The 72089-nt window shown below is 38.5% G+C and overlaps 1 protein-coding gene across 1 annotated transcript; it reads left to right on the top strand.

The window, feature by feature from the left end:
• The first annotated feature begins 40016 nt into the window (after window positions 1–40016).
• On the top strand, window positions 40017–40664 carry LOC131618655 (uncharacterized). The gene has a single exon (XM_058889833.1). It carries the CDS (start codon window positions 40017–40019, stop codon window positions 40662–40664), a length of 648 nt encoding a protein of 215 aa, XP_058745816.1.
• The last annotated feature ends 31425 nt before the right edge of the window (window positions 40665–72089 follow it).

Raw genomic sequence — 72089 nt, 5'->3', positions numbered from 1 at the left:
AAGAAATCCAATTTGAAGCCTTTTTGTTCACATTTTTCCCCTTAAAATTGTCCAACTTTGACAAGGCATATCTCCCTCAATTTTTAAGATATGGAGGAGTTCTAAGACTTTTTGGAAACCTCAAGATGTCCTCTACAAGCCACTTTGGAAGCTTTTTTCCATTTGAGGATTTTATCTTGATGATATTGCCTTTGACAAAAAACTGCTTTTGGTTGACTTTCAAAAAGGACCTATAATCTTTTGATCCATAACTCTCAAATGAAGCAATTTTGGACTTGGAATGTGAGAGACAAAGTTGTAGAGATTTAAATTTCCTTCAAAATGAGATTCGGATGGGAAATTTATGATGTTCCATGTGAAAGTTATGGCTGGTTAAAGTTCAGTTGACTTTTAATCCAAAAACCCTAATTTAGAAACTTAGGATTTTGTTGACTTCTGAACTCTTCTTGATGAATCATGATCAATCCTTGATCAAATGATGAATGATACTTCATAATGAGGATGTTGACCAAAAATCAGAAGTTTTGACCGTGGTTTGACTATAGTTTGACTTTTAGGTCAACTAGTCGATTATTGATTGTTTGGGCCATTGGGTGAGCAATCTTTTGAATCATGGCTTGAAACTTGGCATGAGGGCACTTTGAATCATGTGAGAGATCATGGAATCCACTTGGGATATCAGAAGTTAAAATTCCTTGATTAAATCCGAAACCCTAATTTAGAGGCTGTTGTTTAGGAGAGAGACTGCATGTTTTCTTCTTGTATATCTTTGAGCATTTGAAAGTCAGATGGACTAAAATATGATTAAATATGTTTGGCAAATTTTGGGGTATGACAGCTGCCCCTGTTCAATCTTCTTATACCTAAGGATGTAGATTGGCTTGTGTGCTTGTCGGAATCTGAGGGTAGAAGAGGATTGAACACTAGAATACACAGGAATTTGCCCTAGCTGAAGCAAGGACTTTTGCTAGAGACGGGCTTAAAGATGTCGTCCAAGTGTTGGAAAAGATGTATAAGACAGGATTAAAGATTCCATATGATCTGGATAAATACGAAAGTCAGGATAAGTCATAAGTTAGACTTTATCCGAGCTCGAAGTATTGAAAGGCGCTTGTCGGAGATGGGCTTGAAGATGCCATCAGATGTTTGAAGAGGTGTTTGTCTAAAGCAGATGCTTTTTAGACTAGATCATATGCATTGATTGTATCTGAAGGAGAGATGAAGTAATGTCTTACAGAAGACTACCTGGAGAGGTTCCTGAAAAGGGTAGATCACAGGCCTAAAGAAGACTATGAGTACTGATTTAAAGGAGATTAGGCTTTTAACAAAGCTCGGGAAGAAATTTCTTAGAGAAGACTAACTAAAAAGCTCCCTGAAAGGGCAAGAGGTGTCTTAGAAAGGATTGGATAAATGTTTTAAGGGGAATTACCTAAAAAGTTGAGATATGTCTTAAATAAGAATAACCTAGAAAATCTCCTAGAAAAGGTATGATATGTCTTAAACAAGACTACCTAGAAAGGCTCCTAGAAAAGGTATGATATGTCTTAAACAAGACTACCTAGAAAGGCTCCTAGAAAGGATATGAAACGTCATAAACAAAACTACCTAGAAAGGATATGATACGTCTTAAACAAAACTACCTAGAAAGGATCTTGGAAAGGATATGAATCATCTTAGAAAAGGTTACCCAGAAAGGCTCCTGGAAAGGATATGAATCATCTTAGAAAAGATTACCTAGAAAGGCTCCTGGAAAGGATATGAATCATCTTAGAAAAGATTACCTAGAAAGGCTCCTGGAAATGATATGAATCATCTTAGAAAAGATTACCTAGAAAGTTTGTGATATGCCTTAAACAAGACCGGCCTAGAAAGGCTCCTAGAAAGGATATGAAGTTCTTTGATTGTTTATGAATTATCTGTGAAGAATAACCCGGAGTTAAGTGTCAGAGTTGTATTTGTCTTGAGTGTTGAGATTGAATCGTTGATACGATTGTATTTGCACCGCACTTGGATGATAATATTCTTTTGATTATGAAATGACCTGAAAAGGAAAGATTAGTTTTATGCAATGTCATGATGCATGTATTGAGATTCTCGAAATAAACGAGGGCACTGTATGTTATGCATGTATTTATGAATGATGCAGGGATGGACTATATAGTCGAAGCATATTGATAACTCTTGTATAGCAACTGCTGATTGAGAACATAAATCCTTGTATGTCGTTGGAGATAATGACAAGAGAATTCATGTCTTTCGTTCGATGATATCCAGTTGGGGATTTTTGATCATCGCTTGGGGATGAGAGTGACTTGAGTGTTCTGATCCTGACGTATCCTGGGGGCAAGAGAAATGAGTATACTATCCGACCAGATTTCTGAGCGGCAACTTTAATGGAAATAGCGAGTTTGAATAAACCATGCTAGAGAAGAAGATTATGTCGGAAAACTGGCAATGTCGGAGGTATAAAATCCGTTGGGGAACCAAGTCTCTTTTAGGAAGAGATTGCTTGAATGCTATGTGGGGATATATTATAAAAACTGCTCTGCGAGGAAGGTTCCCAGAGATTTTCAATTTTTCATTGCCCATTGTCTTTGAGTACTTGCTGTTGAAAAACACTTACGAGAGTATACCTGCCCCTGGAATCAATAGCTTGGTATGCTCGATACTTGAATTTGGAATTAGAAATTCAAAGAAGAGACAGATACTAACATCATCTGATGCTAGTAGCTAAATAGCATTTTTTGAGGTTTTTGACTGATGTGACATGCCCCCAGTGATGGACTAACTTCTCTGGTTGTTCAGTGCCTCTGAGAGATTCTATGAATCATGACCAGCTTTCCCCCAGTAGATGGGATAATAATATGTCGTGCCCCAAGCTTTTAGCTAATCGAGTCATGCATACGAGACGTCTCTGCAAATTTTATTTGTCGGGAGGACTTTTAGTCAGTAATTATGCCCCATGCAGATTCTTCCAGATGTCAAACATTTGAAATTACGTAGACAAAATTGTTTTATAATGACACTCATAAAAATGCAATGCATATGTCTGTCTTGGAGTTTAAAAACATTTTTAGTAAAACAAAATATGTAAGAAAGTGATATTTGTAAAAACATGATATCAACTCAGGATTTTTGGTAAACTTTAAGGAGTCAGGATACCCTTTTTTTGTGACAGTATGCTTTCGAACTAACCATGCTTCAGTTAGGACTTTCAAGGGTTGTAACGTGGCTTGGTTCACGGTTTAGGAAACAAAGGATAATGACTCGAAAATTTTTTTGTACCCATCCCAATCTTCGTGATGTTCTTCGATCCTATGCTCAGTTAATTCTGCGTTTAAGCCTCTTAACAAAACTTGAAGTTGTAACATTGACATTTGATGATGGTCGAAGCACCGGAAGTTTATTTGAAAAGGTAGTCATCCTTTTTTGTAATTATTTTTCTTTTGTCGAGGATTTGTAGTGACCTTTTTTTTTACTTTATTATCCCTAACTTTTGCCTGAACTGTTTTATTTTGAGATTGCAGTCAGCGGGATGTTTTAGTTCTTGATAAGTCTCCTTCATAGGTTTTGACTTAACATTTTTTTCTCTTCTTTTTCTTTTATGGATATTAACTGCCTGACTTGAGAATTACGGGAATTCATCACTTGTGTAAAGCACCTGGTATAATTGAGTTAACTGAGTAACTACCCTGCCCCAGGTTATGATTAAGGGTTTTAATCTGTATGAGAAAGAAAACTTCTACTTCTTAGTCTCAAAGGGGTTGACGAGGGATTAACATCCTTATATCTCCACTGTTTAGGAATTGAAACAATGTCTGTACATCGTCAGCATACTCTGTTCGAAAGCATATTATACGAGGTTGCGGTATCATTTTCGTCATCCTACCTTAAAAGGTTCACAACTTTAGTGAAAGTTAAATATCATAAAGAAAACCAAGTAAAACAAAGTTTAATATAGCAATAGAAGGAGAAATAAGTCAAGACAAACGTATGCAATGCATTAATGATTATGATAAAATAAATAGAGTCTGACATAAGACGAATGTTTAAACAAACAGGAAAGAAATCGCGAATGCGAGTAAATTAATGATCTAAATAGCCATCCTTTAGACTTTATGTGGCTCCTTTGGTTGGCCAAATTCAATGATCCCTTCTTCAATCAAGTCTTGAATTTTATGTTTCAATGGCCCACAATCTTCTGTATCATGACCAGGGCTATTTGAATGGTATGCATATCTTGCATGATGCTTGTACCCAAGGACGGGGTTAGCAGGAGCTGAGTATGGAGGCAGTAGAGTTATCAGACTCCGATCGAGCAAGTGTTGCAAAACTTGAGCCAATGGCATGTGTAGTGGGGTAAATGACCTTTTGGGTTTGGATTTCCAAGTACGTTGGCCACCTTGTTGCTTACGTTGATCTTTCTGTTGCTATTGTGTTGGGGTCCGACTAGAGATCAGGAGTGCCCCAACAGTGTTGGATTCATTCTTCCCACTGTATGGCTTTTTTACAGTACCAGAAGAAGTAGCCGCCTGAATTTTTCCACTTCAGATACCACTTTCAACATGTTCTCCAGTCAGTATGAGGTCGGTGAAACCAGACGAGGAGCTACCAAGTAAATGGCTGTAGAAAGGACCAGTCAGTGTATTCATGAACATGTCAACTAACACTCGGTCAGCCATGGGAGGTTGGACTCTGCCAGCCAAGTCTCTCCATTTCTGAGCATATTTTTTAAAGCTTTCATTAGGTCCCATGGACATGCTTTGTAGTTGCATGCGGGTTGACGCGAGATCTGCATTGTATTGGTATTGCTTGTAGAAAGCACCGGCCAAGTCTTCCCATGTATGAATGTTGGCACCATCTAGTTGATAGTACCATTCGAGTTGGGTTCCAGATAAGCTCTCTTGGAAAAAGTGGATCCATAGCATCTTGTCAGCGGTATGAGGCTGAATCTTCCTCACATAGGATTTCAGGTGCAGCTTAGGACAGGAGACTCCATCATACTTAGAAAAGGTCGGAGTCTTGAATTTCAGAGGAATGACAACCCCTGAGATGAGTCCTAGTTCTTCAAAATCCAACCTAGGTACCTTCTGAATTTCCATGGCTTTCATACGTTCTTCCAACAGCTTGTATTTGTCGTCTGGATGTTCCTCCTCGTAGTAGTAGTCCCCTTCTTCCTCAGAGGGCTTGGCAGAATCGTGGTTACTTTTCGCATCAGTTTTGACACTAGCACCATCTTCTTATTCATTGTTGTTATGCACTCGGTTTTTTACCGTACCTCTCGTGGAGAGATACACGAACTGACTCTTTTCTTTCTGCTTTTTTGTGTTTTTGAAAATCAGAGAGTCGCCACCGACTTTTATTTTATCCAATTAAGGAAAGGTTTATAAAAGAAACAGAAAAAGACCTTTAAGAAATTCTGGGTAAGGGGGTAGGTTATACAAAGAGAAGGTGTTAGCACCCTTTGTATCCATGGTTATCCATGGGCTCTTAATTTGCTTAGCTCACTTTGTTTTGAATCACTTTTCTATTGCCTTGAAATGCTTGTATGTGGTTTCAAATACCTTTGTAAATTGACTTTGTAATGATCCTTGTGCGGATGTATACAAAGTGTTTTATCTTTCGAAAGATGTTTTGAAAAAAAGAACGTTAACTTCGTAATGATCCTTGTTTGGATATATACCAAGTATTGTCTTTTTTGAAAGTTTTATTTTTGAAAAACAACAGTATAAGAGACATTTGTTTGTTTTGATTTGAGCAAGCAAATTAGGAGGTCTACCCTGAGTTTATAAGGTCTTTTCCTATTTCCTTTAGAAAATTCTCCTTTTATCGGATATAAACAAAAGTTCAATTTTGCATTTGAAATAGTAGAATTTGATTTTGATTTTGAAAAGAGTGGAAGAGGGATTACCCTAAGAGGTGCAAGTGTGATTGTGTTTTGATTCAGATATTTTATCTTTGAAGTTAGTGACCTAACGATTCAATTTTTATCTTTGGCATACACGCAATTTTATAGGTGGTGGAAATTAAAATGCGGAATGTAAAATGCGGAAAGTAAATCTACGCTATTACATCGATTGTGCGGGAAATGTAAACTACACTATTTACATGAATTTGACAACCTATACACTTGATCTAAGAATTTAAATTGCAAGAAAATAAAAGAAATATTTTTGGATTTTTTGATGATTGATTTTAATTAGAATTAATGCATGATTAATTTAATTAAAATGAGAAAAAGATGGAAATAAAATTTAAACCTAAAAATTAAGTTTAAAATATGTTCAAAATGCTCATTAATTAATTTTAAAGCAAAACTAGTTTTTTTTGGAATTTTTGAAATTGTATTTGAGAACCATTAAGTTAAATAATCATATAATTATACAAATAATTACACAAATAGTTAAAACTTAAAGAGAAAATTATCCTAAATATGTACAAAATTAGCTTATAATATATAAACTATATTTAATATAAAGAACAATTTTTTTTTATGATTTTTTGATTGGTTAAAATAATTAAAAAGCAAATATATAAATATATACTAATTAATTATATAAAATATTTTAATATTTAAGAAAAAATAAAATATTTTATGTCAAAAAATAATAGATTATTTTAGAAGCCTAAAAATATTTTTATTATATTTTTTTCATTTTTGAAACTATTTTAAATTAATTTTGCAAAGAAATTAAAATAAAATGGAAAATATATTAAGCAATGATCAGGTGTGGTGGATAATAGAGTCTATAGCATGGACTGGCAAGGCTAGAGCGTTGGATTTTGAATTAATGAAATCTAATGGCTGAGATCATAGAGCTCATGATAAGATAGTGGAAAGCAACGCATGTGATTGGTCTGAGTTTTAAACACACGCGCGCAAACCAACCAACCAGGGCAAGCCACGTCTTCATCTTCAACCTCCAGACTCCTCTTTTAACAGCGTTTGTTTTCAAAAGCGCTGTAATATGTGAGCATCAATCCTGCAAAATAACGAATAGGGGTAAACGTGTATAGAAATTTTTCGCGACCTGTTCATTTGATTCGTTATGTTCCACTGAATTCAACCATGCCTTTAATTTAGTCTGATTTTGCCTCTAATGAAAAACCCTAAAATTAAGTTCAAGAACCCTAAAATTGTATTTTCTCGTATAGGTGTCCAAACTTTAATTAAGTTTCCAGAAACGTTCAGAGCACCTATTTAAACATAAATATGCATCTACATCGTGCTAAACATGCATGTATGATTGAATTCGAGTCAGTTTTGGTTTGAACAAACCGTGAGCTCTAGTGGGTGATTCTGAGTGTTTCAAGGCTTGCAATCGATCTGGATAGATTCAGTGATGTTCAAGGATTGTGTTTGAGTGTTTATTTTGTATTGAAAGTGGCTTAAACTCAGAATTCGAATTTTGAATTTCTTTGAAAATTTCAAGTGATTACAAGTATGTTACAAGCATATGTATGGTTCTCTATTCGTGTATCCTCTATTGATGAAGTGTGCTACTTCATTTATAGGCAAAGATGTGCTTAAATTTGAAGTTAAGAAGCATTGATGAGCTTTGTTGAATTTTTGACTTGTTTAATATATTAAGCTTTGAATTCAAGCTACCATAGCTTGATTTTTCCACACCTCTTCTGCTGTACTATCCTCTTGGGGCAGAGCCTTGAATGTTCTTTGATGACTCATGCTTAAAAACTAAGCTACATATTATCCTTCCATTTCCTTTTTTAATTTAATCTTAAATGTGATAAAATTAAACCAAAAAAAGGAACAAAAATGCTATGGGCTTTGTCTTGGTCGTGGGAGGCCCTTCACATTATGGGAAACATGTTTGGATTATGGAAATTGGGTTTCATTTGGAAGAAAAACATTTTTGATCAATGTTGATTTCATGCATTTTCCCAAAAAATGGTCAACTTCAACAAGGCATAAATCCCTCAATTTTTATCATATGCAGGAGTTCTTGTACTTTTTGGAAGCCTCAAAGAGTCCTCTAACCAATTTATTTGGTCTCATATCAAAATGATTTTCCATGCTCCTTGTGTGCCCTTTTGAAAAAAGTGACTTTTTGTTGACTTTGAAAATGACCTGTAATGTCTTGGTTCATATTTTTCAAATGGTGAATCTAATGACCATGGGACCAATTGCATTAGAAAGATAATTGAATTTCCTTCAAAATTAGCTTTGGTTTGAATTTTTTGGATGAAGGATGAGAGAGTTATGACCAGTCAAAGTTCAGTTGACTTTTTAGGGGAAAACCCTAATTTTGAAACTTAGGGTTTTGTTGATTTTTGATCTTTCCTTGATGAATTATGATCAACCAATGATCAAATGATGAATCCTTTGACAAAATATGGATGTTGACAAAAAAATTCATTTTTGACTGTCTGTTGACTTTTTGGTCAAATGGGTCGTCTGTTGACTGTTTGAGCTGCTGACTGTGCGTCTGAGTGAGTTGAAGTTTGAAAATTTGTATGGTGGTACTTTGAGTTATATGGAGGTCCATGAAATCCATTTGAGGTCTCAAAAACTTGTTCTCCTGAAAAAACAAGAAAACCCTAGTTAGGGACTGTTTGTGTAGGAGACAGTTAAGCGTACCTGATTTTTGTGCAGTGTTGAGTCTCTGCTAATCATGTGATATTCAGAAGACTTCTAGAACAAAAATCTTGGAATTTTGAAATGCAAAAGATTGATTGGATTGATGGTACAAAACACGGAGAATTCCACTGTCAGCGGGTTTGACTGTCAACTGACTGTTCAGGTATTAATGTAGCAGTTAGAGTGAAAATTCAACAGTCAAAGTTAATATTTTTTCTTTTTGTTTTTTTTGTTATGTTAATGGTGAAAATTTATTTACATGACTTGTTAGAAAAACACAGACGTAATAAATAAATAATATATATTGTATGCGAGCGAAATTACCGATAATAACCCTGAAAAACATTTAATGCACAGAAAAATAGATATTTAACTGGCAGAAAACACACAAAATACTATCTTAATTATTAAACAACAGTACGACAGATAGTTCGACTTTTAATACTAACAGTACAAACATTACATAATATAATGAACAGTACTACAAGTAAACGGTACATTTAAAAAATAAAAGATACGACAAACTTTAAGAATGACGATTAATAACCCATGCTACAAATAATAACATGTAGATGATTGGGAGCGTAAACATCCCAGGTCCACATTTTTCAGGACTATGCAGACAGAAGAAGGACATGATTACGACCACGACGGTGATGACCATAAGAAAACACGTTTCCATCCGCTTCGCCATTTTGCCGGGGAAGAAGAGAGAATGAATATGAAGTAGAAATTTGAGAGATGAATTAGAATTTGATGTGAGATTTTATGGAAAAAATGAGAGGTATTTATAGAATGAAAAGAAGGATAGAGACATTGGGGAATGAAGTGATTCCGTATAAAAGGAAAATTTGAGTGGAAGTAGGATTTGAAAGAAAGTGTATGATAGTGTTGGAAAAAAGAGAGATGTATGGAATAAAGTTAGGATTTGATTTTTGAAAGAAAGAGATTTGAAAAGAAAGGAAAAGATTTTGAAAATAATGGAATATAGTACAAAAATTGGTGGGAAACAAAAATTAGTAATAATTTACTTGTTACCAGTACAGTCTAAATCCCCGGACTCTGCGCCTGCAAAAGATTTAACTCTGTACCAATTGCGTCAGTACTATTTTATCTGTAAATAAATCTCAAATAAATAGCGTGTGTGAAGTAATAAACAGTACTTGGCGTTTGTGTAAGAATAAACTCAACAGCGAGCCAAAATACCATATAAGAAAAATTCTAAAAACCAAGTATTCATAAATCAGGATATAAAAATCCAAGATTATATGAAACTCTTAATTTTTAGATTGAAGTTTTTCTTGAAAAAAGATGCGGGCAAATTTTGGGGTATAACAGTTGCCCCTATTCAATCTTCTTAAACCTAAAGAGATTGTTTGAAATCTGAAGGTAGAAGATGATTGAATATATTATATGCCCTGAAAATTTGCACTTACCTCCACCGGAAGTGATGTTGGAAATTGCATTTGAAGGTTGTCTGAGAAATGTTGTTGGCAGATTGAAACATTACCTGAGATGGGCTTTCAGATGCCATCTGGCAGATGTATTTGATGGTTTGTTCACCAGAATGAATCCATTAATTATATCTTGATGAAGGATTTTGAAAACCTCTGCGTTGACTGTTTCGGAATCGTCCGAGATTACCGCTTTAAGTCTTGGAGGCTGAACGTTACGGAACTGTCCAAAGTTTTTCCGCTTTAGATTTTGAAAGTTGATCGTTGTGGAACCGTCTGAGGTATCAGCTTTAGACCTTCGATAGTAGATCGTTCTGGAACCGTCTGAGGTATCAGCTTTAGATCTTCGATGGTAGATCGTTCTGGAACCGTCCGAGGTATCAGCTTTAGATCTTTGATGGTAGATCATTAAGGAACCGTCTAAGGTATCGACTTAGATCTGTGTTGGTATGTTTTTGAGTTGATAGGTGATTTGTAAAGAAAGATCTCTTCAGAATGAATCTTCGGCTGATTATATCTGAGAGGACTGCTTATCTGAGATAGAATTCAGGAGAACACTGCATGCGACTGAGAATATCCTTGCTGAAGATATCCGTCCGCCTGAAAAAATCAAGTTAGTGACATGCAATGTTTATGATGTATGTAATGTATGTGTTGAGATTCTCGAACTAAAGGAGAAATATGTATGTTACGTATGCGTTTGTCATGAAACATTATATGCTGTGTATGAATATATGTATGATGTATGATGTATGATGTATGATGTATGATGTATGATGTATGATGTATGACTTGAGCGTGTCAAGCTTCTGGTTGGGAAAATAAATGAAGGCATTGTGATCGTTGATGATCTTTTGTCGTCTTGTTTGAGTACCCTCGGCTGGGGACCTTCTTTGAGAACCATGTTTCTCTTGTTGAAGAATCTTTGACTACCGCTCGGGGATGAAAAGTAATTTGAAAGTTCTGACTTTGATGCCCTTTAAAGTGGGAATGAGGAAGATGCATAATCCTCCGATGCACTATTTGACCAAGTCTTGGTGTGGAGATCACACCTTCTGGGGATAGTAATCTGGAACAGCCCTGCTGGGGAATAAGATTTCTCGAATCACTTTGTTTGGAGAGAAAAATCTTATTGAGGAATTTGCTGAGAAATGCATCTCTGTTGGGGATTTTTCTTCTGATGCTGGTTTCAGGATGATGTCCAAATGATTGGGACATTACCTGAATGCTATTCCTGTTTTTCCTGGTAAACATCAATCATATTCAAATGCACATGTTCATTCAAAATTATCATTGGGACGTTTACGTATTCAAAACAGAAAAAGTGAAAATGTTGATTTTGAGCCTAAGCTGCATTGATTTTTGAAAAAGAGCCATAATAGGTTGATTAGTACAAGGAGACAAAAATCCTAGTAGTAGGAAATTGTCATAAAGCTTTGAAAAGTATTTATAAAGAGAAATAGCTATGTGAAAACAATCCAGTCAAGTTTCAATTCTGCTATTGCCAATCTGTCTTCGAGCATCTCATCCCTCACTTGTTGGAAGAAAGTAGTTGGACTGATCGGTGTCTTTGATGTGTTGAACCTTGAAGGTGAGTAGGTAAATAAACGGAACATAGTTGTACGCTTTATTCCCTAACTTTTGCCTAGGCTGCCTTTTCAGGTTTTCAGCCTACCGGGATAGTATTATTTAGTCTCTAATTTTTGCCTGGATCGCCCTTTCGGGTTTTCAATCCACCAAGACGCTCATTTCTTGCATAAGTTGCCCTTTCAGGTTTTCAACTTAGCGAGCTGTTCTTTAAGTGAAGTACTTTTTGACTATGTCCGCATTTACAGGATGTGGGAAATCCTCGCCATCCATAGTGGTAAGCAACATGGCACCGCCGGAGAATATTTTCTTGATTACAAATGGTCCCTCATAAGTAGAGTCCACTTGCCCCTGGGGTCACTTTGTGGTAAGATGATGCGTTTGACAACCAAGCCACCGGTTTGGTGTGCTTGACTTTTGACTTTTTTGTTGAAGGATTTGATCATACGCTTTTGGTACAACTGACCATGACAAATAGCTGCGAGCATCTTCTCATCAATCAAGTTTATCTGGTCCAACCGAGTCTGAATCCAATCGTCTTCGTCTAGATTAGCTTCTTTCATAATCCTTAGGGAAGGAATCTGAATTTCAATTGGAAGAACTGCCTCCATACCATAGACTAAGGAGAATGGAGTTGCCCCTGTTGAAGTACGCGCTGATGTGCGATAACCATGAAGAGCAAAAGGTAACATCTCATGCCAGTCTTTGTAGGTTACTGTCATCTTTTGTACGATCTTCTTGATGTTCTTGTTGGCAGCTTCCACCGTGCCATTCATCTTTGGTCGATATGGAGAGGAATTATGATGTTTGATCTTGAACTGTATGCAGAGTTCAGTAATCATTCTGTTGTTTAAATTTGTGCCATTGTCTGTGATGATCCTTTCAGGGATGCCATACTGACAAATGAGATTGTGCTTGATAAACCGGGCCACAACATTCTTGGTGACTGAAGCAAATGAAGCTGCTTCTACCCATTTGGTGAAGTAATCAATAGCGACCAGGATAAAGCGATGTCCGTTGGAGGCAGTAGGCTTGATTTCTCCAATCATATAATACCCCACATCGCAAAAGGCCAAGGAGCCGTCAGGACGTTTAACAGGACTGGAGGTACATGTACTTTGTCAGCATATATCTGGCATTTGTGACAGGTTCTGGAGTGATGATGGCAGTCTGTCTCCATGGTAGACCAGTAATAACCTACTCTTAGGATCTTTTTAGCCATTGTATGTACACTTGAATGAGTACCAAAGGCACCATCATGTATGTCTTCCATAATCTGTTCTGCTTCCTTCTTGTTTACACAACGAAGTAAAGTTGAGTCATGGTTGCGTTTGTATAGGTTTCCATTACTTAGAAAGAATTTGGCAGCAAATCTTCTTAAAAACTTTCTGTCGTTGATGGATGCCCCTTCAGGGTACTCCTGAGCTTCGAGATACCTTTTTACTTCATGGAACCATGGTTTTTCTTCCGTTCCTTCGGCATCGATCGTATTGCAATAGGCTGGTTCATCCTGTCTGTAAATGGTGATCATCGGTGCCTCATTGTCCCACCTGACTTTGAACATGGATGACATGGTAGCTAAGGCATCAGCTAGTTAATTTTCTTCACGGGGGATGTGTTCAAAAGTGATTTCTTCAAAGTAAGGAATCAAACTCAGCACATATTCTTTGTAAGGAATTAGATTCGGGTGCTTTGTGTCCCATTCCTCTTTGACTTGATAAATCACAAGCGCCGAGTCTCCGTAGACCTCCAGGAACTTGATTCTTAGATCGATTGCAGCTTTGAGACCCAGAATACATGCTTCATACTCGGCTATATTGTTAGTGCAGTTGAAGCATAATCTGGCAGTGAATGGTGTATAACCTCCTGCAGGGGAAATGGTTACAGCTCCGATGCCATTGCCAAGTGCATTAGAAGCTCCATCAAAAACCATAGTCCATCGGGATCTTGGCTCGGGTCCTTCTTCCGGTCATGGTTGCTCGTAGTCAGTGACTAGCATAATATCTTCATCTGGGAAGTCAAAGTTCAATGCTTGATAATCATCCACTGCTTGATGAGCCAGATGATCAGCTACCACACTTCCTTTGATTGCTTTTTATGAAGTGTACTGGATGTCATATTCTGTTAAGATCATTTGCCATCTTTCTATTCTTCCAGAGAGAGCAGGTTTTTCAAACACATACTTGATAGGATCCATTTTGGAGATCAAGAAAATGGTGTGATTTAGCATATACTGTCTTAGTCGGCGAGCCGCCCATGCTAAGGCACAACAATTTTTCTCGAGCAGTGAGTATCTTGTTTCACAATCGGTAAACTTTTTGCTAAGATAGTAGATTGCATGCTCCTTCCGGCCGGACTCGTCATGTTGCCCCAGTACACACCCGATTGAGTCTTCTAACACAGTTAGGTACATTATCAGAGGTCTTCCTTCCACGGGTGGTAACAAGATTGGCGGTTTTTGGAGATACTCTTTGATCTTATCAAAGGCTAACTGGCATTTGTCATTCCATCTTTCCACTTGATCTTTCTTCAATAGTTTGAAGATTGGCACACAAGTAGTAGTCATATGGGCAATAAATCTGGCGATGTAATTCAGACGTCCCAAGAATCCTCTGACTTGTTTCTCGGTACGGGGTATAGGCATTTCTTGAATGGCTTTGACTTTGGCAGGATCAACCTCAATACCTTTGCTGCTGACGATGAAACCTAAGAGTTTGCCGGATCTTACTCCAAAGGTACACTTGTTTGGATTCAGTCGCAACCTGTATTTCTTGAGTCTGTCAAACAGCTTGTGTAGATGACCCAGATGTTCTTCTTCGGTGTTGGATTTTGCAATCATATCATCGACATAAACCTCTATCTCCTGATGAATCATATCATGGAACAAAGCTACCATTGCACGCTGATATGTAGCTCCTGCATTCTTTAAACCAAAGGGAATTACTTTGTAACAAAAGGTTCCCCAGGGTGTTGTGAAGGTTGTTTTTCCATGTCTTCGGGTGCCATCTTGATTTGATTGTACTCTGAGAATCCATCCATGAAGGAGAATACCTTGCATTGTGCAGTATTGTCAACCAGTACATCGATGTGAGGTAAAGGGAAATCATCTTTGGGGCTTGCCTGGTTCAGATCTCTGTAGTCTACACACATTCTGACTTTCCCGTCTTTTTTAGGCACAGGTACTATGTTAGCTATCCAAGGAGGATAACTCACAACTTTCAGAAAATCGGCATTGAATTGCTTTTCAACTTCGTCTTTGATCTTCTTGGACATATCAGGCCTACTCCTCCGCAGTTTCTGCTTAACTGGAGTGCTACCTTCTTTGATCGGCAGGCGATGAACCACAATGTCCATGTCAAGGCCAGGCATATCTTCATAGGACCAGGCGAATATCTCGACGTAGTCTTGCAACATTTGAATCAGTCTTTGCTTGACACTGTCTTCTAGATCAGCCCCTATCTTGACTTCTTTCTTTTCTTCGTCATTACCCAAGTTGATAACCTCAATTGGTTCTTCATGCGGCTGTATAGTCTTTTCTTCTTGTTCTAGCAGCCTTGCAAGTTCTCTTGGTACTTCATAATCTTCCTCACTTTCGTCCTCAGTTTGGTAGATCGGATTTTCAAAGTCATGATGGGCAATAGTAGAATCGTTATCAACAGGATCCAAAGTGAATGTGAATCTGCATTTATTTATGTGGGTGTGTGTAAGAAAACATAGCTATTTGAAAAAATGAATAAAGCAAAGAAAGAAAAAGGATCACAAAATTTGAATATGCAAATGTCCCATGATTTTATTGAATGAACATGATCATGGTATGACAAACCCTTATAAAAAGGACCAGTGTGCTTCGGGCAAGGCACACGGCTTTCAAGTTCAGGGTTCGATAGTACAGGAACCATTTTTATCTTTGAACAATATAAACAACGAAAACAGGAAATTGCATTTACTCCTGATCAAAGGAGATCACATCCTCAGCTTCCCAGTTGTTCAATCCATTATTGTGAGCAGGGAATATCCAGCTGTTCCAGTTGCAGTTGTCTTCTTCATCTTCCACAGCGTTGATTTCTTTGGTGGGGAAATGAGTCGGTGATCTTTCGGGATAAGTAATATACTCTGCTGGATCCGAGAGCCCAGGCTGAGATATCTCTGTTGGCTGAGCGAGATGCTCGATAAGGCCGTCCCATCCAGTTGGGATAATGTTTTGGATAGAGACTTGTGCATTCTGGTGAGTAGTGTACTCTGACAGAAAATAACCCTCGTTATTTGGTTTTTCCCAGGCTTCTTCAGGAGTGAAATTGTCTTCTCAATGTTCATCCTATCCAGTTGGGACAATGTCTTCAATGGCGACTTGTGAGCTCGGAGGAGCGGAATATTTCACCATAAAGTCATATTTGCCACTTGGCTCTCCTAGCGTATCCCAAACTTCTTTAGGTGGACTTTGATATTGCTCAGTGATGGAACTTGTGAAACTTTTACCATTTTCAAATTGATCACCCCATCCAGTTGGGGTAATGTCTTCCATAGCAATAAAAGAACTCTGAGGTGCGGTATATTGAAAATCATACCCGCCGCTTGGTTCTCCCAAAGTATCCCAAACTCCCATGGGAAGGGGTGGAACTTCAATTGGATATGGCTGAATGATATGGTTCAAGAACACTCCATCGTCTTCAATAGCATTTACTCCTTGGCTGATGAAATGTGACATTAATCCTCCAGAACAAGGACTTTGATCGTTCTTTTGATTTCCATTAACATATCCCAGGCCTAGCCTATTAGACTTGTAAGGTACATCGAGGAGCTGTCCCCATACTGTGCAACCACCTTTTTCGACCACAACTTTGGCATCTTTGAGAGAAGCCATAGTTGTAGTTGGAATAGCAGAAATATGCTTGGTAATAGAGACATTTGGAGAGACCACCTCAAAAGATTGGCAGGGAGTTTCGATGAATTCGTCATCCAACTCAACATACTTGGAGTTACTCAGGTGGCTAACCACATATTCTTCTTCGCCATAAACTGTGACAATCTTTCCTTTTACTGGATACTTCAACTTCTGATGCAGGGTAGAAGTTACAGCATTTGCCCCATGTATCCAAGGGCGTCCTAGTAAACAGGAATATGCTGGGTGAATTTCCATTACGTAAAAGGTAGAATCAAAGATCTGAGAGCTCACTCTGATTGGGAGATTCACCTTTCCGTACACTGTTCTTGTTGACCCGTCGAAGGCTCTTACCACAACATCGCTTGGTTGTAACACAATTCCTTCGAAGTCAAGCTTTTCCAGTACTGTTTTTGGTAACACGTTCAAAGAAGAACCGTTATCTACCAGCACATGAGATAGAGTGGTGCCATTACATTCAATGGAGATGTGTAGGGCTTTATTGTGATTTTTTCCAGCAGGGGTTAGATCAACATCAGAGAAACCGAGGCCGTTATTCAGTGTTAGATTGGCAACACAATTTTCAAATTGATCGACTGAAATCTCTTGTGGTACATGTGCAACTTTCAGGAACTTCACCAGGGCTTTGGCATGAGCTTCTGAATACTTTAGCAGAGACAGCATTGAGATTTTTGAAGCAGTGTGCCCGAGTTGTTCGACAATATTGTAATCACTCTTGCAGATGATTTTCAATATTTCCTCCATTTCTTGCTTTGATGGATCCTCAATAGTGACTTCCACCGGTATTTGAACTGGTTCAACTTGTGGCTCTTTGCCTCGAGCGTTGATATCTTGATTAGGAACCGGGACCTGGACTGGATTAGTAGCAACATTTGGAGAAATTTCTGGTGAAAAGATCCTTCCACTTCTCGTAATCTTACTAGTACCCACAATATTATCAACAGTTGGAGTAGTAAAATTCACGGCCTCTTCAGTCAAGGTATCCTGCTTAACTTCATGGACATAAACATTAGTGTCATAACTCCACGGGACAGCTTTGTCTGAGGAGTATGGAAACGGAGTCGGACTGGTAATGATTACCGATGCCACTTTGGGTGTAGCAGAAATTTTGAAAGGAGCTTTGGTAGGGATTTTCAATGGTATGTTGGAAACCACTGAGACGTCCTCTATTCTCATCCCGTTTGCAAAGACTTCGCATAAATCATCCATAGAAGGGAGTCTCTCAAACATAATGATACGGCGATCCATCCATTTTTGAATTCCCATTCTCAGATTTTCACAACCATTGGGTAGATGTGCACAATAAAAGCAATCAGGGTCGCAACCTGGAAAGTAACCAGCTTGGATTAGCTTTCTTTTGACTTCAAGGAGCGGAGTTGACAATTCCCTCACATCATAGATGTAAACAGTGTCTATGATAGCGTTAATGGTTTTGTCGTGCTTCGGCATAGGTGCAGTGATGACATTTGAATCTCTGGAGGATCGAACTCAATTTCCCCAGCATCCATCATGTCTTGTATTTTATTTTTCAGGGCCCAACAGTGATATGCATCATGTCCTGGACAGTTAGAGTGATATGCACATGTTGCATCGGGGCGATAACTCGGAGAGGAAATGTTGACATTCTTTGGAGGGTCTTTCAATGTGATCAGATCTGCTTTTAACAAATGCTGCAATGCTTGAGAGATTGGCATATTGATTCTGGTGAAATTTCTTCTTGGTGTATCTGGTCGACGGGTATATTTTGGCGGTTGATCTTTTTGAGGTGCAGATGTGGAGATCAGAACTGCCCCTACAGATTGGTGATGCTCATTTTTGCGAGCTTTCAGACTATGCATCATATTAACTTCATTTCTCCCACTGATGGGCCTTTTTGTTGTACCAGAGGAAGAGACTATTTGAATTTTTCCACTTTGAATGCCGCTTTCGACACGTTCTCCAGTCAATATCAGGTCAGTGAAACCCGATGATGAGCTTCCCAGCAAATGACTATAGAAAGGTCCAGTTAAAGTGCCCATGAACATGTCGACCAGCTCGCGATCAGATAAGGGTGGTTGAACCCTTCCAGCCAAATCTCTCCACTTTTGTGCATACCCTTTAAAACTTTCTTTTGGTGCCATGGACACGCCCCTTAGTTGAGTACAGGTTGGTGCAAGGTCAGCATTGTATTGATACTGTTTGTAAAAAGCAGCAGCTAAATCTTCCCAGGTATGAACTTTTGTACTTTCCAGTTGGTAGTACCACTCGAGTTGTGTACCCGACAGACTTTCTTGGAAGAAGTGAATCCACAATTTGTTATCCGCTGTATGAGGTTGTATCTTCCTTACATAGGACCTTAGATGTAGTTTTGGGCAAGAAACTCCATCATATTTTGCAAAGACAGGAACTTTGAACTTTGGAGGGATAACAATATCTGAGACGAGCCCTAGATCATCGAAATCTAAACCAGGTATTTTTTTGTATCTCCATAGCTTTCATGCGTTCTTCCAACTGCTGGTATTTGTCATCATCCTGTTCGTCTCCAGAATGATAATCTTCTTCATTGGAAGAGAGAGAGAGGGTTTGGTAGAACGCTGGTTGCTGTGATTGTCTCCTTGTTCACCATCACCGACTATTTCAGGGATCGGTGGCTTTTTGGACCTTTTGACTGGGATTTTGATCTTCCTTTTCAGGTGAATCAAGCCTACAGACCCTTTGGGCTTCTTTTTCTTCTTGACTATCAGGGCTTTCAGTTCTTGTTGCCCCTTTGCCAGCTCCAGAATTGCTACTTGAACTTGGGCGTTCTGTGCTTCGAGATTCTTGATGCTTGTTTCAGATTCCATCTCTTCTAACTGAAATAAACAGCGAGGAGATGAGAAATCTGTCATGTGAACCTGTTATGCAATGTTTATGAATGAAATGCATATGCAATGTTTTCAAGGATCTTAGAATTTAGATTTTTTAGAACAAAGGAGAAACAAACATTTATTAGTTAAACAATGTATTTCTTTTTTTTTCTTTCTTTTTTTTCTTTGCCTCTTTTGGGCTTACAAAACAGAAATAAAGAAAATGAAGAATCCATCAGGTCTCCCATGGACGCTTTCTCTTTGCACCCAAGAATGTGTTGATCTGCTGTTCTTCTTGGAGTTGTCCGGTGAGCTCCAATAATTTCCTCTCATAGTCTTGATAGTGTGCTTTGAAGGTGTCTCTTTCCTCTTTTAGTTGAACCCAAGATTTCTGCAACTCTTCCAGATCAGTTGGCATATCCGGATGTAGAATAACTCGAGGTTCGTCTCCTTCGACTTCTGGCTCAATAGTCACGGGTAGAATAGCGGGATATGGCATGATGAATTTCTGAGCATGAGTACGCACCCATCTGAGGTAGGGTTCCATAGGAATAGAATTCCATTGCCCTAAAGTTTTGCTTTCTATTCTATAGACACTGTCCCACGCATGTATAAACCTTCGTCGATGTCTGTGGGAATCATCCACGTAATCAAACACAATGCCACGGATAATCATGTCATGAGGACCGTTTCTTTGTGCATATCCGAATTGGCGTAAAGCTAAAGAAGGATTGTAAGTGATGCCTCCCTTGATGCCCAGGAGTGGCACATTAGGGTACTCTCCACAATGGTCAATGATAGTAATGTCTCTCTGAAAGAAGTTGTTCCATCGGATATCTGAATGAGACAAAGACATAATCCTGCGAGACCATTGCATTCTTTGTTCATTTCTCAACACTGATCGGGGAAGGTGTAATGTAAACCATCTAGCCAGTAATGGTACACAACACATAAGAGTTCCTCGTTTCTTCATGGTACGAGTGTGTAGAGAATGTAGAATGTCTCCCAGCAAGGTTGGTACCCGGGTTACAGGTTAAGAAAAGGTTGATAATGTGTACACTTATGAACTGGTCGGGATTAGGGAATAAAACCAACCCATAGATCAAAAGAGCCATAACCTCCTCAAAAGCTGGGTAACTTTTGTTTTTTAGTAGTAATCGAGCCTTTTCCATTAAGAACTTAGCAAGCAAACCCTTAACTCCACTCTTTGTTTCCCAATTGGACTCGATTTCAGACTTTCGCAAATGTAAGGCAGCAGCAATGATTTCAGGTTTTGGAATCCTTTCTAAACCAGTGAAAGGTAATTGATCTCGAACAGGTAATCCAATTAGTTCAGAAAACTCTTCCAAGGTGGGTACTAACTGGTAATCAGGAAATGTAAAACAATGATGTTCGGGATCAAAGAACTGGAACTGGACCCGTATCATGTCTTCTTCAAATTTTGAGGTAACCAAATGAAGTAGGTGACCGTGCTTTTCGGTGAATTGAGCATTCCTGGGAAATTCTGATATTAAGTCCTTTAGTTCAGATGGTGCTGTTGAGATGTTGATTCGGATGTAATCTCTGGTAGCGGGAGCCATTACCTGCAATAACAGAACAAAAGTAAAACTCTTTGATCCTTGAAATGATTAGTGAGAAAATGATATGCTTATGATGCTTATGATGTCATGATGTCAAACATGTGGCAAACACAAACAAATCAAACAATAGCCTTAGGTTTAAAGGCTTGCATGAAGTTCATAGGTGATACCCTCCCCACTGAAGTTGGGTTGGTTAAAACCTGTCCTAAAATAGTATTCGGGTTCTATGATCCTTGGAGACAACATCTCAATACGGCGCTCGGACGGCCGATCAAAATATTCCTCGAGGATAGCTAACTTCGATCAATTTCAAAGCTAACCACTTAATAGGCCACAAGTCAAGTTCAACTAAAAGGTTCTAAGACAAATTAGTGTTTAATGATATTTCGGAAGCCTAACATACTCCTTGATCGTTTTCAAGGGACATCAGTATAAACCAAAGTATCGCACTAACGGTGACTACCAGATCAACCGTATCGGTACATGCCGTACAGTTTCCTTGGTCTATTGTCACATACTTAAGGTATCTCGAGATTCGGGTTAGAATCTTTCACACATGCAAAATACCCAAACAAACCTTTGGAAAATAGAGCAATCAAGTCAAGCAATTGAAAACATCGAAGTGATCTAAACTCTAAAGGTAACCCCTTTTGAAAACATTTTGTTTTTAGAAAGTATTTCCCCAGCAGAGTCGCCAGTTCTGTTATGCACTCGGTTTTTTACCGTACCTCTCGTGGAGAGATACACGAACTGACTCTTTTCTTTCTGCTTTTTTGTGTTTTTGAAAATCAGAGAGTCGCCACCGACTTTTATTTTTTCCAATTAAGGAAAGGTTTATAAAAGAAACAGAAAAAGACCTTTAAGAAATTCTGGGTAAGGGGGTAGGTTATACAAAGGGAAGGTGTTAGCACCCTTTGTATCCATGGTTATCCATGGGCTTGCTTAGTTCACTTTGTTTTGAATCACTTTTCTATTGCCTTGAAATGCTTGTATGTGGTTTCAAATACCTTTGTAAATTGACTTTGTAATGATCCTTGTGCGGATGTATACAAAGTGTTTTATCTTTCGAAAGATGTTTTGAAAAAAAGAACGTTAACTTCGTAATGATCCTTGTTTGGATATATACCAAGTATTGTCTTTTTTTGAAAGTTTTATTTTTGAAAAACAAAAGTATAAGAGACATCTGTTTGTTTTGATTTGAGCAAGCAAATTAGGAGGTCTACCCTGAGTTTATAAGGTCTTTTCCTATTTCCTTTAGAAAATTCTCCTTTTATCAGATATAAACAAAAGTTCGATTTTGCATTTGAAATAGTAGAATTTGATTTTGATTTTGAAAAGAGTGGAAGAGGGATTACCCTAAGAGGTGCAAGTGTGATTGTGTTTTGATTCAGATATTTTATCTTTGAAGTTAGTGACCTAACGATTCAATTTTTATCTTTGGCATACACGCAGTTTTATAGGTGCTGGAAATTAAAATGCGGAATGTAAAATGCGGAAAGTAAATCTACGCTATTACATCGATTGTGCGGGAAATGTAAACTACACTATTTACATGAATTTGACAACCTATACACTTGATCTAAGAATTTAAATTGCAAGAAAATAAAAGAAATATTTTTGGATTTTTTGATGATTGATTTTAATTAGAATTAATGCATGATTAATTTAATTAAAATGAGAAAAAGATGGAAATAAAATTTAAACCTAAAAATTAAGTTTAAAATATGTTCAAAATGCTCATTAATTAATTTTAAAGCAAAACTAATTTTTTTTGGAATTTTTGAAATTGTATTTGAGAACCATTAAGTTAAATAATCATATAATTATACAAATAATTACACAAATAATTAAAACATAAAGAGAAAATTATCCTAAATATGTACAAAATTATCTTATAATATATAAACTATATTTAATATAAAGAACAATTTTTTTTATGATTTTTTGATTGGTTAAAATAATTAAAAAGCAAATATATAAATATATACTAATTAATTATATAAAATATTTTAATATTTAAGAAAAAATAAAATATTTTATGTCAAAAAATAATAGATTATTTTAGAAGCCTAAAAATATTTTTATTATATTTTTTTGATTTTTGAAACTATTTTAAATTAATTTTGCAAAGAAATTAAAATAAAATGGAAAATATATTAAGCAATGATCAGGTGTGGTGGATAATAGAGTCTATAGCATGGACTGGCAAGGCTAGAGCGTTGGATTTTTAATTAATGAAATCTAATGGCTGAGATCATAGAGCTCATGATAAGATAGTGGAAAGCAACGCATGTGATTGGTCTGAGTTTTAAACACACGCGCGCGCAAACCAACCAACCAGGGCAAGCCACGTCTTCATCTTCAACCTCCAAACTCCTGTTTTAACAGCGTTTGTTTTCAAAAGCGTTGTAATATGTGAGCATCAATCCTACAAAATAACGAATAGGGGTAAACGTGTATAGAAATTTTTCGCGACCTGTTCATTTGATTCGTTATGTTCCACTGAATTCAACCATGCCTTTAATTTAGTCTGATTTTGCCTCTAATGAAAAACCCTAAAATTAAGTTCAAGAACCCTAAAATTGTATTTTCTCGTATAGGTGTCCAAACTTTAATTAAGTTTCCAGAAATGTTCAGAGCACCTATTTAAACATAAATATGCATCTACATCGTGCTAAACATGCATGTATGATTGAATTCGAGTCAGTTTTGGTTTGAACAAACCGTGAGCTCTAGTGGGTGATTCTGATTGTTTCAAGGCTTGCAATCAATCTGGATAGATTCAGTGATGTTCAAGGATTGTGTTTGAGTGTTTATTTTGTATTGAAAGTGGCTTAAACTCAGAATTCGAATTTTGAATTTCTTTGAAAATTTCAAGTGATTACAAGTATGTTACAAGCATATGTCTGGTTCTCTATTTGTGTCTCCTCTATTGATGAAGTGTGCTACTTCATTTATAGGCAAAGATGTGCTTAAATTTGAAGCTAAGAAGCATTGATGAGCTTTGTTGAATTTTTGACTTGTTTAATATATTAAGCTTTGAATTCAAGCTACCATAGCTTGATTTTTCCACACCTCTTCTGCTGTACTATCCTCTTGGGGCAGAGCCTTGAATGTTCTTTGATGACTCATGCTTAAAAACTAAGCTACATATTATCCTTCCATTTCCTTTTTTAATTTAATCATAAATGTGATAAAATTAAACCAAAAAAAGGAACAAAAATGCTATGGGCTTTGTCTTGGTCGTGGGAGGCCCTTCACACTATGGGAAACATGTTTGGATTATGGAAATTGGGTTTCATTTGGAAGAAAAACATTTTCGATCAATGTTGATTTCATGCATTTTCCCAAAAAATGGTCAACTTCAACAAGGCATAAATCCCTCAATTTTTATCATATGAAGGAGTTCTTGTACTTTTTCGAAACCTCAAAGAGTCCTCTAACCAATGTCTTTGGACTCATATCAAAATGATTTTCCATGCTCCTTGTGTGCCCTTTTGAAAAAAGTGACTTGTTGTAGACTTTGAAAATGACCTGTAATGTCTTGGTTCATATTTTTCAAATGGTGAATCTAATGACCATGGGACCAATTGCATTTGAAAGATAATTGAATTTCCTTCAAAATGAGCTTTGGTTTGAATTTTTTGGATGAAGGATGAGAGAGTTATGACCAGTCAAAGTTCAGTTGACTTTTTAGGGGAAAACCCTAATTTTGAAACTTAGGGTTTTGTTGATTTTTTATCTTTCCTTGATGAATTATGATCATCCAATGATCAAATGATGAATCCTTTGACAAAATATGGATGTTGACAAAAAATTTCATTTTTGACTGTCTGTTGACTTTTTGGTCAAACGGGTCGTCTGTTGACTGTTTGAGCTGCTGACTGTGCGTCTGAGTGAGTTGAAGTTTGAAAATTTGTATGGTGGTACTTTGAGATATATGGAGGTCCATGAAATCCATTTGAGGTCTCAAAAACTTGTTCTCCTGAAAAAACAAGAAAACCCTAGTTAGGGACTGTTTGTGTAGGAGACAGTTAAGCGTACCTAATTTTTGTGCAGTGTTGAGTCTCTGCTAATCATGTGATATTCAGAAGACTTATAGAACAAAAATCTATGAATTTTGAAATGCAAAAGATTGATTGGATTGATGGTACAAAACACGGAGAATTGCACTGTCAGCGGGTTTGACTGTCAACTGACTGTTCATGTATTAATGTAGCAGTTAGAGTGAAAATTCAACAGTCAAAGTTAATATTTTTTCTTTTTGTTTTTTTTGTTATGTTAATGGTGAAAAATATATTTACATGACTTGTTAGAAAAACACAGACGTAATAAATAAATAATATATACTGTATGCGAGCGAAATTACCGATAATAACCCTGAAAAACATTTAATGCACAGAAAAATAGATATTTAACTGGCAGAAAACACACAAAATACTATCTTAATAATTAAACAACAGTACGACAGATAGTACGACTTTTAATACTAACAGTACAAACATTACATAATATAATGAACAGTACGACAAGTAAACGGTACATTTAAAAAATAAAAGATACGACAAACTTTAAGAATGACGATTAATAACCCATGCTACAAATAATAACATGTAGATGATTGGGAGCGTAAACATCCCAGGTTCACATTTTTCAGGACTATGCAGACAGAAGAAGGACATGATTACCACCACGACGGTGATGACCATAAGAAAACACGTTTCCATCCGCTTCGCCATTTTGCCGGGGAAGAAGAGAGAATGAATATGAAGTAGAAATTTGAGAGATGAATTAGAATTTGATGTGAGATTTTATGGAAAAAATGAGAGGTATTTATAGAATGAAAAGAAGGATAGAGACGTTGGGGAATGAAGTGATTCCGTACAAAAGGAAAATTTGAGTGGAAGTAGGATTTGAAAGAAAGTGTATGATAGTGTTGGAAAAAAGAGAGATGTATAGAATAAAGTTAGGATTTGATTTTTGAAAGAACGAGATTTGAAAAGAAAGGAAAAGATTTTGAAAATAATGGAATATAGTACAAAAATTGGTGGGAAACAAAAATTAATAATAATTTACTTGTTACCAGTACAGTCTAAATCCCCGGACTCTGCGCCTGCAAAAGATTTAACTCTGTACCAATTGCGTCAGTACTATTTTATCTGTAAATAAATCTCAAATAAATAGCGTGTGTGAAGTAATAAACAGTACTTGGCGTTTGTGTAAGAATAAACTCAACAGCGAGCCAAAATACCGTATAAGAAAAATTCTAAAAACTAAGTATTCATAAATCAGGATATAAAAATCCAAGATTATATGAAACTCTTAATTTTTAGATTGAAGTTTTTCTTGAAAAAAGATGCGGGCAAATTTTGGGGTATAACAATTGTCGTCCTCTTTAGAAACCTTGACTTCTTCAGCCCTCTTGAGCGGACCTCAGAATCTTCTTCCCATGTTAAGGACACCCACAGATCTTCTAGGCCTTTTCTCTTTCTTGGTCAGGAGTGCTTTCAGTTCATCTTGCCCCGTGGACAAGCTCAGGATCAGATCTTGAAACTGGGCATTCTGAGCTTGAAGGTCTTTGACTGATTGCTCGAGATTCATGATGCTGAAATAAACAGCGAGGAGGTGAGAAACCTGGGGTGGAAACCTGTGATGTGATGTTATGAATGCAGATGAAATATTTTCAAGGATCTTTAGGAATTTAGTTAGCAACTTTAGAAAATAATTTGGTCGCATCTTTGTTTGAAGAACTCTGATTCTTGGGTGTTCTTCTCTGGGGATCGAGCTTACCATATCCAGTGGGTCATAGCCCCTTATTCGGGATACTTCTGAATTTGAAGGTACATGGCTAGAGGAAAATAAATCCTCTTGCCCCTTGATAGGTGTTGAGCCTTTGAATTGGAAGGTATGTGGCTAGAGGAAAACAAATCCTCTTGCCCCTTGATTAGGGATTCAGTCCTTGATAAGAGCACCTGAAATTATGCGCCCTAAATTCCTAAGATCCTTGAAAGGGTTAGTTAAATCATGTTATGCTTATGATATCATGATGTCATGATGTTATGCGAATGCAGTGCATCAGGCAAAGCGTAAGATAGTAAGGACGAGTGAGTCCCACAAGAAAAAAAAACCTGCAAGAAAACTAAAGGGTTAGTAGCAAGCACAGACAAGTCACACAAGTGTCCTTAGGTTTAAAGGCTTGCATGAAGTTTGTAGGTAAGTACACTCCCACTGAAGTTAAGTTGGTTCAACATGTCCTATATAAAGATCGGGTTCTAGGGAGCTGATATCATTGACCTTTCTCGAAGGCACTTTTCTCAGTTCGGCAATCGAATCACCAACCGAGAAGGTCCTGAAAGTCCAGTCCATATGAGTGTAGCTTCGAGTATCAACCAACTTCAGTCGCGACCAAAGCCAGCCATCTCGCTACTTTCTAATTGGCCAAAGTCAAGTTCAACAAGGGTTCTAGGGGCAAATTAGTGCTTATGACACCACGCAGCAGCCAAGTGTTTCCTCGAGTCGGATCCCAAGGAATACCAGGACAAACCAATGTGTCACACTAACGATGGCCATCATATCAACCACATCAGTATACGCTATGCAGTCTCCTTGATCTCATGCCATTTGCCTAAGGTACACTAGATCCAGGTGTAGGATCTTTCACACAACAGAATACCCAAAACAACCTTTAAAGATAAAGCAAATAAGTCAAACAAATTCAAAGTGATCCTAGCTCTAAGGTAACCCCTCTTTTATTCGAAAGCATCCCCAGCAGAGTCGCCAGTTCTGTAATACAGTGAACTGACTTTAAAGAAATGTCGCGGTAAGCAAGAGTCGCCACCGACTTTTATTTTATCCAATTGGAAAGGCTAAAAGAACAGGAATAGACCTTTTTAAAGGACTTTGAGTTCGGGGGGTAGGTTATACAAAGGGAAGGTGTAAAGCATCCTTTGTATCCATGGTTATCCATGGGCTCTTAATTGCTTAGCTCACTTTTGAATTGTTTGAAAATGTTTAAAGTGTCGTGTGTGAATAGTAAAAACTTTGAAGAAGAACTTTAGCTTGTAAATAAGCGTAGTCTTTTTGAATTTGATTTGAAAAAGATGTATGAAAAGATTTTGAATTTGAATTTGAAATAAGAGTGGGAAAAAGATTTAATTTTTGATTTGAACGGAGCAAGCAATTAAGAACTACCTACCCTAAGATCGTCTTTTTGTTCTTTATGTCTTTCGGGCGAAAGGGTCTATCCATACCATAAGAGGACAGGAAGTCTTTCAATTGGATGTTGAAGGGTCATCGAGTTATCGTTCGCCACAAGACTGTCTCTGCCATAAAGAGGGCAGGTAGTCTAAGGGAAGGATATAATAGTCATTAAATTTTTTAGGCATCATGCGAGGATACCTTAGCAATAGGGACAATCATTCTTTATAAGGCAACCTCGAGGGAGTTTCAATAACTTTAAAGGTAACAGGCAACATTGCTTTAGGTATCCTCGGTATCGAGGGACTTGACTATTTAGTATACTTAGAGGCAACAATATAAGGCAACAGGCAACAAGAAGGGTTACCCTAAAGGTGTGTGGGTGCACAATCATGTGGCTAACTTCGATGACATTTATCTTGTACAATTAGTGATTCTAGATTCAGTTAATAGTCTTGCACTCCCTAATTTACTAACCACGCAGTTAATATAAACAAAATTAAAGGCATAAATTAAAAGTTTCTACGCTATTACAATAAACACCTGTGGGCAGAAAAATAAAAGGGCAAAAATTAAAAGGCAAAAAATAAACCCTAATTAAACTATTACACCCCGTGACTAGTTACATAATATAATAGCAAGCAATAGTATTGAGGCAAACAAGAGGATAAATAATAAAACCAGAATTAATAAAGAGAAATTAAAATAAGGGCATGCGACAATCATAGAGTATGGGATGAGAAGAGAAATTCGCGGATATGAAGAAATTCAATGTTTAAAAACAAATTGTGGTGTTCATGGTGATAAATCTTAAATCTTAGAGGTTAACCTAATTAGTAAACCTAAACCTAATTTATTTAACCTAATCAATTGTTAATCCTAAAAACCTAAATTAAAAAACTAATTATTAAAACTAATTAATTATTAATCTTAAATTAAAATTAAAAAAACTAAAGTTTTTGACTAATTTAACTAATAAATTAAAAATCTAATTAAAAACAAATTTTGTTATTTATAAAAAAAAAAAGTTAAGTTTTTTTTTAAAAGAATTAAAAAAAAAGAAGGATAAAAAGAAAATAGCTATAAAGATAAAAATAATAAAAGAATTGAAAAAACCTGGGCGAGTAATCTAGTGTAGTAGCTTTCTGATGGTCTATGATGGTCACGCACCAAGAGGCCTTTGATCTGGCTTGGGAGACGGTCTCGCCGGTGAGCGCAACACTGGATCTGCAAACAAGGAAACCTAAAGAAAAAACTGTAAAAGCTTGGGGTCGAACCCAGGTCTTTGAAGTTAAAGTAAAATACCCTGCACCAACTGTACTGCGTTTGGGTTCATGTTATGCAATTGCCTCAGAAAAATATAATATTAAAATAAATGATTAATGGAGGAGTCAAATAGAAATCAAACTTGGGCCCACTGGACTCGCTACAGCCAATCGCGTAGGAGAGAGAATCTGTCATGTTTGACCGACCAACCATAATCATACGCGTGACACAGAAGGGGTGTTCATCGTCTTCCTCACATGGCCAGATAATTAGCTACGTTTTTGCTATAATCTAGCTGCGGTTTGGCTGCATAAAATTCGTAGCAAAATTCTGGAAAGATCAAACTCACAAAGAACACGTTAGTAAGCATTAAATCTCGCCCAGATCCCTTATTTACGTCCTTACGAACCCAATAGTCATGGTCTCACGGATCGAAACGGTCTTTAGCAAAGGAAACGAAAGCTTGGTTCTTCCGAACCCTAACAATGGCAAACTAATATTCCTGCGTCAAAACTCATGCGTGATGGTTCTAAACATTCGCAAACCTTAGTATAAACATGAATATATGCATCAAAATTATTCATATGTGTTGCACCCCAAAATTTGTCCATCCAATTTTTCTACTAGTTGGCTTATTGTAAAAAAAGAGTTTTAAGATTCAAGAGATTTACCAATAGTGCAGCTCGGTGAAGACGATTCTGGATCTTTTTGGCTCGTGCAAGAGGTTGTTCGTGATCCTAGAGATCCCAGGAGGTCAATGGAATACTTGGAATGTCTTAAGAATTACGGATAATTGAAAAAACGGATTGCACTCCTTTGGAGAATATTCACCTTTAGGAAACCCTAGTTACCTCCTCCTCTCCTTATTTTCGTCCTCTTTAGGTCTGAATAACATAGGTATTTATAATAGATGAATTTAGGTCAATATTTTTAGATCAAATCTCAATGAATCAAGAGATTGGCATTTGATGGAAATTGGTTTTAAATCTTTCTAAAATTGGCCTAAATTTAATCTCCTCTCATCAATCCTATTTTCCACGAATTTGCATCAAATATATGGTATAATTAATGATTAAATCTGATTAGAATACCTCCTTCAATCAAATATTGGTTCACCATCTTAATTATTTGACTTATATTATATTTTAAATGAATAAAATTCACTATAAAATCAAATAATCATTATAAAATCGTGGTTTTGGGATTGGATCTCTTTTATGGCTTGAGGAACAAGATTGGATCATAACATTTTGGGCCTATTTGCAAAGAAATCCGTTTTGAAGCCTTTTTGTTCACATTTTCCCCCTTAAATTTATCCAACTTTGACAAGGCATATCTCCCTCAATTTTTAAGATATGGAGGAGTTCTAGGACTTTTTAGAAACCTCAAGATGACCTCTACAAGCCACTTTGGAAGCTTTTTTCCATTTGAGGATTTTATCTTGATGATATTGGCTTTGACAAAAAACTGCTTTTGGTTGACTTTCAAAAAGGACCTATAATCTTTTGATCCATATATCTCAAATGAAGCATTTTCGGACTTGGCATGTGAGAGACAAAGTTGTAGAGAATTAAGTTTCCTTCAAAATGAGCTTTGTATGGGAAATTTATGATGTTCCATGTGAAAGTTATGGCTGGTCAAAGTTCAGTTGACTTTTAGTCCAAAAACCCTAATTTAGAAACTTTGGATTTTGTTGACTTTTGAACTCTTCTTGATGAATCATGATCAATCCTTCATCAAATGATGAATGATACTTCATAATGAGGATGTTGACCAAAAATCAGAAGTTTTGATTATGGTTTGACCATAGTTTGACTTTTAGGTCAACTAGTCGATTATTGATTGTTTGGGCCATTAGGTGAGCAATCTTTTGAATCAGGGCTTGAAACTTGGCATGAGGGACCTTTGAATCATATGAGAGATCATGGAATCCACTTGGGATATCAGAAGTTCAAATTCCTTGATTAAATCAAAAACCCTAATTTAGAGGCTGTTGTTTAGGAGAGAGACTGCATGCTTTCTTCTTGTATATCTTTGAGCATTTGAAAGTCAGATGGACTGAAATATGAATAAATATGTTGGGAAAAATTTGGGGTATGACACCAAGCAAAGATTGAAGCTATAGCAAAACTTACACCTCCAGTGAACGAAAAAGGTATAAGAAGTTTCTTAGGCCATGCGGGTTTCTACCGCCGGTTCATAAGAATGTGTGATGCTAGCGACATTGCAGTGGGGGCTGTCCTTGGACAGAGAAGAGAAAAGCTGTTGCATGTTATTTATTACGCTATTCATGTTTTAAACCCTGCGCAGATGAATTATGCAACTACCGAAAAGGAGTTGTTAGCCGTGGTATATGCCTTTGATAAATTTAGGCAATATCTGTTGGGTACGAAAGTTATTGTTTATACTGACCATGCTACGTTAAAGTATCTTTTTGCTAAGCATGATTCGAAGCCAAGGCTCCTAAGATGGATCTTGCTCCTTCAAGAATTTGATGTGGAAATTCGTGACAAGAAAGGGTGTGAAAACACTGTGGCTGACCACCTCTCTCGGATGTCACCTATTGAAGAAACCGAGGATAAGCGACCAATAAAGGATGAATTCATTGATGAACACATCCTTGCTGTTATTGGTGTTCCATGGTTTACGGACTATGCAAATTATTTGGTAGGTGGTATCATTCCTGATGATTTCGACTCTAACCGGAAGAAAAAGTTTGTTCATGATTGCAGGTTCTACTTATCGGATGATCCATTTTTGTACAAAAGAGGAGTGGATGGTTTGATTAGAAGATGTGTACCTGAAGAAGAACAGGGAGGCATACTGAAAGCATGTCATGCTTCTAATTACGGAGGACATTTTAGCGGTGATAGAACTGCAGCTAAAGTCCTTCAATCAAGATTATATTGGCCATCATTGTTCAAAGATGCTCAAGAGATGGTTAGAGCGTGTGACAAATGTCAAAGAACCGGGAACATATCCAAGAGAAACCAGATGCCTTAGAATTCTATGTTGGAAGTTGAGCTATTTGACGTATGGGGGATCGATTTCATGGGACCATTTCCCCCTCCTTCGGAAAGAACTATATCCTTGTAGCGGTGGATTATGTGTCCAAAAGGGTTGAAGCTGTGGCTTTACCTACAAATGATGCTAAAGTGGTGGTGCGATTCTTGAAAGAAAACATCTTTGCTAGATATGGAGTACCAAGAGCTCTAATAAGTTATGAAGGAACACATTTCCTAAATCAATTCCTGGAAAGGTTACTCCAAAAATACAATGTTAAGCATAAGGTCGCCACACCGTATCACCCTCAAACAAGTGGTCAGGTGGAGGTATCAAATAGGCAACTTAGACAAATACTTGAAAAAACAGTGAGTGCTTTTCGGAAGGATTGGGCAATTAAACTTGATGATGCATTGTGGGCCTATCGAACGGCTTTCAAAACGCTAATCGGTATGTCACCTTATCAATTAGTCTATGGTAAGGCATGTCATTTGCCTTTGGAGTTGGAACACAGGGCATTTTGGGCATCAAATTTTTGAACATGGACCTGTCTAAGGCAGGGGGCTCTCGCATCCTACAACTTCATGAGCTCAAAGAATTTAGGAACCAAGCCTATGAAAATGCCAAGTTGTACAAAGACCAGACAAAGAAATGGCATGATAGTAAGATCGTGAGAAAAGAATTTTATGAAGGACAACTGGTCCTCTTGTACAACTCAAGGTTGAAACTATTCCCGAGAAAGCTGAGATCCAAATGGTCAAGACCTTTTGTTATTAACCAGGTGTTCCCTCATGGAGCGATTGAGTTAAATAATTCAACCAATGGAGACACATTCAAAGTGAACGGACAGCGATTGAAGCCTTATTTTCAAGGTCAATCAAAGGGACAAGTTGATGTCATTCGTCTTAAAGGATAAGACGACTGACCGTCGAGCCATGCGACGTTAAACGAAGCGCTTTGTGGGAGGCAACCTACGTGTCTCTTTTAATCGCTTTTTTTCTCTTTTCGTTTGTGTTTCTTTATGTTTCCATTTTGTAGGTTATCAAGTGTGTGTGGTGGTGAAGATGCAATATGGGAGGATCTGGCCTATGAAAATCATGGAAAGAAACGAAAAATTCAAGGTTTTGGTAAAACCAGGGGTCTGACACGGCCACCCGTGTCACCGGACACGGCCCGTGTCAGACAGAAGAATGATTGAAAAAAGGTTTTTTAAAACTCAATTCCAGGGGTCTGACACGGCCACCCGTGTCACTGGACACGGCCCGTGTCAGGGATGCTGTTTGCTGAAGAAAAAATGAGAAGGGGCAGTGGCGCAACACGGCCGCCCGTGTCACGGGATACGGCCCGTGTTGCGTAAAACGTGAATTTTTTTCTTCATGCTCTTCAAAATAAAAACCCACTTATATGGGTGGGTCCCACCATTTACCCTCTTTTACTCCGATTTCTCTCTCTTTTTCTTTTCTTTCTCCACCAAACACTTCATCTTCTTCCTTTCTTTCACCCTAATTCCCTAAAACACCATAGCCTCTCTCTAAAAAAGCTTCAAACTTTTATCGCTCAACTCTCTCCAAACAAAATCTCGCTTCACAAAAGTTGTCCCATTTTCCGCCCTCTACGTGGTCACGGTATCTTTTTATCCTAATTCCATACTTTATTTTTTTCGAAAGTTTTGGGTGTGTGTTGTTGTGCAGGTACAATCATGCCTCCACGAAAAGTGATTCAAAGAGGAGATGTTGCTGAGCCATCAAGGCCGAGACAGCGTGCTCGTAGAGACGCAAACCCTCATGACATAATCTTCATCAAACCGGAGCACCGACGCCGGTATGCCGCTCATTTAAAGCGTAAGATTATCCCCACGAGGTATATTTGTAATGACACTCTTAATAATTTGGATTTGACAATTGAGGTTCACCGTATGTTTCATTATGTGGGTATGCTAGAATTCATGCTATTCGAAGCGCCTACATTTGAACGAATAACTCTAGAATTTTTTAGTACGGTTGAATTTTGGCTGAAGCACGGGTGGACAGGTACAGAACGAGAGTATTACGGTACTCTTACTTTTCGATTATTCAATAACGAACATGAGATTAATGTTGAACAATTGGGAGCAGTTCTGCGTCTCCCAATTACCGGTCCTGGTGTTGCACCAGATTCTTTTGCTGCAGGTGATTTTTGGAGAGCTATCACAGGTTTATCAGGTTATGTGGCCAAAGAGGCAGAGGGGATAGCAATGGTGTTGCTACCCAACGTGAGCTTTTTATTTTGTATTGCATGGCTCACCACCAACCGATTAATGTGGCCGCTTTTGCGGCAGATTTCTTAGGTAGAGTAGGTCGTGCTAGTACCGGCGACATCTCGGTGGGGGTATGATTACCCAGATAGCCGATCATTTAAATTATCACCGTACATTGTTTGAGGTTGGTTTTGTTCCAGGAAAGACTAAGATTGATATGGAAGCTATGGTTAATCAATTGATGACTCGAATTCACCATGACTATTATTCCCTGGTCATTCATGGTAGACATATTCTTACCTTACTTGCCCCTGATTCTATTTGTATTTCTAACGTGGCTAACTAGTTGTATGAGAACGTGGCCCCGGATAACAGGGACGATGATATGGAACATGTGAATGCAGGTCCTGATGGTGAAGACGAAGCCCAAGGAGAAGACCAAGGAGAAGAAGAGGATCACCCTCAACAGTTCTTCCCAACAAATGAGGGAAGCTCTCAGATACCTCAAAATCAATGGGAGTGGGTGCACAATGAGATTGGGAACCTTCGCGCAGAATATGAGAGGCAAGGTATAGAGTTGTTTCGGCAGGGGGATGAGTTACGTAGTTTTGGGGCTGAGCAGACCCGCCAAGGGGCTGCCATTGATGACTTGCATGCTATGATGCAACGTTTAATGTTGCATTATCCATACCCTCCGCCTCCACCTCAGTGAACCGTAAGTCCCTCTCGCGCTTGGTAATTAAACATTGGAGACAATGTTTCGTTCAAGTGTGGGGGGGTTTTCCTTTCATTTAGTAGTTTTCTTTCAATTATTAGTATTTTCAACATTTTGTTGCAGAGTGACGAGGATTATGTCAAGGAGAGATGGACCAGTACCGAGTGGATGAAAGATGCAACCCGACTTATGTCACGGGTCACCTTGAGAAGTTAGTATAGCCGAAGAAAAAGAAATGTGTTGGACGCAACTTGAACAAACCAAACTAAGATGGTAGGATGGTAAGTTTGAGCCGGCAAAGAAGCTACATGACACATGGAGTACATCGGAACTTGTAAGCTAACCCAACATGGTGAGAGTACATAAAGCCACACACAAAAAAATTGATCATCATGAGAATCTAGTCAGGTATGACCTTATCTCTTTGATTTTGTGTAGGCTCTACCAACATGACACGACAGATTAACACACACTGAGGCACGTTTTTCTTATTTTACCCCTGAGCCTTTCCAGCCACCTTTCAATTATAGACCCTTTGTGAACCAATATTGAGCCTTTTGCCTTTGTTTGTCTAAGTGCATATATAAACCCTTATCCAAAAAAAAACAACATCGTTATACCTTGACTTGGCATGAATATTGTGGATTTTGAAAATGGTGCGAAATTCTAAGTTTGGGGTAGTTAGTGTATCGGAAAAGAGGCAAGTGTGATGAAATAAATAAGAAAAAATAAATAAAATATGAAGTGTGATTAATCAAGAAAAAAAGAGAAGAAACAATGTAAAACTTCGTATGAACACACTTTCCCGGATAAATTAGCTTGTGTGAAACCCCGGTATAAAAAGAAAGCGCCATGACAAGAGAAACAACGTGAATGCCAAGTCCACAAACCTTTGTGTAACCAAATATTTTTTGTTTTCCTCACCGTACCTAAGCCCCATTACAACCTAAAAGACCTCAAAAAGTGTGTATAGTTTGTTGGTGTAGTGGAAGTAGAATCTGTTCAAAGTTAAAAGATGATATTGCATAACCTGGACTGTGAGTGTGCTAACCCTGAGAGAATTAGTGAGAAGTGTGAAAAGCTTGCAGGTGAAGATAGCTCCACTGTGGAAATGTATCGGATGGATGGGATTAAATTACCAGAGACTTGACAAGGTAGGTAGAAAGCAAGTTGCGAAAAACATCGGCTATACTTTGGTAAGCAAGAATTTTGGGGTGACCTCGTTGTTGTTTCGTGCATCACTTGAGGACAAGTAATGAGATAAGTTTGGGGTTGTGATCGGTCGCCATTTGTATTGTGTTTTCATTAATCTCTCGGCAAAAATCTCATCAATTCAGTAACACAATTGTCTACCTTTTATAGTTTTCTTTCTTATTTTGAATGTTTCGTTTAAGTAGTGTGTTTTGTTTTGATGTTAAGATCTCATGGTTTTTAAGATGCTTTGATGCTTGTTTCGGTAGTAATTATGTTTCAGGTTTAAGCGGTGAAAATCGTAAGAAGAATGCAGAGCCAAACAAATGCGAATCGAAGTTGAAAATGAAGATTTGGCGCATACAGTGGCCTGACACGGGTGCCAGTGTTACCTGACACGGCCCGTGTCAGGAAGCAGGAGAAAATATTGAAAGAGTGCAAAGCAGTGGTCTGACACGGATACCCGTGTCACCTGACACGGCCCGTGTCAGGAAGTCTGGGGAAAATATTGAAAAACCACATGGACAGAGGGCCAACACGGGTGCCCGTGTTACAAGACACGGCCCGTGTTGGCAGGCGCGATCAGAATTTTTATAATTTGTGTTATTCTCTGCCTCGATTTCATTAAGGGTAGAGTGGACTTTTTGCGCGTTTTGAACCTGAATCAGCAGTACTAAAACCTAATTTGAAGGAGAAGGAGGCATCTTTGATCGTGGAAAGAAAATTGACAGTGAGAGAAGAAGAGAGCAAGGGTCTTGGAAGAAGATCTTCAAGGGCAATTGTAATTGGAGATCATATCAACCGCTGAATTCTTGTAATGTCAATGAATATCTGTTTTATTTCTTTTATCAGTATTAGTAGCTAAACACTTTTATGTTAGGTAGATGTCCCTGAATCGCTATGTTATGATGATTTGATTTACCGTTAATTTACGAATTGAAAGTTTTTATGCATTAAGTTTTTTATTCAATGTTTTTCATGCTTCATTCTATTGGAAAATATTATGATGATTTACGGTTAAGGTTAGGTCGGACAAAACATCTTAACGCTTCGTTGAATTCTAACACTACCGGTAAACCACTTAGGAATAAGGATTTAACCGTAGTGATCATTTATTCTTGGTTATCTTCACATAGACATTGATATGCAATTTAGTGGTCAAGGAATTAAAACTGAGTTTTAATATCAAAAAGGTTTACAGCTAAGGAATTAGTGTAAACTAACATCGAGAATTGATACTTAATCATACTAACGAATATCTCGTAAAATAGCGGTTACATGATTCATAAGGCGGTTCATACATCGACCCTAGCATATTCCCTCATACTTGTGTCTAATCTATTTACTTTTTGCTTAATTTCTTTATTTGCATTTCAAGATAATAAAATCAACCCAAACCAACCCTCGTTATTGTTTTGTTCAATTGAATTCATATTTCCTCTTATAATATCACAGCAGTCCTCGTGATCGATACTTGGATAATTTCCAATTTAATAACTACATCGGTAGAAAATAGTACACTTGCTATTTTTCCGATCAAGCTTTTGGCGCCGTTGCCGGGGACTGCCAAATTATAAGTTGAAAAATAGTTCAATTGAATTTTTGTTGCTCTGCAACTAAATTTTTTTTATTTTTTATTTTTCTGATATTTCATTTGCTTATTACTAATAATTGTCTAATCTTTGTATGCGAGGTAAGGCCTCGGCAGAATTTCTTTTTGACGCAGAGCCAGAGCGATCACTACGAGCTAGACTTCGAAAAGCGAAGCAAGAACGACTGGAAGCGTTAGAAGACATTCTGACAGCTTCGGAATCTGATAACGAGGAAATTCTCTCTATTCATTCTGAGCATTCAGATTCGGAGGCTGAAACGATGGCAGCTCCCGTAGAAAGGCTGTTAGGTGATTATGGTGGAGCAAATGCACCAGCTGGCCGGATGACAATTGTAAATCAACCGGTCGATGTTGCTCACTTTCAGATACACCCGGCAACGATTCGACAGCTGGAGAAGAAACCATTTTCAGGAAGAATAAATGAAGATGCTAATAAGCATTTATAAAGGTTTTTTACTATGACAACAGCTCTGAAGATAGAAGGGCACTCTAAAGAAGCCAAGAAGTTGGTTATGTTTCCATTCACGTTAGCGGATGACGCTGAAGAGTGGTTCTACTCATTACCTGCTGGGAGTATTACCACATGGCAACAAATGGAGTCAACCTTTCTAAATGAGTATTTTCCCGCGGCTGTTTATATCCGTAAGAGGTATGATATTGTAAATTTTAAGCAGAAGGAAGGGGAATCACTTGGAGATGCGTATAAGAGATTCAAGAGGTTGTTGGTGGCATGCCCAACTTACAACATGGATGTCACTGAACAAATGCAAAATTTTCTGAATGGTCTTAAAATGAAGACTAAGTAATTGATTGACACAGCAGCTGGTGGCTCATCCAACTTTTCAACAGCCACTGGTGTTAAAAAAATCATAGAAGCTATTGCAGCCAATGAACACTTGGAGCTATATGATCGTAGTGTTAGCCAACCTGAAGGATTAGTGGATATGAAATTGTCAACGCAAGTTGTAAAAATAGAAGATCAGGTAGCTGCGGAAGTTGAGCAGAGATTGAAACATATGGGTCTTGAAAAACAAACAGTAGCACAAGTTCAATCGGCTCAAGCAAGTCAACCGGTGGGGTGTGAAATATGTGGAGGACCTCATTTTACTGTTCAGTGTGTTGCTACAGCTCAGCAAGTGGAGGAAATAAATTTCTTGAAGCAAAACAACCCCTACTCAAATACCTATAATCCGGGGTGGAAAAATCATCCAAATTTTTCATGGAAGGATCAACCAGGGAATGCTCCTAAACAAGGGGTTATTCCATATCAAGGTCAACAGTCGTAGCAATAGTATAGACCTCCTCAACGACATTATCAACAACCTCAGCAACAGGCCGCCAGAAAAGCAGATTGGGAGATTGCCATCGAAAAGATGGCAGCTCAAAGCTCTCAATTTCAAGAAGAAACGAGGAGTAATTTTCGGAATACGGGTTCCTCCATTAAAAATCTGGAAATTCAAATGAGTTAGATAGCACAGCAATTAGCAAACTCTCAACAGCCGGGCGCGTTACCAAGTGCCACAGTTACCAATCCTAAAGATCATAATAATGTGAGCGCTATTGTTACTAGGAGCGGTAAAGGGAAAGGTGTAGTTGAAAATAATGCTGAGGAAGAGGAACCGTTATTGGAGGTAGACTTGGAGATAAAAGAAAATGAGGTAGAAGCTGAGGAAGTGGTCGTGATGGAACCAACACCAAAAGAGAAGGCAGTTGAGCAAAAGCAGACAGTAAAACTTCCTTTTCCGATAAGGAACAAGAAAAAAGGGCAACATGAGAAGAATTTCAAAAAAGTTCTTGGTGATGTTCAAGAAGCTGGAGATTAATATTCCATTCTTGGAGGCATTAGAACAAATGCCTACTTATGCAAAATTTATGAAGGACGTCATCTCCAAGAAAAGAACCATCGATCATGACCCTATTATTCTAACCGAAACTTGTAGTGCTATTTTGCAGGGTATGAAGATTCCGGTGAAGAAGAAGGATAGAGGTTCCGTGACTATTCCTTGTACAATTGGGGATAGGTTATTCAAGAAAGCTCTAATTGATTTGGGAGCAAGTGTGAGCCTTATGCCATTGTCTATCTACAAGAGATTGGGGATAGGTAACATACAGAATACAAGAATGACACTCCAGTTTGCTGACCACTCTGTGAAAAGACCTTATGGGATAGTAGAAGACGTGCTTGTGAAAATAGACAAATTCATGTTCCTAGTGGATTTTGTGATTCTAGAAATGCCGGAAGATGAGGAGATCCCTATTATTTTAGGAAGGCCATTTCTAGAGACAGGGCGATGTTTGATAGACATCGAAGAAGGGACGATGACTCTAAAGGTATATGATGAGGAGTTAAAGATAGATGTGCGAAATACCATGAAGTACAAAGATGATGTTGCCACAAGCCAACACATCGAGGTAATTGATCAAGTCATCACAAATGAACATGCTTTGACATCACAACAATTGCCTTTAGAGAGAGTGTTGAGTTCGTCTATTTTTTAAGAAGCAGAGGTGGTTGATGAAAAAGAGATGGAAGTGGTAGCAATGATGGAAGAAATACCACTGTTGAGAGGATCTCGGCATAACAGATGGGAAGATTTGAGGCAACCTTTAGTGGAGGAAAAGAAAGATGATCCAAAGAAGGGGGCTGAATTGAAACAACTTCCAGAGAATTTAAAATATGTCTTCTTAGACACCGAAAGTAAGTGCCCAGCTATCATAAGTTCGCACCTTGAGAGTTTACAAGAGAATAAGTTTGTGGAGGTGTTGAAGAAGCATAAAAGTGCTATCGGTTGGTCCATTGAAGATTTGAAAGGGATTAGTCCTACGGTTTGTATACATAAAATTCTCATGGAAGATGATCACAAACCTGTGGTCCTACCCCAAAGGCGGTTAAATCCCGCAATGAAGGAAGTGGTCAGAAAAGAAGTGGTAAAGCTATTAGACGCAGGGATGATTTATCCAATATCTGATAGTGCTTGGGTGAGCCCGGTCCATGTGGTACCAAAGAAAGGAGGAACAACAGTGATAAAGAATGAGAAGAATAAGTTGATCCCTACTAGGACAGTCACAGGATGGAGGGTTTGCATTGATTACCGAAGATTAAATCTGGCTACTAGAAAAGATCATTTCCCGCTACCATGCATCGACCAAATGTTGGAGAGATTAGTCGGGCATGAATACTATTGTTTCCTCGATGGCTACTCAGGGTATAATCAGATTGCGGTAGCAGCAGAAGACCAGGAGAAGACCGCCTTTACATGCCCGTTCAGTATTTTTGCCTACCGAAGAATGCCATTCGGGCTATGTAATGCGCCTCCCACATTTCAAAGATGCATGCAAGATATCTTTGATGATATGCTTGAAAAGAATATGGAGGTTTTCATGGATGACTTCTCGGTCTTTGGTAAGTCTTTTGATAACTGTTTAACTAACCTTGCTCATGTTTTAGAAAGATGCCAACAGACCAACTTGATCCTCAACTGGGAGAAGTGTCACTTCATGGTGCGCGAAGGCATAGTCTTGGGTCACAAAATTTCCCACAAGGGAATAGAAGTGGACCAAGCAAATATTGAAGCTATAGCAAAGCTTACACCTCCAGTGAACGAAAAAGGTATAAGAAGTTTCTTAGGCCATGCGGGTTTCTACCGTCGGTTCATAAGAGACTTTTCAAAAATAGCCAAACCTCTAACCACACTTTTGGTTAAGGATAGAGCTTTTATTTTCGATAAAGAGTGTGCCACTGCTTTTGAAACCTTGAAAAATAAATTAGTGTCAGCACCTATTGTTACTGCCCCTGACTGGTCTCTACCGTTCGAAATAATGTGTGATGCTAGCGACATTGCAATGGGGGTTGTCCTTGGACAGAGAAGAGAAAAACTGTTGCATGTTATTTATTACGCTAGTCATGTTTTAAAACCTGCACAGATGAATTACGCAACTACCGAAAAGGAGTTGTTAGCCGTGGTATATGCCTTTGATAAATTTAGGCAATATCTGTTGGGTACGAAAGTTATTGTTTATACTGACCATGCTGCGTTAAAGTATCTTTTTGATAAGCAGGATTCGAAGCCAAGGCTCCTGAGATGGATCTTGCTCCTTTAAGAATTTGATGTGGAAATTCGTGACAAGAAAGGGTGTGAAAACACTATGGCTGACCACCTCTCTTGGATGTCACCTATTGAAGAAACTGAGGATAAGCGACCAATAAAGGATGAATTCATTGATGAACACATCCTTGCTGTTATTGGTGTTCCATGGTTTATGGACTATGCAAATTATTTGGTAGGTGGTATTATTCCTGATGATTTCGACTCTAACCGGAAGAAAAAGTTTGTTCATGATTGCAGGTTCTACTTATGGGATGACCCATTTTTGTACAAAAGCGGAGTGGATGGTTTGATTAGAAGATGTGTACTTGAAGAAGAACAGGGAGACGTAATGAAAGCATGTCATGCTTCTGATTACGGAGGGCATTTTAGCGGTGATAGAACTGCAGCTAAAGTCCTTCAATCAGGATTATACTGGCCATCATTGTTCAAAGATGCTCAAGAGATGGTTAGAGCGTGTGACAAATGTCAAAGAACCGGGAACATATCCAAGAGAAACCAGATGCCTCATAATTCTATGTTGGAAGTTGAGCTATTTGACGTATGGGGGATCGATTTCATGGGACCATTTCCCCCCTCCTTCGGAAAGAACTATATCCTTGTAGCGGTGGATTATGTGTCCAAATGGGTTGAAGCTGTGGCTTTACCTACAAATGATGCTAAAGTGGTGGTGTGTTTCTTGAAAGAAAACATCTTTGCTAGATATGGAGTACCAAGAGCTCTAATAAGTGATGAAGGAACACATTTCCTAAATCAACTCATGGAAAGGTTACTCCAAAAATACAATGTTAAGCATAAGGTCGCCACACCGTATCACCCTCAAATAGGTGGTCAGGTGGAGGTTTTGAATAGGCAACTTAAACAAATACTTGAAAAAATAGGGAGTGCTTCTCGAAAGGATTGGGCAATTAAACTTGATGATGCATTGTGGGCCTATCGAACGGCTTTCAAAACGCCAATCGGTATGTCACCCTATCAATTAGTCTATGGTAAGGCATGTCATTTGCCTTTGGAGTTGGAACACAAGGCATTCTGGGCATCAAAATTTTTGAATATGGACCTGTCTAAGGCAGGGGGCTCTCGCATCCTACAACTTCATGAGCTCGAAGAATTTAGAAACCAAGCCTATGAAAATGCCAAGTTGTACAAAGACCAGACAAAGAAATGGCATGATAGTAAGATCGTGAGAAACGAATTTTATGAAGGACAACTGGTCCTCTTGTACAACTCAAGGTTGAAACTATTCCCGGGAAAGCTGAGATCCAAATGGTCAGGACCTTTTGTTATTAACCAGGTGTTCCCTCATGGAGCGATTGAGTTAAAGAATTCAACCAATGGAGACACATTCAAAGTGAACGGACAGCGATTGAAGCCTTATTTTCAAGGTCAATCAAAGGGACAAGTTGATGTCATTCGTCTTAAAGGATAAGACGACTGATCGTCGAGCCATGCGACGTTAAATGAAGCGCTTTGTGGGAGGAAACCTACGTGTTTCTTTTAATCGTTTTTTTCTCTCTTTTCGTTTGTGTTTCTTTTATGTTTCCATTTTGTAGGTTATCAGTGTGTGTGGTGATGAAGATGCAATAGGGGAGGATCTGGCCTGTGAAAATCATGGAAAGAAACAAAAAAATCAAGTTTTTGGTAAAAACAGGGGTCTGACACGGCCACCCGTGTCACCGGACACGGCCACCCGTGTCACGGGACACGGCCCGTGTCAGGGATGCTGTTTGCTGAAGAAAAAGCGAGAAGGGGCAGTGGCGCAACACGGCCGCCCGTGTCACGGGATACGGCCCGTGTTGCGCAAAACATGAATTTTTTTCTTCATTCTCTTCAAAATGAAAACCCACTTATATGGGTGGGTCCCATCATTTACCCTCTTTTACTCCGATTTCTCTCTCTTTTTCTTTTCTTTCTCCACCAAACACTTCATCTTCTTCCTTTCTTTCACCCTAATTCCCTAAAACACCATAGCCTCTCTCTCAAAAAGCTTCAAACTTTTACCGCTCAACTCTCTCCAAACAAAATCTCGCTTCACAAAAGTTGTCCCATTTTCCGCCCTCTACGTGGTCACGGTATCTTTTTATCCTAATTCCATACTTTATTTTTTTTGAAATTTTTGGGTGTGTGTTGTTGTGAAGGTACAATCATGCCTCCACGAAAAGTGATTCAAAGAGGTGATGTTGCTGAGCCATCAAGGCCGAGATAGCGTGCTCGTAGAGACGCAAACCCTCATGACATAATCTTCATCAAACCGGAGCACCGACACCGGTATGCCGCTCATTTAAAGCGTAAGAATATCCCCACGACGTATATCTGTAATGACACTCTTAATAATTTGGGTTTGACAACTGAGGTTCACCGTATGTTTCATTCTGTGGGTATGCTAGAATTCATGCTATTCGAAGCGCCTACATTTGAACGAATAACTCTAGAATTTTTTAGTACGGTAGAATTTAGGCTGAAGCACAGGTGGACATGTACAGAACGAGAGTATTACGGTACTCTTACTTTTCGATTGTTCAATAACGAACATGAGCTTACTGTTGAACAATTGGGAGCAGTTCTGCGTCTCCCAATTACCGGTCCTGGTGCTGCACCAGATTCTTTTGCTGCAGGTGGTTTTTGGAGAGCTATCACAGGTTTATCATGTTATGTGGCCAAAGAGGCCAAATCATCTAGGATTCACAATCCGTGTTTCCGTTATGCTCAAAAAGGCTTGGCATACACTCTTTTTGGCAGAGGGGATAGCAATGGTGTTTCTACCCAACGAGAGCTTTTTATTTTGTATTGCATGGCTCACCACCAACCGGTTAATGTGGCCGCTTTTGCGGCATATTTGTTAGGTAGAGTAGGCCGTGCTAGTACCGGTGGCATCTCGGTGGGGGGTATGATTACCTAGATAGCCATTCATTTAAATTATCACCGTACATTGTTTGAGGTTGGTTTTGTTCCAGGAAAGACTAAGATTGATATGGAAGCTCTGGTGAATCAATTGATGATTCGAATTCACCATGACTATTACTCCCTGGTCATTCATGGTAGACATATTCTTACCTTACCTGCCCCTGATTCTATTTGTATTTCTAACGTGGCTTACTGGTTGTATGAGAACGTTGCCCCGGATAACGGGGACGATGATATGGAACATGTGAATGCAGGTTCCGATGGTGAAGATGAAGCCCAAGGGGAAGAAGAGGATCACCCTCAACAGTTCTTCCCAACAAATGAGGGAAGCTCTCAGATACCTCAAAATCAATAGGAGTGGTTGCACAATGATATTGGGCACCTTCACGCTGTTTACAGTGATTTCCGGTAAACAACCGCTAGTCTTCCAAACTATAATAAATATGATTTGATTACTCGCAGGATCGACTAGATTGATCCTAGGACATAGTCAAATAGGTTGTTATTCATGATGATTCGAAATATGTCTATGATTGGTGTGTCTCGAAATAAGAAATACTTGATCAAACAAATAAAGATTAGCAATCACCTTGTTATACACGTAAATATAACATCAGCGAAAGGTAAGTTAAAGATAAAACATAAGACAAAACTGTAAAAGTGCAAGAATCTTAAAGTGCAGAAAAGTAAAATGCTTCGAAGATAAATGACATGAAAATAAAGAGTGCAGGAATGTAAATGACAGAAAGTAAATGAAACGCAGTAATATCAAAAGATACTTGAATAAAGGAAAATACACATGTATTTAAATTGGTGTTGGTGTCATACGTACATTTCTCAGCGAACTCTTTCTCTTAACACTTGATACTTGAGCAATATGTGAGTGATTTGTACAAAATGAACACACGGAATCCTAACATTAAGACCCTTATTTATACTAGTTTCGACCCTAACGGTCCTACACTAATCTAATGCCACATTGCCCATAGAAAATCCAGGGATGCCATCTGTCTTCGTGCGGTTACATAAAATGTTTTGAAATTCAAATCATCCCGCCTGAATCCTCCTTCGACGCGTGGAAACATAATTATAATCGAGAACGCCACGAAAACACGCTAAGCTTCAGTACTTCGCATATTTCGCAAAAACGTCTAAGTCCCAAAGACCATTCTTCTCGAATTTAGCTTCGGTGCTCACTATCTTTATTTCAACTTAAACATCATTCTCGAAGCATGGCCATCAGTAGCCATTCTCTATCTTCAAAGATGGTCATCAGTAACCACCTCCTTCGAATTTCAGACCTTCGAAGGACATTTCTTCCTAAACGAAATCTTCAGCTAACAAATTGCCCCCAATATGCCTGTTTCGAAAAACAAGAGAAATAGGCGTTTCTTGCTGTAACAAGATTTCGTTTTAGAGTTCCAAGATCATTGACTGACGTCATAATCATTTATGACTCTGTTTCCCAAACGTCTTGTCATTTTCAAAGATGTCTACTCATAACTTACATTCCCACGTTCTGGTCTTACTTCCTGATCATTACTCCTATATACTTGGAGTAAAGCTAATAACTATTCGACCGCCGTTGGATGAAATCAACACCTGCCGCGTGTCTCTTGGCTTTTACCCAAAAGATTTGAAAGGGTTTCCGTTAAACCTTTAAATACCGGAACTCTTACCTTCATATAACTTTCACCTCTATTTCCTTATTTCTCCACAGAAAAGAACATTCCTGGTTACATTCAAACCCTTTCCCAAAAATCAAACTTACTCATGGCGTCTTCCTCAAACGTTCTTCAACCAGCTTTGAAACTTCAACAATCTACACAGATGGGAGATCAAGAGTACATACCAAACCCAAATACTGCAGAAGTGCGCGCCATTTACGCTTCTCAGGTAATCATTCCTTTTGAACTTTCTGGGAAAACTCATGCCTTCATGGGTCCTTTAACAGGAGAAACCAACTCCTCTTTGAATAAATTCTTTCCTGCTTATTACAAAACTAGGCCTTCAGTTAGTAAGAACAAAATAGATGAAGATGGTCGTCCTATTTTAGCAGATCCTGATGGTGCAAAAGATGCTTCGACCGTAACCCCTTCAGCCCTAGAGAAAATTAGGTTAAACTATGTAACCAATTTTGTGAAAGTTTTTAGGTCAATTCCCTTAGCAAAAGACCCTGAACTGTACTATGCCTGGCTGGCAAGAGTAGAGAAACACAAGGCTTCTTTCTGGCAACAACTGGGCATTTATGATTTAATCCAACTGTCCAAGACTGGTTTAGAATACAACCAAACCATGTTAGTTGCGTCAGTTTATTTCTGGGATGCTTCCCATAACACTTTCCATCTTCCATGTGGAATGATCACCTCCACGCTTTTCGACATAGCTGCTATTACGGGGCTTCGACCAATCGGAGAAACCTTCGACCCCAACGTCATGGATACTGATACTATTAATTTCAACGAAGCAACTGTTAATTACACTGCATTCATTCAAAAGTATCATGACGAAAACAATGAGGTAGTCTCAGACGAAGAGCATATTGCTTTCTTAGCTTTATGGCTCTCGAGATGCGTCTTCTGTTCTAGGTCCATACAAGTGGCAAAAAGGTATCTTTGTATGGCCAATCAACTCCATGCTGGAACAAAACTAAACCTGAGCCAGCTAATTCTAGGATTTCTCTATGAGAACCTAGGTGAAGCAACAGACCTTCTAAAGAATTATAAAGCAGGTTCCTTGCTTTTTGCTGGTCCCTTCTGGCTGCTACAACTGTGGCTCAATGCTACTATCGAGGCTCAACTCCCATTTCGAGGTGTTGTGAACGAAGAAGATCCAAATATTAAAAATCGAACTGTAGAAGGAACCAGGTTGGCTTTGCTAACCCCAAAAGAAGATACTGGGAAACTTCGCGAGCATTTTTTAGAATATGTCATGATGTTTGCTCGGTGTTATCTATTCAGCCCTTCAATGGCTCTGTTCGTAAACAGGACAGTGGGTCCTGAATGGTTCACTCCAAAGTTTCCAACAACATCTCAAGATCAAGAGACTGAATCCATGACTATTTAGGAAGCTTTCCTTACCCCGAGGTTATTCTATCACCGTCTTCGCCCCTCCAAAAGCCAATATGTTCTCCTCTGCTACCTACCAAATCTGGTATCAAGGCAATTTGGATTGGTTCAAGTAAAACCCAAATGTCTGTACGAGAAAAGGAACCACATGTGTTTACACACTTTACATCTGACTGAAGAAGAATGTGAGTCAAAAATTGTCAAATATGCTGGTGTGGCCAATCTTTCACCGATTCCTTTCGAACCTGCCTTTTACTCTACTCCGGATTTCCAACAATGGTGGACAGACTATTACACCATGCAAATCTTCGACGCTGAGAGTCTTACTCGCGAACTAACTGAAGCTTTTGCTGATGTGCAGGAAAAATTTCACAAAGGTACTTCGACTCATATTAAATAAATACAAGCCTTTCAAAAATTCTTTGAAACCATCTACAGGCCTAATGATCTTAGTCGGACCGTTCGTGAAGCTGCAGTTATTTTACGTGAAAAATTTCCTGCTAAACTGGATAAGTTGAAACTGCCCTCGTCTGTTCGACCAGAACTGCGTTATGAAGTGGCTTTAAAACTTAATCCTCCAAAATTCCCTCCACTGCCAAGCGCTGATTTTGGTGTGGCTTTAAGCCCTCCTTTCCCAGACTGGTTCGTGTGTGGGAACGTTTTTAAAATTCTTCAGGAAAGCACTAAAAAACGCGCTGAACGAGTGGTCCCGACTAAGCATACCCTAGATACTTTCAAAGGACATCTCCATATAGATCTTGAACATGTTCGTGTCTTGACTCCAATATCTGAAGGTTTGGGTTTAGACAAATTTTTCTACTAACGTTTCTTTTTCGCTGAAATACTAATTCCAGTTTCAACTACAGCTGTTGCTCAAAAGAAAAAGATCAAACAAATCCTTGCGCAGAAAGCTTCCGAAGTTTCGCAGAGCAACAAGCCCAGTGAGAGTGACTCTATCACTGCTGACAAGAAACCCATGGTATACACATACCTTATATTTCATTTGTATGTCCCATGAATCATACTTACTTCACCCAATTTATATTTTCAGAGCTCGAAGCCTCCGCCACATTCAAAACGAAAAACCTCTCCAGTAGTCGTTTCAGATGATGATGACAAATCTCCACCTCGAACCAGACAAGCCCAAAAGAAAAGGCAGAAGGCCGTCACTCCTTCAAGAAAAGCAAAGGGATCTGGGTCTTCGAAACTTACTTCACCGGGTGAAAAGGTATCTTCTGAAGAATCACCTTTAAAAGGTGGTAGTAACGCTTTCGTTGTCGAGAGCCATAACTCGAGCCCAGATAACATCCTAACTAAGGTATTTGGATTTCCCAACCTAATCATCTCTATAAATTTTAACTTAAAATAATTAAGTTAACGTTTTACCTTATGATTGTAGGATGATGTTGGCACAGCCACTTCTGACCTCAAATCCTTCACTCTTAGTATTGATCTTGATAACCTCCAAGGTAAACACATATTTTTTTTACAGCAAAGAGATTTCTTGCAACTTTCCCACCATAATATGTTCTAATTACTTCATGCAGGTAAACCTCATGTGCTTTCACCAGTGGTCGAAGACGCCCGGCCTCTTGCGACTATCATCCCTAGTACAGCATTCGAAGAAAGCCATTCAACCGATGATTCTCCACCTACCCATAAGAGTGGAAAAGCAGATCAACAATGTTCAGGTAGCAACAATGCAGCTGGTCGTCCAACTGGTAGTGAGGATACTTTATCTGAACAAGATGCTATGGAAGAAACCTCTAAGCTAGCCACAGTAGTTTCCCATGAAACTACACCCTTTGGGACTATAGTTTCTCCTGAAATTACTTCGACGCCTGCCCCAGAAAAGCCCACTCCTTCAGAATTAGAGCAGCTTAAACAAACTGATCCTCTCAGCTTCCTCAAGGCTATGATGGATACTGATAACATTTCGCCTTCTGAGCTCGAAACTTCTCCAATTGTTCAGACAGAATCTGGCGATAAAGAGGACACTTCTGACCTTCTTCATCAGATAAAGGAAAAGTTCTTCGAAACCAACCTTGTCGAAATTCTTAGCAAGGATCCTACCAAAATTCATAGCTTGAATCAACTTCTGAAAAAGGTGGATCTACTTCTGGTTTCAAAAGAAGTCTCAGAGGTGATTGTTTTGCTGGGTTCTCTGATCGAACAGCTTCAATCAAACATTCTTCGATGTCGCAATGTTGATGAACAACTTACTAAGAAGGTGGCTTCTCATCGTTCATCTTGGAAAGCCGCTACTGATGCGTCGAAGAAAGGTGATGCTCTCAAGCTTAAACGCTCAAAGAAACAGAAAGAGTATGATGAATGTGAGCGGAATATCCAATATTGGAAGCAGGAAATTGTCCAGCTTGAAGAAAAGATAAAAGAGGCTGAATCTCGTAAGGCAACAATTCAACATTCCAGTGAGCAGGAATTGACTGAAGTTGCGCGTTTAGGAATCCAGCATTTCGAAGCTGCACAAAAACTAGTTCCCGAAATTGAAGAACTGAAGAAACAAGGGGCCTTGATTGAACTTCGCATGTCTTCCTGGGAGGTTCAGTATTCGAAGATAAAAGATACTCTTCCTAGAGATTTTAATTAGTCCTTTCGAATCTTGTAATGGCTTTTCTGTAATGCACATTGATTTATCTTGTAATCGAATTCCACCAGGAACATATATATGTACACCTTTTGTTTGCCCGTTTACACACTCTATTCCATTTTGCAATGACCATGTGTAACACTCTAGCAATTCTTCAAATCTTGCCAAAATATATTTAATTGTCACAGTAATCTTAATAAATGCAAGCACGTGACCTGACTATCCTTCGCACTCCTTTCAGTCTAGACTTGACGTTTCCACTCCCTTAGTCGTAACCATCATTAAGTGATGACTTCACTTTCTTCAAAACGTCTCTTTTAAGACGTGCGTGCACCAGTTTCTCATGATTACATCTCAACTTCCCAGGGCGGGAAACGGCGGAAGCCATAACTCCTCTTTGGAATACCAAATGCAGTCTAATCAATCATTAAAAATTAAACAGTTCTTCTATTGCCCCAGGTCTATATAAAGGATTAACATCACACTTCTTCCTTCACACTTGCTTCAAACCTTTTGCTCAAAACTTTGTTTCTCTTCCTCCGTTTTCTCAAAAACACAGAGTCTAAAAGAAAAACCTTTTCAACCTTTTTCTTCTCCACATGGCGCAACCTCTTACCTATAATAACATTAAAGCTTGCATAAAAAAGGAGTTCAAACTCTCTGAAGAAGAGTTTGATGAAAACTTCATCAGCATCAGTGCTCTCTTTGCCAATCAAGAACTTAATTTCTATTATGAAATCTTGGAGGGACCAGTTTATCCCAACATGCTAGCAGATTTATGGATGTTTGCGTCTCTACGCATAGATCCAGAGGGCAGAACTACTATAGTCTCTGAGGTTCGACGTGCCCAAATCAGAATCACTCCTTCCACCATCTCTAAGTTGATGAGATGTAACAACTCTGGTGAAACCTTTGATGACAATAGCTTCAACATGACGACTCACCTTCTGTTGAGGACTCTCATGGACAACGATCCTTACAACGCCAAAGTCATCAGGGTTTGGCATCAACTGCTCGTGGGTAACTTTCAACCACGAAACCATGACCAAAACAGCATCATGGTGGAGGACCTGGAATTTATCCTCTGTGCCCTTCGTGGGAAGAAAATCAACTTCCCCTTAATGATTTTCAAAGGGCTTGTCGAAGCCGTTTCCATGGCTGCTGCCCGTCAAGGGGTTGTAACCTGTCTTCCATATGGAAGGCTCTTGTCTTACATATTCCTTAAAAAGGGAATAGTGAGAAGGATGCGCAACTCCGGATCCATGAACATGTTTGAGGCAGAGAGCTTGCCCCCGTTGCCCCTAGAAGGCTTAGACCAAAGGATCAACTAAGAGCTGGTTTAGTTTAGGTTTTTATTGGCTTTAGTTTTTTGTAACCTTCCATGTTTTGGAAACCAAACCTCCTGTAACGAATGTATTCTCTTAATATTAATGGAAGATGTTTTGAAATTTCTTTGTCTTCTTCTTTTTATTTTGCCATACATGTTTGTTTGGACAACAAAGCCATTTTGGTGTTAGTTCAACCATTTTGGCTTACGTAGTATACTCCAATATCTACATTTTTGCAATCTTTACTTCATGCATGCTTGGTTTGTATCTCTTCAGATACTTCCCGTTTACTCTCAAAATCCTGCGATCTTCTGCTAACTCTTCTATCTCGTAAGCGTTATTCGAGAATACTTTCAAAATTCGAAAGGGTCCCTCCCAGTGTGGGGACCATTTACCAAGTGCTTGATTCTTTCGATCTATAGGTAATACAACTTTCCAAACTAAGTCATTATTGATAAAAGTTTTACCTTTCACCTTCTTGTTGTATGCTCTGGACACTCTTTCTTTTGTCTTTTTATCATCTCCAATGCTCGAAGTCTATCTTCGTCTAGGTCTACTAATTCATTCATCATCAACTCCCAATACATGTTAGGAGGGATTTCTGCCTGTCTTTGTATCCGAACTGACTGCAAATATATCTCAACTGGGAGTACTGCGTCATGCCCAAATGTCAATTGGAAAGGCGTAGTGTTTGTAGCTTCTTTTGGAGATGTTCGACAAGCCCAAAGCGCTTGGTCTAAGGTTTTGTGCCAACTCTTAGGCTTTTTTCCCACATGTTTCTTTATGAGACCGATTATTATTTTGTTTGCTGCTTCGACTTGTCCATTTGCCTGAGCATAGTAAGGTGTAGAAGTGAACAACTTGAAACCCATTTCTTTGGCGAAGTCTTGCATTTTCCGCCCAGTGAATACTGATCCTTGATCTGTGGTTATACTTTCTGGGATTCCAAATCTATATATGATGTGTTTTTGAATAAACTCAATCACAACCTCTTGGTCCACATTCGCTAGTGGTATCGCTTCGACCCATTTTGTGAAGTAGTCTATTCCTACTAGTATGTATCTTTGACCCTTAGAGGATTTAGGGTGAATTTCTCCAATTAAGTCTAGTGCCCAACCTCTGAAAGGTCATGGTTTTATTATTGGACTTAACTCATTTGCTGGAGCGTGTTGAATACCTGCATGTTCTTGACATTCTTGACACCCTTTTGCAAATTCTATGCAGTCTTTTAACATAGAAGGCCAATACATTCCATATCGAAACAGAAGCCATTTCATTTTGTGCCCTGCTTGATGTGCCCCACATGCTCCACTATGTACATTTGAGAGAGCCAAATATGCTTCTGCTTTACCCAGACATTTCAACAAGACCCCTTCAGGAGTTTTCTTGAACAATTCGTTCCCCATCAGGAAATATGACAAGGCTCTATACTTCACCTTTCTATCCGTGTCTGTCGAAGGATCTTTTAGGTAGTTCACAATTGGACTCCTCCAATCTGTGTCTGCTAAGGAGTCTACATTTAACACTTTGAATTCTTCTTTGCTGGCAAAGCCTAATTGTGAATTCTCCAGGTCACTTGGGGAAAGTTTGGTAGCCATTGCTTTTCCTCTTACTTCGATCAGTTCTTCTAATTTTTCTTTCGATACCTTGTATCCTGAGGCTAACTGTGCCAAATCATTTGCTTCTTGATTCTTGGTCCTCGAAACGTGATTTAACTCCACATATTCAAATTTTTTGAGCAGCCTATTTGCTATGACAAAGTACATGATTAAGTTTTCTTTGATACATTTGTACTCCTTTGTTAGTTGCTTAATCACTAGTTCGGAGTTTCCTTTAATTTCGACTCTAGTTGCCCCCAATTCTAACAAAGCTTCAAGTCCAGCAATCAGTGCTTCATATTCAGCTTCGTTGTTGGAGCATAGAGGGCCCTCAATCTTGTACTTGAGCTTTGTTGGAATTCCATCAGGAGAATTATCAATATTCCAATGTCAGGTCCCTCTCTATGAGTCGAACCATCGAAGTATAGCTTCCAAGGTTTCAAATCTACATATTGTTGAGGGTTCTCAACCACTGCATGGTCAACAATGAAATCTGATATGATCTGACCTTTCATTGCCTTAAGAGGTTGAAATATCAGTGAGTACTCAGTAAGGGCTAAAGCCCATTTGCCAATTCGACTATGCAATATTGGCTTTGATAGCATATGTTTGATAACATCACAATGAGACGAAACATAAACATCAACTGGCTTTATATAATACTTAAGTTTGATACAAGAGAAATATAAACAAAGGCATAGTTTTTTCTATTGCGCTATACCTAGTCTCTGCATCATTGAGTACTCTACTTAAATAATAAATGGCTCTTTCGATGCCATTTTCATCTTCTTGTGCTAACATACTGCCTATTGTATTATCTGAAGCTGAAATATACAGGCGCATGTGCTTCTTCCCGTTTGAGGGAGACAAGATTGGTGGATGGATCAAGTATTGCTTAATTTTATCAAAAGCCTCTTGATGTTCAGCACGCCATTCAAACTTTCCTTCTCTGAGACGAAGTAGAGGGGAGAAAGCTTGCGTGCGTCCACTCAAATTAGAGATGAACCTTCTTAATAAGTTTATCTTCCCCAGCAAGGACTGCAATTCTTTCTTCGTGGATGGAGGCTTAGTTTCCATGATAGCCTTCGTTTTATTCTGATTAATTTCTATCCCCTTTTTATGAACTACAAAGTCCAGGAAATCTCCAGCCTGCACAAAGAAAGCACATTTAAGGGGATTCATCTTTAAGCCATGTTTTCGCATTCTCTCGAATGATTGGCTTAGATGATCGAGATGATTGTAATCTGAGACAGATTTCACAACGATGTCATCTATGTATACTTGCATGAATGTTTCTATAAAATCGTGAAATATAGAGTTCATTGCTCTCTGATAGGTTGCCCCAGCATTCTTTAAACCGAAAGGCATTACAACCCACTCATAGGTGCCTATTGCCCCTGGGCAACGAAAAGTTGTTTTAGACACATCTTCTTCTACAATGAAGATCTGATTATAACCAGAGTATCCATCCAACATACTTAGATATTCGAAGTCTGCGGCTGAATCTACTAACATTTCTGCCACAGGCATGGGATATTCATCCTTAGGAATTGCTGCATTCAGATCACGAAAATCTATGCATACTCTTAATGAACCATTCTTTTTAATAACTGGTACAATATTAGCAATCAATTCGACATACCTTGTGGTTCTGATGAACTTACATCGTAGGAGTCTTTCGACCTCTGCTTTGATCTTCGAATGAATTTCTGGTGCGAACCTTCTAGGAGTTTGCTTGATGGGCTTTTCTCCTTCCTTTATGGGCAGCTTTAATTCAACCAAATCGCGCCCTAAACCGGGCATTTCATCGTAATCCCATGCAAAGCAATCTTTGTTCTCCTTCAACAACACGACAACTTTTGACTTCAGCGTTGGCGCTAGTTTCGCACTGATGTATGTTACCCTGTTCTGATCTCCATCTCCGAGATTCACTTCTTCGAGTGGATCTTGGGCTAACATTTTGATATTTTCTCCCATTGGGTCTTTCTCGAAACCCAAAGGCTCTTCGTCGTAGATTGCATCCAATCTTTGACTTATCTCTTCACCTGAAATCTCTTCGACTCGAATTGGATCTTCAGGTAGTTGAGGGGTCATATGTATCCCCAAATCTGGAGTTTCTTCCTTTTTTAGACCTGTGTCATACCCCAATTTTTGACCTAAGATACCACCTCATATCATAGCATATGCATCATTTGCATCTCTAACAAGTTGCATAGCTTGTGTTTGCTACTTGTGCTCAGCAGGGTTTAATCAAGAAATCACTCATCAGTACAAGCAACAATCAATTAGGGTTTTGTTCTCCCTTCATCTCAAAGGAACTATCTTCATCCACAATCAACATTTGGTCCTCAAAAATCCATTTCAACAGGCTCAAAGGCTCTGAATCAACCAGATTAGGGTTTTGACTGAAGATAGCATACTCCTATTTTTTGCTCAGGATTTGACCTAATGACTTGGGACATGACCTCAAGACCCCAAATGCATCATTTTGACCTAATCCATTGGCTCAGGCATCTCCTACACAAGGATTGATCAATAGTGAAATTTCAAATCATCAGATTAGGATTTTTGAACTATCAGGGACTGAAATCAGGGATCACATTTGGGAAAACCTAAAAAGCCCCAGGGGATCACTCAAAGGTTTCAATCATCTTCAAATGATCCCTATGACAATATCCAATGGAAATTACATCTCAATTCAAGACCCACAGTCATCAATTTCATCAGGTCGACAATTAGGGTTTTTGACCTAATTCACTTGAACAACTGACTTTTTAATCCGAACATGATGCCACAACTTAAAAAATGGCTCAAGGTCCTCTAATAATTCAATGTGATCCATTCATACCATTCATTTGGTAAGGATAGCTTGGTTCATTTGAAATCTCCAGAAACGCGATTCGTCTGAAAAAGTCAACTGCACAAGATCACCATTGACTTTTTGGAAATTTTGGTCAACCATGACTTTTGAAGTTTTAAATCATCAATATATGATATATGAAGTCATTTGATCAAGAAAAATCAAGAAAATCAATCAAGAATCAAAAAGTCAAAAGTTTGACTTTTATACTTAGAAAAATTTCAAAGTGTTTTTCAATGGTTTTTTCCAAACTTTGGAAGGGAATAACTCAAAATTTCACCTACAAACTGAAAAAAACTTCCAACATGAAAGTTGTAGATTTTGATCCAATAAACAACTTTGTCACATAAAATGATTTTCCAAAAGATCAACCATTTAAGAGATATGGAGCTTCAAAGTTGGTATCTTTTGAAAATTTCACTTAAAATCTCATTTTCTTCAAAGTTCATGGATCTTTTTCACCCATTTCCTTAAAGGTCTTGAAGAAACTTTCAACTAGGGTTTTGAAGTGTGTAACATGAGCTTTCCAAAATGTCCAAGAGCGTGGAAAAATATGGAGCATAGCTATGGTTTTGAATTTTGCCATTAGTGAGCATTTCACTTGAAATTACAAGCCATTTTTGCCAAAATTATGAACCATCTCACCTTGTGATGCAAGCAATGACATAAACCACCAATAATTGCAAGATATTTCTGGTTTGTAGACAGATTGGAAAGAGATAAGAAGCTTGGCAAGTTTTAACCATGGTTTAAGTTTTAACCATTTTGCATTTAATGCAAATATTCTCTTTATCTCTTAAGCCAAAAACCATCATTGCAAAACCAACTTGCAAAGCCTTGTCACCATATTTCTTGGCCTATAAATAGAGATGGAAATCACATTCAAGAGCACACCAAAACCTCTCAAAGAGTTGGTTTTCTCTTTCTTTCTTAAGTTGTAAGTTTCATGAGTTTTCAAAGAGGGAGAAATACCAATTTCCAAACCTTTGAAGTTTTAAGCAAAGTGATGCTTCTAACACTTCCTAAACATCATATGGAAGTTGTTTGAACCATTCACACCTCTCAAAAACACCCAAATCACATAATCACTCTTCAACCTCCATATATGCACAAAGTGAGCCAAAACTTGCCAAAACAAAATCCACTCGTGCATCCATCAAATTTCCACTTCCAACACCTCATATACATCATATAGAAATCATCTAAACCATAAAATAGCTTCTGGTATCGTGCCAATCAAGCTCTCTCATTCAAAAACCAGCAAGCTGCACTTTGATTTGGTCATGGAGTTTCAACAAGTTTCAAAGCAAGTTAGGGGTTGGAACACACTCAAATACACTCAAGGAAGCTAATAGGATCAAAACTTTGCATCTGGAAGCACTCTCTCGAGTTCTGAAAATTATAGCCAAGGTGAGTTTTTATGTGTTTTTGGATATGATCATTCATGCATATATAGCATAATTTTTTAAAAGTGAATCGTTCATATGATCATGCTAAAGCTAACTGGATCCATAACTTGCATTAAAATCAACTGAGTTTTGAGAATTTTGGAAATGTTCAGTTAGGTCACGATTTGGGGATTGTTAAAATTCGTGCTTGTGTTTGAGTGATAACTTTAATTTCTTACATGGTTGAATTCGTGGTGAGATGCTGATCATGTTTGATGTTTACACTTTCTGAAATAATTGAGAAATGAGCAAGTTAGCATTTCCACCATTGTTGTTGTTTTTCGGTTCAAACGAAGAAGATGAAGTGGGAAACTCCATTTTTAAAACTTGGCTGGTAATATATTGTGTTAAGTGTGTTTTATTACCGGATGTATGAGCCACCCCAGTGGTAAAGCGCGCGCCTATTGAACCCAAAGTCTGGGGTTCGAATCCCCCTCGCCCCAGACTTTTGATTTTATTTTTTAAACCATTTCAAACACTTGTTTTCAAATATATTTCAACCTTTGCATCATGTTAACACCACAGGCGCGTGGCCTAGTGGTAAAGCTTTTGGTCTGTGACCCTAAGGGCGTGGGTTCAAGCCTTGGCTGGCCCATCCCTTACCTTTTTTTATCACTTGTTTTGTTTGGTTTTTTTACACAATTTCATTAATCATTTTAACCAATCAAAATTAATTATTTTTACTTCATTTTTTGCACACTCTTTGTTTAATATATATATTTTATGAATATCCAAAAAAATCACAAAAAAATATTTATTTAATACATTTTTAATTAGGTTTAAAATGACATGTTTTTAAGTGTTTTTAATACTTTAAATATTGTTTTTTCACTTGATTTTTCAAACCTAATCACTTGTAAATATTTTGATCAAGCCCTAATCATTTAGGTATTAATTAAGTACAATCTTTGTGTTTTTCTTAATTAAGTTTATTTCTTTCAAAACTTCAAAACAAACGATCGTCATTTTTCAAAACAAATCATTTTCAAAACCATTTCTTTTTAGTTTTTCTTTTTAAAAACTCTTGATTAAATCTTTTTGGATTGATCAATTGATTTTCAAAACAACTTGGGCATCCCTTATGGTATAAGCCCCATTCCTTTGTATAAATTTAGGTTTTTCATTGTATATATACCTATCTTTTTATACTTCGATCAAATTGATTTAAACCCTCGAGTGACAAGATCAAAAATTAGGGTTTTCTTCAAAATCACACTGGGCCTCTCGAATATTAGAGAGTGTAAGTCCCTTTCCTTTTTCTTTGTACAGTTTTTCTTTAAACAGAAAACTTCTTTCAAAACAAAAAAACTTTCAAAACTGTTTTCAAAACAACAAACCTCACATCTTTAACATATCAATCAACCATGTTTTATAAAATAAAACATGGGCCTCCACATAGGTATAAGTCCCATTCCCGTACATGAAATTAGGTATTTCATTGTACACCTTTTTGTACATACCTCAATCAATTTGAGTTTTAACCTTGAATAACAAATCAAAAATGAAGGTTTTCTTTAAATCTTCCCAAAAATACCATGGGCCTTCATGTAGGTATAAGTCCCAAGCCCTTTTGTAAATATTTGTTTACATAGCTTTGAATAAACTCAAGTGGGCCTCTCCCCGAGTATAAGTCCCGAGCCCCGTGTATACAAATGGATCATGCTTACAGGTATATTTCCTTCATAAACTCCATTATATACACACACTTTGACATATATATGTAATTGTTCATATTTGTTCATGTTTGTCCATGTTTGTTCATACTTGTTCATGTGTTTGTTCATGTTATATATGCTTGTTCAACTTAGTACAACACTAGGTTCCCCATAGCCTCCTATTGGGCTTCGTGCAAAGAATCTCCCTAGTTTAGGTTAGGACATAGAGTATGGTTTCCCGGTGAAATCGCTCTAAGAGCTCAAACCAACTATACCACGCCTCCTCTTGGGCTTCGTACAAACGACTTGTCCCTCCCATAGCCTCCTCTTGGGCTTACAATGCAAGGACCCTCGATTGTCCCTCCCATAGCCTCCTCTTGGGCTTACAATGCAAGGACCCTCGGATAGCCTCCTCTTGGGCTTCGTACAAGGACCCACGGGCTTCTTATAAGCATCCCCAATATCCAAATCAAATACCCTAGGAGATTAGACATTTATCATCTCTATGATAGGAGTATCTCTTCTATATCATCACAAACAATCAATCAATCAAACTTCTTTTTGCCACAAGGCTGGCTAATCAATCAAACCGTTTTGCCACCATACTGGCTGATTAATCAAAGTTTTTGTAACAAGGCTGACTTCATTGAAACTTTTGCCACAAGGCTGACTGATTAATCAAAACTTTTTGTCACAAGGCTGACTTCATTGAAAGTTTTTGCCACAAGGCTGGTTAAACACAAAAACATCTTTATCATTCTAAGCACCATAAGTGGCACAGCCCAGGGCTTATAATGAAAAGATTTCAAACAAAAATCAAACAGATGTATGTGATGATATAGATTAGATACATCGAACATTGAGATGACATTTGTCTCTTTTCCTTTGCTTCCACTAGCATAAGTGGGAACTACGATTGCTCTGACTTTCTCAACATCCCTTTGGGAATACGTAGGCACAAGGTCGTATCCTTGGCGAGCAAAACTTCTCTCTCAAACCACTCAAACCTTAGCACCCGTAGACCCCGAGCTACAGATGCTCTGATTCCCTCTAAGGGATATGTATGCAGAGGATCGCGATGATCTTTGTGAGCATAATCAAACAAACACCTTAGGTCCCACCTATTTCACAAGAACCTCCACCATAACATAGAATGAAAAACATAGCAAAGAAACCTATAGAGTACTATAGATACGTTGGGTGCTAATACCTTCCCTTTGTATAACCAACCCTCTTACCCGGAATCTCTCCCCCACTTTTAAGGTTATTGCAGCTTTTTTCCTTTTCCTACTTTGGAAACAATAAAAAGTTTGGTCGAAACAAAAGAAAAATCATTTTTTTTAGCACTCGAGCCCAAAGAAGGCATCAAGTGTCTCATCCCGAAAAAGATACAATTTTTCCCCGCGACAACCTGCATTAACCAACATGTTTGATAATTCGGCTTCGAGAGCCGTCTTCCTTTTATTCTCGGCTACATAAGCCGAAATCTTTTCGAAAAATGATGACTCAGACATCATCAACTTCGTCACGCCAGCCTGTTGGCCGTATTGCCGGATAATGCTCCATTGGTGCGGTATCTTCTGGGCCATCCATTATTTCCCTATTCCATTGGAAACCATTTGTGTGCAAAGACAAGTAATACAATGCATTCTTGTTTGGGGTGTATATATCTTCTGCAGCATGGCAAGGTCCTATGTTTGCCAAGTTCCTATCGTAGTTAGTCTTATTAACCTGGTTAACTTCAGCCATGTAGTAACTTTGATCTCCCTCAATATTCTCTACTATGCCATCTTCCCTCCAAATGGTTAACCTTTGATGCATTGTCGAAGGCACAACAGCAACCCCGTGGATCCATTCCCTTCCGAGCAAGAGATTATAATTTGCTTTTGCCGGTATGACCATAAACATAGTTGGCCTTGTGACTGAACCCACTGTGAGATTTACTTGGACAACTCCCAAGGTTTGCCCTATTTTGCCCTCGTAGTTAGACAAAACCATGTTATGTGGCCTTATATCAGTATCGAACATACCTATTCTTTTCAGCATGTATTGGGGCATTAGGTTCACCGCTGCCCCTCCATCTACCAGGACTTTATTAATGCCAACGTTCTCAATCTTAGCCCTTATGTAGAGTGGTTTCAAATGGTTTCGCATACCTTCATCAGGCCTTTCGAAGAAGGCATTCTGCTCCTCAACTGCACCATTGTTCAGCACATAGTAACACACAGGTATGTGTTTTGCCATCTCTTCGACGTCGGCCTCTTCACAATCTTCTACTTCAGTCTCTTGATTAAACTCGTGAGGGAGTACAGATACAACATTGCAGTTGAGGTTTATAGATGATACTCCATCAGAGTCAAAATCATTCGTCATTCTATCATCTTCTTTCCAAAGGCTGGAATGCATCCTCTCCTCTTCTTTCTCGTTTTCAGAATCGAATAACTTGTGCTCCACCGGGGGGTTGCGTGTCCTTGCCCCCTGCATTGGAATTTGGTTGCTACTTGTCTCTCCAACCTCCCTTGGTTTGAATTCCCTTTGGGCCTTCTTCATCCTTTGATGCCTTCTCCATTGGGATCTAGACATAGGATTCTTACCTTTGTAGTTTTCCAACCTATACATCTCTCGATTGGAAGTTTGGAATTGCTTCCTATACGCCATTGTAGTTCTTCCTCCTTGGTCCCAACTTCGCCACTTGTTGGTCCTGGCACCAGCTTGCATCCATCTATCCCTGGGTATGTCTGCAGGAACCTTAAATGTGACTCTTCGAGCTCTAGGGTGTAGGCTGTCAAGCCTTCTCGATGGGGTTCGATCATCGAACCCAAACAAGTTGGGACGAAGTCCCTGAGTCTCCCGGCCCATATAAAGATACACCCTTTCAAATGATCCTGCCAGCAATTCGTCATAGACTGCACCACATCTAGGGCACAATGCAACTTCAGAATTGTCGTTGTGACACCTGACCAAGAAACCAACCAAGATTTCTTCAGACCTTGGGTACACTTTCAATAGCAGGTTTCCTCCTCTCCAAGGTTGCTCTAATCTTTCTCGCAAAGCCCTCTCGAAATTGGCCTGGACCCTCCGATTTGTCATAATTGAACATCTTGGGCACATCACCCTTTTTCCACCATTCTTTATATGACAATTCCAGAGATAATCTTTCAAACTGTTTCCTCTTGGCGGAATCTCAATGTTTGCTTTCTCCCACATCAACCATTTTTCTAGTTCTTCGATTTCAGATAAAGGACGTCTAGCATTGACCACGTTTACAACCGCCGGAGGAACTTCAGAAATTTGTATCTGCTGAAGCTTCGTTGTAAGGTCTTCAGTGGCCTCACTTGTTTTTCCTTTCGGATCCTCAGTCATTTCAGCATCGAAGGATCCTTCAACATCAGTATTGAAGATCGGATTGCCATCTAGGCTTTCAGTAGCCTGCTTTCCATCTGAAGTTATCTTTGATTCAGCAACATGAGTTTCAGATACTTCCACCATGTTAACATCAAATGGTTCACACAAGTTAGTGTCAGCCACGTTCAAAGGATCTGCGTCAACCTTCATAGGGTTCTTGCTTTTGTCAGCGAATTTCAAACGTCCATCCTTGATAGCATTCTGGATTAGATCCCTGAAAAGAAAACAATGTGAGGTTTTGTGGCCTAGAAAACCATGATATTTACAAAAACCTCTCTTCTTCCGTTGTTCTAACGGAGGAATTTTAGAATTAGGAGGCACTATCATTTGGCCATCTTTTACTAGTAAATCAAATATTTCGTCACACTTAGTGACATCAAACGTATAAGTTTTCTTGGGAAATCTATCACTTTTATCATTATCTACTGGATTTCTTCCATTAGAAGGGGTGAGTAATTTGCAAGCATAGGGTGGCGCTTCTTTTAACTCAGCAAGATCTATTTCGACCTCTTCCATGTCGTATGAGTCTTCGAAAGGTTCGCCATCAACTTCGTCTGCTTCGACGTATGCTACTTTTTCCTTCTTATAACTCTTACTTGCTCTGGCATTTTCTGCTTTTAATCGTTCGACTTGTCGAACCCTATCTGCCAATTGGGCCATATCTCTCAGGTATTGAGTATCCAGTTTCTTTCGAATTGAATAATCTAGGCCACCTGCAGCCATTTCAACTAATTCATGCTCTGGGACAGTCGTGAAGCATCTTGATTTCAGCAAGCGGAACCTGTTTAAGTAATCATCAACAGACTCCATGAATTTCCTCTTGATGCTAGCTAATTCTTTCAAACTTATCTTGGTTTGACCCATGTAAAATTGTTCATGGAATAATCTCTCCAAGTGGGCCCATGCATCTATGGAATTTGGAGGTAAGGTAATAAACCAGACAAACGCATTTTTCGTCAGCGAACTAGGGAAATATTTAATCCTTAAATCCTCATTCCCTGCTAAATCTCCAGCTTCTGTCAGATACCTGGCAATATGTTCCACCGTTGATTCATTAGTGTCCCCTGAAAACTTAGTAAATTTTGGCACTTTGGTGCCCCTTGGCAACTCTGTTTGCATGATATAATCCGCTATGGGAGATGTATAATTTGGACGTCGAAGTCCAGTACTGAGGCCATTATTAGCCATAACTCTCTCTATCATGGCAGTTAGGTTATTCTCAGTGGCTGGGTTTTCTCTCCTGACTCTCTGAACTACTTCGTCTGGGTGTTCGTCCCTACCTACTATCCTTAATCTGGGTTTTTCCTCCTCAAACTCTTGCTGAACAGGGATAGTTCTTCGGTTCAAAGCCTCTAAATCTATTATCCGATTCCTTTCGACCGTTGTTTCTCTTTGTGGAGGAATTATGCCAGCAGTGGTTGTACTAGACGGAGGAGTCACGCCAGCAGTGGTGGCACCAAGCGGAGGCACCGCATTTTGGATACGTTCTAGAACGGGTTCTCCTTCTCGATAGGAGGATTGGTTATTTCTCCGTTTGGGTTGTGGAACACCCATGAAGTCTGCCATTCGATTCATTTGGGAGGATATTTTTTGAAAAGTTTCCACATTCTCTCGACTAGCATTAGAGATATTAATTGCTAATGGATGCAAGATTGACGATAATTCTCTGGCCAGGGTTCCTAACATGTCATGATTACTTGCGTCCATCTCTTGTCGGAATGCTGCTTGATTGCTTGTGGTAAAATTGGGTATTTGGGAAGAGAAGCCAGTGTTTTGTGCGCTTCGACCCACCGAACCAGCATTTGGCGAAAACAGTGTCGGATTCGTGGTATATGTGGGTATTGCCCCCCGTGTACCTGTCATGTATGGATTTGGCATACCGTATTGACTATTTGTTCTCCATTAGAACGCGGATGATCCTGGGGTAAATAACTGATTTCCAGCATTTGTCGAAGCAAATTGCGTTCCGCCAGCATTCGAAGATGAGGGCGCGGTAGTCGATATTGAAACTGGATTAGTCCCTGTCGTTGACGCATTATTTTCAGGTATAGCCTGGGAACTATCTGCGGGTATTGATCCAGTCGGACCCGGTATCTCTTGCGCTCCTTGAGTAGAAGTCAAAACATGCGTGGAATTTGCCGCTCCGGTTCCTGATCCTTGTGGGGGATCCTGATCTCCCCCTGCACTGGCCGTAACGACCATTCTCTTGCTGTACCTTCGTTTGGGAATCGGTTGTGCACTGTTTGTTAATTTACTGTTCCTAAGGTTCATACAAGGTCTTGATATTTTCTAGACAAAACAAAACAATCGATTAATAACAATCTGTTTGACACGGTCCCACTGGGCGTGCCAATTTGTTTACGGTGATTTCCGGTAAACAACCGCTAGTCTTCCAAACTATAATAAATATGATTTGGTTACTCGCAGGATCGACTAGATTGATCCTAGGACATAGTCAAATAGGTTGTTATTCATAATGATTCGAATTATGTCTATGATTGGTGTGTCTCGAAATAAGAAATACTTGATCAAACAAATAAAGATTAGCAATCACCTTGTTATACACGTAAATATAACATCAGCGAAAGGTAAGTTAAAGATAAAACATAAGACAAAACTGTAAAAGTGCAAGAATCTTAAAGTGCAGAAAAGTAAAATGCTTCGAAGATAAATGACATGAAAATAAAGAGTGCAGGAATGTAAATGACAGAAAGTAAATGAAACGCAGTAATATCAAAAGATACTTGAATAAAGGAAAATACACGTGTATTTAAATTGGTGTTGGTGTCATACGTACATTTCTCAGCGAACTCTTTCTCTTAACACTTGATACTTGAGCAATATGTGAGTGATTTGTACAAAATGAACACACGGAATCCTAACATTAAGACCTTTATTTATACTAGTTTCGACCCTAACGGTCCTACACTAATCTAATGCCACGTTGCCCATAGAAAATCCAGGGATGCCATCTGTCTTCGTGTGGTTACATAAACTGTTTCAAAATTCAAATCATCCCGCCTGAATCCTCCTTCGACGCGTGGCAACATAATTATAATCGAGAACGCCACGAAAACACGCTAAGCTTCAGTACTTCGCATATTTCGCAAAAACGTCTAAGTCCCAAAGACCATTCTTCTCGAATTTAGCTTCGGTGCTCACTATCTTTGTTTCAACTTAAACATCATTCTCGAAGCATGGCCATCAGTAGCCATTCTCTATCTTCAAAGATGGTCATCAGTAACCACCTCCTTCGAATTTCAGACCTTCGAAGGACATTTCTTCCTAAACGAAATCTTCAGCTAACACACGCAGAATTGGAGAGGCAAGGTATAAAGTTGTTTCGGTAAGGGGATGAGTTGCGTAGTTTTGGGGCTGAGCAGACCCTCCAAGGGGCTGCCATTTATGACATGCATGCTATGATGCAACGTTTAATGTTGCATTATCCATACCCTCCGCCTCCACCTCAGTGAACGATAAGTCCCTCTCGCGCTTGGTAATTAAACATTGGAGACAATGTTTCGTTCAAGTGTGGGGGGGTTCCTTTCATTTAGTTGATTCCTTTAAATTATTAGTATTTTCAACATTTTGTTGTAGAGTGACGAGGATTATGTCAAGGAGAGGTGGACCAGTACCGAGTGGATGAAAGATGCAACCCGACTTATGTCACGGGTCACCTTGAGAAGTTAGTATAGCCGAAGAAAAAGAAATGTGTTGGACGCAACTTGAACAAACCAAACTAAGATGGTAGGATGGTAAGTTCGAGTCGGGAAAGAAGCTACATGATACATGGATTACATCGGAACTTGTAAGCTAACCCAACATGGTGAGAGTACATAAAGCCACACACACAAAAATTAATTATCATGAGAGTCTAGTCAGGTATGACCTTATCTATTTGATTTTGCGTAGGCTCTACCAACATGACACGACAGATTAACACACACTGAGGCACGTTTTTTTATTTTACCCCTGAGCAAAAACATCATTGTACCTTGACTTGGCATGAATATTGTGGATTTTGAAAATGGTGCGAAATTCTAAGTTTAGGGTAGTTAGTGTATCGGAAAAGAGGCAAGTGTGATGAAATAAATAAGAAAAAAAAGAAGAAAATATGAAGTGTGTCATACCCCAAAATTTTCCCACCACATTTATATACTCAAGCTCATCTGAATAGCAGAAGCTCACAATTTGATTGACTGTACACTCTCCTAAACAACAACCCTCAAACTAGGGTTTTGAGCTTTTTCAAAGAAAAATCAGGTTCTGATGCCTCAAGGGGATTCCATGGTCTCTCATATGATTCAAAGTACCCTCATGCCAAGTTTCAAGCCTCGATTCAAAAGATTGCTCACTCAATAGCCCAAACGATCAATAATCGACTGGTTGACCTAAAAGTCAAACTATGGTCAAATCACAGTCAAAGTTCCTGACTTTTGGTCAACATCCTAAATTTTAAGTATCATTAATCATTTGATCAATATTTGATCATGATTCATCAAGAAAAGCTCTAAAATCATCAAAAACCTAAGTTGCTAAATTAGGGTTTTTAGGTAAAAGTCAACGGAACTTTGACCAATCATATCTCTCCCATACTTTCTCTGAAATTTCCCAACCAAAGCTCATTCTCAAGGAAATTTGATTCTCTACAACTTTGATGTTGGGTCCAAAATCAAGAAATGTACCATTCGGGAGACATGAGCCGAAACATTACAGGTCCTTCTAAAGGACCGCGAAAAGTCATTTTTTTCAAAAGGACACACAAGGAGCATGGAAAATTATTCTGGCACGGGACCAAAAGAATTGGTTAGAGGACTCTTCAAGGTTTCTAAAAAGTCCAATAACACTCAAAAGGGTGAAAAATTGAGCAAGATACGAATCGCACAAGTTGAGCAAAAATTTGAGAAATGCTTGAAACTATAATTGACAAAATTCATGTTTTGATTATTGGGCCCATGGTTTTGGTTTACCCACGTGATTTTAAGATCAAAATAAGCCCAAAGACTATTTGGATTATATTTTGTGGTTTTATTTTATTTATATTTGGATTTATTCATATAAATGCAATATTAAATCAAATAAAACCAAATAAAATCATGGGGAACCCTCATTGACCAAATCAAGTCTAAATTTATCCAAAAAATTCGTGGAAAAAGAAATTATAAAGAGAATGAAGCTAAAATAGAAATATTGCATTATATTTCCAATCAAATTTTTTCTCAATTTTTTTCTCATCAATCATATGATTTGTTTCCAAATATCTAACCCTAATTCAACACATATATAAACACCAACACTTGCAGCCAGGACAGGAACGAAACCCTAGCCTCCATGAAGCTCCCAAAACTTTCAAATTTTCTCAAGGAACTAGGGCATACAAGATCTTGAACTACAACCTCTCTCAAGGGAAACTAATCATGTAGTCATCCTTTTAAGGAGTTAAAAGGAAAGTATAGCTCCAAGGATAAGCTCTGAATCGCATAGAACAGACATACAATATTCATCAATATGGTTCATACTTTTGATTTTCGTATATCGTGAATTATTGTATTTTAATATGATTTGAATGCATTAACGTGTTCCTATAGTGATTTAGAGCAGATATGGACGACTACATGGGGCCATGATCGTAAGGATTGCCGTTTGCCATTGTTGAAGCCATGAAGAACCCTTGCTTCGTATTCGTATATACGGCCCGATTTTGACCAAACCGACATCACCATCATGCCAAGGAGATAATTTTAAGCCGATCTGGGTTACTTTCATGTTTGTTGGATTCGTCGTTTTCAGGTTTTTAAATTGGCAGGATTAGCTACGAAACTCTCATGATGAACTCGCAGCAAATTCGAAGCTACGTTCGTAGCTATTTTTGCAGCGTTTTTGGTGCAGGGCCAGAGGAAGAAGATGGCGTGCGTGTAACAACACCATTCGTCGGTCAACAATTCAATTCTCTCTCTCTCTCTGGTCTTCATTGGCCAGTCAATGTCTGCAGGACCCACGCGCTGAGTTGTTCCCTTTGTGCTTTCGTTTTCATATTTAATTGTATTTTTCTGTTCCACTAACAGCCAACTAACGCAGCACACTTGGTAACGATAGTCACTTTGGTAACTCAATGACCTGGGTTCGATCCCCGGTATCCACAATGTTTTTATTTTTGCATTTATTTTCAGATCCAGCGCTGTTCGTTTATGCCTGACCATGATGCACTCTCACACAAGAGCTGTTGGATATCCACGCTACCAGATCGGAAGGACCAGAATGCAGCAGTACACGGTGAACACTCAGGAATGAAGTACACAAGATCCTAACGCCTGGTTCTATTATTGTCTTTTTTCTTTTTCTTTTCTATTTTATTTGTTTTTTTTAAATATATTGTTTTAATTGGCTTTTTTTAATCAAACCAACCAAAATATTTTTAAAAAAATTTAGGATTAACCTTTTTTACTTAATTAGTTAATTTTTAATTTTCAATTAGTTTAATTTAATCTTAGAATATCATTTAGTTAATTAATTTAGTAAATAAAATTAATTTTAATTAATCTAATAATTAGGATTAGTAATTATTTTAGTTAATTTAGATTTAAGATTAATTTTTAACTTAAAATTTAATTGCATATAGTTAATTAAGTTAATATTTCTTTAGTTTTAGGTTAATTTTAGATTTCAATTAACATTAACTTTCTGAAAACTCCAACTTCTCGCGATCTTCTTTCTCATCTCCACTCTATGATTGTCGCATGCGTGTTTTAATTTTTAATCTATGTCATTTAAATTCCGGCTTTAATTTATTACGTCATTTATTTAATTATTTAAATTCTGTCATTTAAATTCTAGAAGGTGTATAGGTCGCAATTATTCATTTTTTTGATGTAATAGTAATTAGGACCTTTTATTTTCTGCACTTTATTTTTCGCATCCCCCAATTTTTGGTTATGTACCCCCCGATCCCGAAGCTCTGCGTGGTTAGTAATTTAGGGAGTGACAACTGATTAATTGGACTTAATTCACCTAATGTAAGATAAATACTCGAATCTAACTCACATGCTTGTTGCACACACTCACCTTTAGGGTACCCCTCTTGTTGCCTGTTGCCTTCGATTATGATCAAATAGTCAAGTCCCTTCGAGCGTAGGGATACCTTAGCTTGCTGCCTTCGATTCAAAAATCACCACCTCCCTCCAATAAAGGATCATAGTCCCTTCGAGTTGCCTACGATAAATATGATCTCGTCCCTCGATTAAATGGTGATAGTCCCTTCGATTGCTAAGGTATCCTTACTGTTGCCTTAATGACTATTACGTCCTTCCCATAGACTACCTGCCCTCTTCATGGTAGGGACAGTCTTATGGCGAACGATAATTCTCGATGACCCTTCGATGACCCGCACATCCAATTGAAAGACTTCCTGCCCTCTCATGGTATGGATAGACCCTTTCAAACGAAATACTTAAAGAACACGAAAGACAAACTTAGGGTAGATAGTTCTCAATTGCTTGCTCAATTCAAACAAATTCAAAATACTTTGCACACCTCTTTTCAAAACAATTTTAAAACAAGGCTACGCTTATTTACAAGCTAAAGTCCTTAACGAAATCTTTTCTTATTCACACACGACACTTCAAACATTTCAAACAATTCAAAAGTGAGCTAAGCAATTAAGAGCCCATGGATAACCATGGATGCAAAGGGTGCCTTATACCTTCCCTTTGTATAACCTACCCCCCGAACTTAAAATCTTTCAAAGGTCTTTCCTGTTCTTTTTGCCTTTCCAATTGGATAAAATAAAAGTCGGTGGCGACTCTTGCTTACCGCGACATTTCGATAAAAAGTCAGTTCACCGTATTACAGAACTGGAGACTCTGCTGGGGATACTTTCGAATAAAAGAGGGGTTACCTTAAAGTTTAGGATCACTTTAATAATTGTTTGTTTGATTGCTTTATTCTTCAAGGTTGTTTTGGGTATTGAATGGAAGATGAATCCTATACCCGGATTCGAGTGCACCTTAAGATAGGAGTGGCATAGTCATGGCGACCTCCCTTGTGCATGCTTGGGATTGGTCAAGAAAAAAAGAGAAGAAACGATGTAAAACTTTGTATGAACACACTTTCCCGGAAAAATTAGCTTATGTGTAACCCCGGTATAAAAAGAAAGCACCATGACAAGAGAAACAACGTGAATGCCAAGTCCACAAACCCTTGTGTAACCAAATATTTTTTGTTTTCCTCACCGTACCTAAGCCCCGTAACAACCTAAAAGACCTCAAAAAGTGTGTATAGTTTGTTGGTGTAGTGGAAGTAGAATTTGTTCAAAGTTAAAAGATGATATTGCATAACCTGGACTGTGAGTGTGCTAACCCTGAGAGAATTAGTGAGAAGTGTGAAAAGCTTGCAGGTGAAGATAGCTCCACTGTGGAAATGTAGCGGATGGACGGTATTGAATTACTAGAGACTTGACAAGGAAGGTAGAAAGCAAGTTGCGAAAAACATCAGCTATACTGTGGTAAGCAAGAATTTTGGGGTGACCTCGTTGTTGTTTCATGCATCACTTGAGGACAAGTAATGAGATAAGTTTGGGGTTGTGATCGGTCACCATTTGTATTGTCTTTTCATCAATCTCTCGGCATAAATCTCATCAATTTGGTAACACAATTGTCTGTCTTTTATAGTTTTCTTTCTTATTTTGAATGTTTCGTTTAAGTAGTGTGTTTTGTTTTGATGTTAAGATCTCATGGTTTTTAAGATGCTTTGGTGCTTGTTTCGGTAGTAATTATGTTTCAGGTTTAAGCAGTGAAGACCGTAAGAAGAATGCAGAGCCAAACAAATGCGAATCGAAATTGAAAATGAAGATTTGGCGCATACAGTGGCCTGACACGGGTGCCAGTGTTACCTGACACGACCCGTGTCAGGAAGCAGGAGAAAATATTGAAAGAGTGCAAAGCAGTGG

This window comes from Vicia villosa, linkage group LG7, assembly GCF_029867415.1.
Source record: "Vicia villosa cultivar HV-30 ecotype Madison, WI linkage group LG7, Vvil1.0, whole genome shotgun sequence".
Taxonomy (NCBI): domain Eukaryota; kingdom Viridiplantae; phylum Streptophyta; class Magnoliopsida; order Fabales; family Fabaceae; genus Vicia; species Vicia villosa.
This window is presented reverse-complemented; position numbering and strand designations above follow the sequence as displayed.

Coding starts and splice junctions, on each gene's coding strand:
- LOC131618655 (XM_058889833.1), top strand. CDS start 40,017: ATGCCTACTTATGCAAAATTTATGAAGGACGTCATCTCCAAGAAAAGA.